The sequence below is a fragment of the Notechis scutatus genome, chromosome 3 (genome assembly GCF_049901735.1).
Source record: "Notechis scutatus isolate UNSWTSFEM ecotype Mainland chromosome 3, rNotScu1.2, whole genome shotgun sequence".
NCBI lineage: Eukaryota > Metazoa > Chordata > Lepidosauria > Squamata > Elapidae > Notechis > Notechis scutatus.
The window spans coordinates 52145432-52202916 of NC_142011.1; the positions used below are offsets into that span (position 1 = coordinate 52145432).

At 39.8% G+C, this 57485-nt stretch overlaps 2 protein-coding genes across 5 annotated transcripts; both read left to right on the top strand.

Annotated features, from left to right (window-relative positions):
* Positions 1–8759: 8759 nt before the first annotated feature.
* On the top strand, positions 8760–20601 carry CDKN1A (cyclin dependent kinase inhibitor 1A). Of its 4 annotated transcripts, none has more exons than XM_087959887.1 (3): positions 8760–8849; positions 17298–17705; positions 18708–20601. In XM_087959887.1, exons 2-3 carry the CDS (start codon positions 17306–17308, stop codon positions 18755–18757), a joined length of 450 nt encoding a protein of 149 aa, XP_087816013.1. In that variant the 5' UTR covers positions 8760–8849; positions 17298–17305; the 3' UTR covers positions 18758–20601. The 4 variants fall into 4 exon arrangements, with proteins under 4 accessions (XP_087816013.1, XP_026533947.1, XP_026533951.1 ...); XM_026678162.2 differs by having other exon boundaries at positions 8763–8849; positions 17301–17705; XM_026678166.2 differs by lacking the exon at positions 8760–8849 and adding an exon at positions 11053–11373 and having other exon boundaries at positions 17301–17705.
* A 2216-nt stretch (positions 20602–22817) lies between these two features.
* Positions 22818–48709, top strand: RAB44 (RAB44, member RAS oncogene family). The gene is made up of 14 exons (XM_087959891.1): positions 22818–22916; positions 25269–25427; positions 26348–26494; positions 27600–27690; positions 30637–30732; positions 33011–33195; positions 36260–36308; positions 37606–37700; positions 42064–43199; positions 44614–44695; positions 46158–46272; positions 47193–47294; positions 47908–47984; positions 48500–48709. Exons 2-14 carry the CDS (start codon positions 25324–25326, stop codon positions 48585–48587), a joined length of 2367 nt encoding a protein of 788 aa, XP_087816017.1. The 5' UTR covers positions 22818–22916; positions 25269–25323; the 3' UTR covers positions 48588–48709.
* The last annotated feature ends 8776 nt before the right edge of the window (positions 48710–57485 follow it).

Sequence of the window (57485 nt, forward strand, 5' to 3'; positions counted from 1 at the left end):
AATGAAGGCAACACTCAGTATTAACATTAGGAACTAGTGCTGTGGGCAGCATGGATGAAATCCCAGCTCTCACTTTCTCTCTTTCCCTCACACCCTTTCCTTTATTGTATGGATACTGCCCTGGTGAAGATAGCCCAGCAATTAGATGCAGAGTAGCTTTCTTCTCAGCGTATTATATTTTCATCTGTTTCTAACAGATTTTGCACAACATTTTCCCTTTTATTATTGCCATCTTTATAGTAGATATTTCTTCAACAAAGTAAGTGTAAATTACCACAGAGTTACCATTATCCACAGATGGGGGAAAAATCTTAATGCAATAAATCAAGCTCTAAGAGTGCAAAAATCATGAGCAGATATGAATAATCAGCATGAGGAGAGAATCCTTTTGTTCGCAGTTTGAGGACTGTCTGGTATAGGAAATGGAGAAAGCAAGATAGGAGCTGGAATTTACCGAAGCAATCTCCACAACCACATCCCACTGAAGACATTATTCACCTGGAGATGTATGATCTGGTAGTCTATGATCTGCTTTACATATCCTGACATTCCATGGTTTATTGAATAAATTATAGTTACTTGGATTCACACAGAATGCTGTGTCACAAGCAAGGTTGTGTGATTCAAGGGAAACTCAGATTAGCACTTTTCATGGGGAACTACACAATTTAAGGCAAACCATCTGCTGTAACCCTGGCAATATAATATGATAATTCTCTATCCCAACATATGTTCAATATCACACAACTCTGGATATTTAAACTCTTACCGTCTTCTAGTGGACATAAATCAATCATTCTAATCTGGTATCCTTAAGGTGCATTGAAATATATTTCCAAATGGAAGCACAAAACAATTTGCAAACCAACCAGCACACTGTATGTACATATATGGAAGATGGCCTGATGTTTTTATGTTTTGTTTGTTTATGTTTGTTTTAAAAACCAATAAAAATTTTTAAAAAGAAAGAAATATATTTCCAGAATTTGGCATGAATTTGACTTCTGTGAATTGTAATCCCAATATAGATTAACTCTGATTTAACTGAAAGACAAGATTGCATTGTCAGTGGAAGATTGAAATTACTAAACAATTTACGAGCTAAATCTTGTAAGGGCAGAGATCTTGAGCTTCAGATATTTTTTGATGGATTGATCATAGGGCAATTGTGTAATTTCACTTTCTAATAGTCATAAAAGATCTGTCATGGAGTACGGCAGATTACAATGAATCTACAAAGACTTTTTAAAAAGAAAAATTCATAATGTAGTGCGCGTCTCTTATCTATTTTGGAATTGGGTTATCAGAATTTCCCTTTACTTTTCCTAATTCATTTTTGCTAGTCAAAATGACATGATTACTGATGGTGAAATCAGTTCTACTTTTCGGGAAGGCTGTCTTTTAAATCTTGATATAATATCGTTCTGTTTTTTTTCTGAAAAAGAATGCTTGTTTAACTTCCTGCAAAGTTTCATATTTAATTAAAGATTCAGTATAAGACAGTATAAATAGGACAGTTAAACCTTTTAACTGTATAAAATATAAAAGAATAATTATTATTCATGTAGCACTACTTGTGTATAGTGTTTTACAAAATACAGGTTTGACAGGCTCCACCCCCAGGGATCTTTCAGTTAAAAAAAGACTGTAGGGAAACTATAGAAAGGCAGAGAACTAGAACTAAAAGTAAACAAGAGAATATACTGTCATTCCAGCTACACTTATCTCGGCTAGATTATATGAGAAGCATGTGAAACCCATAACAATTATTATTGACTGGGTTGTCCTCTGAGTTGTCATCTGCACTTGTAGAAAGAGAGACTTTATGTGAGAAACTGCAGCTTGGGGTTAGATGCTAAAGAAGACAAGAGTTTTTAATTGGAACTCAGTTGATTTTGTGGAAGCTACTTGGATTGCTTTTTGAGGATTGTTTGCTTCCAATATATAGGCATGTAATAAAAATCCTAACAAAAACATTAAACCTCTCACATTCAAAGACAATCAATTCTGTCACATTTCCTGAAAAATTATCATAATACCCAACAACTTTCTTGAGGATTAAACAGATTAAGGAAGAGCTCCCAGATCTGACTGCAAATATCTGAATGACCATTAGACTACATACAGCAAAGAGAGCTTTCTATACCACTACTATACCAAGCTGCAGCCATCCAGATTACTGCAGCCTGGATTCCATCGGCCTACATTGGAGGCTAGACATATGGAATTTCAGCTGACCAAAGGTAATGCTATACCTAAGCTATATTGCTCTCATTCAGTTGACATGAATAAAAAGGGATTTGGTACTGCCTGAAATAAGCAAAGCCTTTTATGATTGGGCAATGACCTCTCAACACATGGCAACACTAAGAGTGTGACAATATGCTCTAACTTCTTTGTTCTAGGTCACAAGAACAAAACCCCAAATCTGGCTGGCTGCTTGCTGTCTTATGGATAACAACAGTTCTTTTATATTCAGATTGAGTTCCCAGTAGGGAGGAAAAAGTGGAGGGAATACACAGATATTCTTCCCTTATGAACTCTTTTTTAACCCAGTCAGTAACTGGATAAACACCAGAGCCTGATGAATAATAATAAAAAAGAGCAATTGCTGTTTTCACCTATAAACTGAATAGGGTGGGTATGTGAATGACATTTACAGCTTTAATTATGGTTAAAGAAGTCTTTGCTTTATAATCAGTGCTGGAGCCAATCCAATATAATCAAATGAAAATGAAAGGTCTATGGTGGAGAAACTCAAAGTTTGCAGAAGAACGAATACCCACAATAAGGGAGGGGAGGATTCAAAGTAACTCAATGAGACTAAACCTGCTTGGTGATCCTGACATGTGTCTTTTTGCCTTTTGGGAGTGGGGAATGAAAACCAAAATGAAAGAGAAATTGATAGGAAGTGGTTGGGAACCTGAATGGTAACACTTTGTGGACAGTTTCCCCCCCCCCCCCCCCCCCCCCCCCCCCCCCCCCCCCCCCCCCCCCCCCACCCCCCCCCCCCCCCCCCCCCCCCCCCCCCCCCCCCCCCCCCCCCCCCCCCCCCCCCCCCCCCCCCCCCCCCCAACCCCCACCCCCCCCCAACCCCCCCCCCCCCCCCCCCCCCCCCCCCCCCCCCCCCCCCCCCCCCCAAACCCCCCCCCCAAAAAAAACCCCCACCACCCCCCCCCCCCCCCCCCCCCCCCCCCCCCCCCCCCCCCCCCCCCCCCCCCCCCCCCCCCCCCCACCCCCCCGCCCCCAACAGGGTCCTTCTGTGCTCTCTCTCTGCTCTTCCAATAACTATTTCACTCACCTTTAATCTGGAGCAGAGTTTCTCTGACCATTTATTTTTATTTTACATCTATGACCACCAGACAATGATTTCTTTGGCTGGCAGTCTCAGAGCATATTCAGAAACAGATGCTTGCCTAACTTGCTATAATTCACACATTTACAAACTGGAAGACTAATCCAATATTAGCATAACAGAACCCCCTTCGGACATTTCTGAGAAACTCCCTAAAGCTAACCTGCCCTTAAAAGAAGAAAGCATGTCGAAGGAAGTTCTGGGTTCAAATTTGTCACTCACCCTGTCCTCTTGGACCAGTCCCTGGCTACATTCACATAATTCACTGAATCACCCAATTGCAAACCAGCCTGCCTGGTTAGTTTATATTTTATGTGCTAAGCAAAACTAATAACTTTCCAGCAGTTAGACTGAAGCTGTGGTAGATGCCTTCACACATAATGGCTGCCACATGTGCATGGTCAGACTCAGTCCCAAAATAGTTAAGCGCTAGAAAGCAAACTTATCTACTCTGAACGTTTTTTTTTACCTTACCAGAGAGACCTTTACGAAATTGAAAGGCAGTTTTGCAAATAAGCATAGTGCTATATGGTTGGTATTTTGATCCAATCTAGTTATAAGGAGAAATTTCTTGACAGTGACAATCAATTAATCAATGGAATGGCTTGCCTCCAGAAGTTGTGGGTGTTATAATCACTGGAGATTATAAAGAAAATATTAGTCATTTGTCTGCAATTGTATAGGATCTCCTGCTTGAGCAAGTGGTTGGACTAGTCACTAGAAGACTTCCAAGGTCCCTTCCAACTCTGTTATTCTGTATTTCTGCTTTGGGGCATATTTAGCTCTGTAGATTTAAATTTAATAAATTTTTAACAAGCCAAGTGGATCAGGAAGCAAGAGGTGTCTGGGACATACTTCACCTTTTTAATATCTCTCTTTCCATCCCAGGGAGCTGATTAAGGCAAATACAGCCATATTTCTCAAGTAAAGTTGACATGAGAGTAAACCAAAGTTGGTGGAATGATTTACAGAATAAGCACTATTTTGGGTTCTTCAGAGAAGTATGAGAGTGCCTGCTAATTCCATGCCTATCATAGTGACAGGGTCCTGTAAGATCCTCTCTCCTCTTACATTTATGCCTTCTTCCTTTTTGCCTTGTGCAATTCAAAGAGAGGATAGTGGTGGGAAGAAAAAGTGGCTCAGTTTAGGAATCATTGCTGTAAGTGATAAAAGAGAAAATGTGGGATATGTAGAAAAATATGAGCAACATTGATCTGGTTCTTATCATATGGCCTAGTTTTCAGTGTAGCATAAATTCCACATTTTGGAACATTCTGTTGTTAGCTCACGGCTATCAATGGAACAAGGCATGTGATCCTATTTCAAAAAGAAAACAGCTTCTGCTATTGTTCCACTTATAGGAGTTTCCCACTGTTTTGGCAGCATTTGAAAACATATGGAGAAGAGGTGCTGGTTGTGTTTTTTTTTTTTTTTTAAATTCACAGTGAGCTGCTAACTCTCAGCCACAAGCCACAACTGCTTCTGGCACGAAATTAATGCCTTCCCAGGCCCTCTACTCTATTTTTTTGTAAACATAATTTATCTGCTCTGTTTAGCTGAGTGAGAGAGACTGGGTACAACAAGGGAATCTTTCACATGCTGTCTTTTGCCAGGGGGAGGTCTTACACCAGCCGAACTGGAGAAGTTGGTCACCAAATTGGGTCTGAGCTATAGAAAAAAAACAAAAACAGTGGCACGAAGAAGAATGACTTGTCACAAATATGACATACTTAAGGAACTTTGCTAGTTCTGTTTTCCCGACAAAGCTCAAAATATCTCAAAAAACATAATGGGAAAGAATGGGTATAGTGAAATAAAAAGGAAATGATGGGAGGAAGCTGCTGCATCAGTTGAACAGCTGATAAATATGTTGGTAAATATGCAGCTGGTAAATAAACAGCTGGTAAATTCCAGGAATAAAGGTAGCAATCAGATTTGAATCAAATCTAGTTCTTTTTCAGTTGTGAAGGGTGAATAAAAGCACAACACAATAAATACAGTTTGTGTACCATAATTGTGACCGCAATATAGTCCTGTGCTATATAGTATTCCTCTTCTTTTCAAAATTATAGATGACAGGCTAACAATTTGCTAGTAGATTTAGTATTTTAACAGTTTGAAATTTTCTTAGTCTGTTTCAATAGGAGTGGCAAACTAATATTGTTTTATACTAGGGAGGTGTACACAGTATATGTTAGTTTTAGTTATTTTTTTAAGACACTTTTTTGTTAATGTCTTTTTTGTTGTATCTTTTCTTTTCTTTTTAAAAATATTATGGTGTTTTATATTTTAATCTTTTTGAATAAATTAAAAACTTTGAAAAAGTGCTTTTCTTCTGAATAAATATTTATTAGTTCAGAAATAATAAACATAGTCAGGATGCAGCCACTTCAGTCTTTCACGCCCAAACATGTTCTTTGCTAAAATACAGCAATTTGAAATCATCTTATTCAGTGAATGCTGGAAGAGGACATTTTACTGTTTGTATGTACAAGTGAATTTTCAAAACGACTGGCTGTTTACTTCACTTTTGTATTGTATTGAAATACTACGAGTTCATGAAAGTATCTTTTAAACATGCACTGATTTTCCATGAGTGGTATATTCTGCTGCTACTCTCTCTTCCAATGCAGATTTTTCCCCCCAAGAGATTTTATGCTGTCCCAACTGTAATTAGTTTTTGGAGATCATAATACAGTAGACATTTATTATTATATTCAAGTGGGAGAAGAATCACTCTCTAAAACAGGGGTGTCCAACCTTGGCAACTTTAAGACTTGTGGACTTCAACTCCCAGAATTCCTCAGCCAGCAAAGCTGGCTGAGGAATTCTGGGAGTTGAAGTCCACAAGTCTTAAAGTTGCCAAGGTTGGACACCCCTGCTCTAAAAGTTGCTGAGTGACAACTCCCAGCAACCTGAACCATCATGGCCACAGGTAAGCCATCCTGGCAGCCGGCACTCAGCAATACCCAGAGGCCAGCAACTTCCCTATATTTGTAGGAGAAACAACACATATATTTATTTTTATTCACGTATTCAATTTTTATAGCCGGTGAACTCAACCAAGTAACCCTGCTATTTATAGACTCTGGATTTTCCACATGAGGAGAATATTCCAGAGTTATATTTTTTTCTCCTATATAGTTGCAATAAGGACATCTTGTCTTTTCTGAATTCTTTTGGCAAGAGACAAGGTATTTAAAATACTGTCATATAACAGATATATAATATTGATCCAGATTATTGGATTTTAATTCTGTTAACTTTCATAGCCAGCCTTTGTTTATGTTTATTTATTTAATTTATATGCCACCTATCTCACTATCAAGTGACTCTGGGTGGCATTTAGCTTAATTTAATTAAATTGATGTTGGTTTAATGGCTATGGGAACTGAAATACAATACATTTGGAGACCACCAGAGAATGTGAAAGGCTTACTTTAGTCCTTCATTTAGACCCATGATGGTGCAGTGGTGGCGCATTCTTAGCATGCAGTATTGGCGGCTGGCGGCTCACTGCTAGGAGTTTAATCCTAACAAGAGTCAAGGTTGACTCAGCCTTCCATCCTTCTGACATTGGTAAAATGAGGAGCCAGATTGTTGGGGGCAATACATGGACTCTGTAAACTGCTTAGAGAGGGCTATAAAACACTATGAAGCAATATACAAGTCTAAGTGCTATTGCTATTCATTTCATTTATTTATTTGGAACATTTATATTGCTATATAAATTTGAATCACAGATGACTCAAGGTGACTTACAGGAAATAAAAACACAATATAAAAGAAATAAAAATAATAAAAAATAAAAATAATAAAATGACCTGTCATCCCCCTATCCCGGTGACAACACACACTCATACCAGCCATTTAATAGGCTCTCTCCCACTAGGTTCCCCAGGCCCACTGGCAGAACCACATTTTCAAGGCCTTCTGAAAGTGTGTCAGGATAGGGGCCAGTCTAATTTCTGGAGGGATGATGTTCCAGAGGGAGGGAGCACCATGGAGAAGGCCCTTCTTCTGGGTCCTGCCATATGTATCTCCGTAGGGGATGGGACCCACAACATTCATTGCATCCTCACTCTAGTGGGTCAGGTGGATGTGACTGGCAAGAGACGGTCCATCAGATAACCTGGTCCCAAACCATTAAGAGCTTTAAAGGTGACAACCAGCATCTTGAATTGTACCTGGAAGCAAATTGGCAATCAATGCAGCTTCCGCAGGAGGTGCCACATGTGCACACCAAGGTCTGCATTTACAGGTACAATGAAGGACCTGAAGTTAACCCTCAGGCAAATAAAACATGAGAATAAGGATAATAATTTTGTGATTATTTTATCAAAATAGTATTTTAATTTAAAGCATGAATTTTTCAGTGCACAGTCTCTTAATGATCAGTTCAGATGGATATATTGGAAACCATAATAGTTTGTTAAATCCTTGCAGAAACTGAGTACACTATAAAAAGACACCAGGCTGCTGACTTCAGATGACTGGAAAAGGACCACAAATTGTTAATAATTTCCATATTACAGGGGAGGGAGAGATACTAGTGCTTAAATATATACATACAATTTAGTACTTAAATATTAAATATATTTTAAACAATTTTGATACATTGATATACATACAAAATGCTGACAATTAGCATCACCTTTATTAATATAAGCAATAATAAATGTTTGCAAAATCAATAAACTGATATTCTGAAATTTTGTGAGGCGCTGTGTATTGTGAAAGTTTATTCCTAAATCCAGCACTGCCTTCAGGACTAAGCTATCCTCACTGTCTGTTGTGTCCTGCATTTTGAGGAGTGGTAGGTGTCTGAATGAGGATTTCTTTTCTAAATGTGGTATTTTATCAAGCAGAAATTTGCCAGGCACGACTCTTCCCTGCAGGGAGTATCGGTATGCTCCATCTGTTGTATTTCTATCGGTTAAACAGTTCTTACAGAAGATTGTCCGAATCAAACCGCACTTGTGGGTAATGCTCACTGGGAATTGTACCATAGTCCAATAGAAGAGGAAGGCACTGGACTGTGAAAGGCTGTTTTACTTATTCATCCTTGAAATAATTTTGGTCATAATTTCGTCTCTCAGGCAGCTTGAATCAGCTGTGAATATCGTTAACACGGAACAGAAAACCTGAAAGGGCCCATCGAATCACGGCTGGTTGAATTTAAAATTAGTCGACGCGGCTGGACTTCTTTTTGAGACTTAAATTAACCCCGGGCGAGTTAATTAAGCTACCTCTCACGTCCCGTGTGGACGAGTCCGATTCCTTCCCAGGGTCAGTGCGCGAGAGCGCGAACGATCCGAAGCAAGCTACCTCACCACGACCAAGGCGGATCTTCGGAAATTCCTACGAGGGAGAAAAGCAGCATAACCCCGCCTCTTTACGAGGCGGGCTTCGGCAGGCTTTATGTAGTCTTGCAGGAGCGCCAGAGCTCAGAATTGCGGACCAGAGGGCGCTTTTCCTTGAGCGGCGAAGGGAGGTGAGCATTGCGTCTAACCCACATCCCCCCCCCCCGTCCTGTTTGCAGGGAAGGTGCTGGGCTATGGCATCAGTGCTGTATGGGCGTGTGGTTCGGATGCGTTTATGAATATATGGTCCCGTTTTATAGGAATATCAGAGTTCTATTTATCTCCCTACCTGGACTGGGGGGGGGGGCTGTTTAGACAATTCCAGACGCGCGCAGGTACTGTCAGGTTGGTTTTTTTTGGAGGGGGGTGTTTCGGGCTGGGATTATGTTCGTATCTTTTGATATTTGCTATCCCCCCCCTTTTTTTTGGGGGGGGGATTAAGAGACTCTCGATGGAGCATCACGGCCTCTTACGATGGGCTAGTTATCCAATCCACCGTATGTAGTCTGTGGGTATGAAATGGAAGGTTGTCTGGCGAGGGAAGGAATCTTCCGATGGACCTGAACCGAGTAGCCGTAGTGATTCTCTGCCTTCCCCGCCCTTTTGATCCCGATTATAGCAGATTCTGCATTCCCTTAGAGACGACCTCGTCCTTCCCCCCCGTTCTTTCCACCTCCTCTCGCTGCTCATTAGGTGGATGGTGGGGTTGTTTTTCGCGCTTTTCCTCCTAGCTCCCAGGATGGCCAAATGAGATTAGACTCGTTTTTGGAAGGGAGAGCGTCGGCCGAGCCGCTTCTTACCCAAGCTCTTCAGTCTCTTCAATGAGTGAACTTTGAATTGTGGTCGATTTGCCCTCCTAATTCCCGAAAGGCGGAGGACAGAAACGGGCTGCGATGTTCTTGTCTTTGAGTACAATTTGCTCGCTCGCTCCTTTTTTTTTTTTTTTACACCAAAATTAAACGTCGCAGCAAAAGGAGAAGTAGCAGGTTTGGGCTGATAATCGGAGAGACGTTCTTCGGGGGAAAAAAGAAAAAGAAAAAAGGGCAGGAATACTTCTGTCAGCAAGAGTTTTGTTTCCCGGAGGCGAAACTGATTTGTGCGCTCTTCCTAGAACCGGGTGCGTGCGTGTCTAATAGGGTAGTGGTGATGCCCACGGCCATAGCCGAGTCCTGTATAAGAGGAACTAAAGGAACCTTCTCCCGCCTCACCAAAAGGGGTGCTCTTGGGTCAGCAGCTGCGCTTCAGTTTTGCCTAGGAAAGGCGTCTGTCAGGGCATGCCCTGGCGTGGAGGAGGAGGCGGCGGCGAGTGCCGCTTGCGAGAGGGTGGGGAAGTCAGGCGGCGGCCGGGAGTGATTCAGTGACAGTCACTCTCTGGGGCTGATGTAAGAGAATAGGCCCGGCCCTGCCAGTTTGGGGACGTTTAGAAACGCCTTCGTTTTGATTAGGGAGACAGGCCACCTTCCTGGCGAAAGCGACGTCTTTCGGGCGTCCTTCCCTAAGGTCTCCTCTGCTCCTGTGAGCAGAAATAGCCCGTGTCACTGGGAGGGGTGGGCCGTTTAGACGCACGAGTTCTTCCGACTCTCCGCCCAGCCCCGCCGATGTTCTTGTCTCAGTTGGGAACTCCTTGTTCCCAAACGGAGTTTTATTTTTGTTCTTGCTCTGTTTAGAGAATCGGGCCGGCTTTTTTTTTGTTTTGTTTTTTTGTTTTAAGAGTCGCGCGCAAACTCGGGCACGCGCTGGAGGCGGCGGCAGGAAAGCGGCTAGACGGAGGCTGGTTTTGTTTACTGGGTCCGAGTTACGAATTCGTGCCTTCCAGCAGCTGTGATATTCTCGTCTTTCCCCCTCCCTCCTCCCCACTACTAAGGTTGAGGGGGAGAGATAGGGAGTCAGGTAGAGACCATAAAGCTGCTTTAGGAAGAAACGCCTAGACCAGCTATCTTTCTTTCTTTTATGGAGACTGAGCCTAAAATCCCCCAAAATGCCACTTCGCGTTGCGTGGGTTGCGCCTGGCGTTTTCTCATCCCTTTGCTCCTGTTAACCAAGGCGGTTGGGTAGGGTGAACGCACCTCAAAAGAACTTCCAACCGTAAGCCCCAAAGCGAGGGGGGGGCGATATGTGTGGGAAGGAAGGAAAAGAGAGGCGGAGCCGTAGTAAATTCGGTGCACGTTTCCCATTTCCTGGCAGCAAATCCTGTCGGTGTGTGTGGCAAGTGCGATTTCGCAACTTCCAAACCGGCACGTGACGCGGCTGCTGTGGTACCAGATGACGTAATTCCCCCCCCCCCCCCTACACACCCACACACCCACGGGACGAGCTTCGGGAGCGTCTCGCACATCTCCTCGGCTCCTCCCGTGGTTGATAAGGAAGTCCCCCCTGTTTGCTTTCCTCCGGGGTCGAGTGGAAGGGTCTGCTTTTAAGAGAGGGAGAAAGAAAAACGTCCGACAAGACGGGAGGTTTCCAGCGTTGAAATAAAGCGGGCAATCGCGCGGCCAAAACTTTTTGTGTTTTTTGCAGCCGCGAGACGGGTTGCTGAACTGCTGGAAGGGCGGCGGCGAGGGGGAGGGCGGGCGGGCGGGCGAGAGAAGGGGGATAGCTACTGTTTCAACAATGGTGACCTAAATTTTGATTGGCTGCCTCTGGCAGAGAACAACCACGGTAAATTCAAGTTCGCAGGGTGACGGGAGGCTAAATGTGTGCTGCGATTGAGAGGGCTACGTCTTCTGTTATTTCCTTCCACCAGTAGGCGTTATTATCTACAAAGATCCGTCTCCCCTGATACAGAAGTGGCAAATGGATAGCTTACAACAGCCAAAATTAAGGAGTTGTAGTCCGACATTTCTGGAAAGCCTTGGTGACGAGTCCAGAGCAATCAGTTTCCATAGGTATGGAGCGAAGTTGGACTACTAGCCAAGTGAAACATTAGTTTTGGCAGCTGTGTGACAGGCAGCAAGACTGGATCCACGCTGTAAGTTGTAATGCGGTTTCCTGCTTTGTGGTTTAGCATGTTATGCGAATTCCACCATTATGGTTTGTAACCAGGGTTAGTGGCTTGAGGTAGGGTGGGAACCAAATCATCGGTAGTGGAACCACTGCTGAAAATCTTTAGTGAATGACAACGTGTGAACAAATCCAAAGAACAATGGCATAATATACTTAGTTATTGCTTCCTGAATCAGTAAATAGATGGGTTCAAGGCACATACTACACCAGTGGTTCCAAAGAGGGCGGAACTGTCCCCTGGGGGGCAGTGGATGACTTAGGAGGGTGCTAAGAGGCAAGGGGGGTGGCAGAGGAGTCCTGGAGGTGGGCCCCTCGCAGGGCGCAATTCAGGGGTGGGATTCTACCAGTTCGCAAGAACCAGTTGTTATCGTTCCGGGTAGTTCGGAGAACCGGTAAAATGGGCCCCTGGCTGGCCCCACCCCTCTCTGCCCGCTCCTCCATTACCTGCCCAGTCAGTCCTTATTGTGCAACAATTAATGATGGCATTCACCCCCGCCCGCCCCACCCTTATATAGCGCATGCCACATTTTCCCGCCCGCCGCCATCACTTCTAGCAGCAGCCAGCCAATCAGCCAGCCATCACTGCATGCCTTCCACCATCGGATCTCCCTAGGTGAGTGAGGCTCTGCAAGCCCCGGTTGCCTACATGCTGCTGCTGCCAGCCCCAGTTGAGTCCCAACTCCCAGGCTGGCCAAGGCCGCCACCGCCATGCCGCTGCCACCCTCAGCGTTCAAGCTTTCCCCCCACTCCACTTTCCTAGCTTGCTTAGCTGCCAGCACCAAGGCTCCATGCAGCACTCATGTACTAGCAAGTTTCCCCCCACCCCACTTGCCTGGCTTGCTGGTGGCTGAGAGGAAGGGCTGACCCGTTGCCGCTTGAGTCCCACCTGGATTCTCCGCAGCTGCTGGGCCTTGCCTGCTAGGGGCAGTGGAGGCGACCAGGAAGCATGATGCTATGCCTCCCGCATCGACCCTTGCCTACTGCCCCTTCCCTCTGCCCCCCGCCAGCCTGCGCGCTTTGGCTGAATGCTGGCCGGCGTTGTGAGAATGATGCGAGTCAAGCCTCACGAGAGCAGATATTCCACCCATGGAGCTTGCATAGTGGCAGTCTGCACTTGACTAAAATGCTTGGGGGGCAGCTGGCAGAGGGTTGATGCAGGTGGCGTAAGCCTTGTGCTTCCTGGTTGCCTCCCGCATTCCCCCTCAGCAGCTGCGACCCGCAAGCCCCAGCAGCTGATGAGATGCAGGCTGGCGGGGAACCAAATAGCGATGGGTCTGCCCTGACTGGCACACTTTTTCCTCTGCCACCAGCCACTGAAGTTTGGGCTACCTACAAACTTATCTTCCTCCCACGGCTGATGGCAGAGGGAAAGGTGAGCCAGTCAGGGTGGGTTGGCTCACCTTTCCTGCAACTCACTTCTCCTACAGCTCCTGCTTGCAGTTTCCAGCCCTTTCCCCAAAAGAGGGAGGGGTGGAAGTCCTGCCCGTGGTCTCTTTGTTGGACCTAGAAGCCTTGCCTGCCGGCTTTTCCGGCTTTTCCGGGCAACGCGGGGGACCGGGCGTGAACGGACAATTGTTCCTGGTCCCTGGGACTCACAAGCAATGCTGCCAGGTGACTACCTTGTTGGAAGCGTGTGTGTGTGTGTTTCAGATGGGTCTCCTAGCTAAGGAGGAGAGCAAAGGAGGAAGGGAAGGGATAGAGGGAAAGAGAAAGAAAGAGAGAGAAAAAGAGGGAGGGGAGGAGGAAAAAGTGAATGGGATATATGGAGGGAGGGGGAGAGAGAGAAAGAAAGAGGGAAAGAGAGAGAGAGAGAGGAAGAGACAAGAAAGAAAAAGAGAAAAGGGAAAGAAAGAAAAAGAGAGAAAGGAAGAAAAGGGATAAAGAGGGGATGGAAGGAAGGGACAGAAAAAGAAAGAGAAAAAGAAAAGAAAGAAAGAAAGCAAGGAAGGAAAGAAAGAAAAAGAAAGAAAGAAAAAAGAAAGAAAGAAAGGGAGGGAGGAGAAAGTGAATGAGATATCTTGTCCAACCACCTGCTCCAGCAGGGTTAGAAGGGAGTGTGTGTGTGTGTGTATGGCTGTCAAAACTCCAAAAACAAGTCAAGTAGCTCTGGAGAGGCCAATCATAAATTAAAACACTTGCTAAGCAACTGGCCATTAAGCGAGGACCACTTGCATTTGGTTTGCCAGTCACCTGGCCATGCCCACCCAATAACATGACTAGCAAACCACGCCCAGCCGGCCACGTCACCACCAAGCCACGCCCAGCCAGTCATGTGACCAGCAAGCCACACCCACAAATTAGGCCACGCCCACAGAACCAGTTAAGAAATTTCAATCCCACCCCTGGATGGGAGGCACTAAGGATGAGTTTGTAGCACCAAGGGGGTGGTGGACTGAAAAAGTTTGGGAACCACTGCACTACATTATAACTAACCCATTGTGGCTTGGGGTATGAAGCCACAAACAAGTCTCTCTTCTCCAGTCAGATGCAGTAATGAGGAACCAGCTTACTGAGCACATATTAGTATACAAGTGTCCACAATGGAACTCAGTTACTTAGAATGAACCAATACTACTTTTTAAATTAATTTTACAATTTGGGGGACGTGGATGACATAAGAAAATACTTAAAAACCTATTGGTTAAATTCATTGATAACTGAACCAGTATATGTGTGTATTCAACGGCTTTATTAAATTTATTTTGTCATATTCTGTCAAGCTGTAGTCAACAAGAAAGATAAGGAAAAAGTTCTGAATAACACTTAAAACAATGATACATTCTGATAAATGAATACTTAAAGTATATTTCACTAAAGTTGGTTTGGAAGCCAGAAACGTGTAGTTTTGAAAATGCCTTTGCTGGTAGGGCATCAAAAATGGTCTCTTTTTGGCTGAGAGTTCCAGTGATCAGGGGTTTGGGCAGGGCAGGAGAAGCTATCCAAAAACTTGCCTAGAGTTGTTTTGGTCATATATTGAAAGCACACAGTATGGTATATTCTATATATTCTAATGATTACCACCCCACCTCCACCAAACATTGATCTACAAGTATTTGTGACCTGAGATTCATATATGTGCTGTGTGGATTGGCCTTAACCCAGTTGAGATGCAAGCACTTTTGTCAGACATATGTTGTTACAATTGTTTGTGCCTTCACTCCTTTTGAAGCATGTCAATAGCCTGCAAGCTTGTTGTCTGTCTGCCTGCAAGGCCAATGTTTCTCAATTCGACAATTTTAAAATATGTGGATTTCAACTTTCAGCATTCCACAGCCATACATGCCTGCTCTTTCATTGGAAACTGCTTTCCAATGAAAGAATAAGAATAAAGAAACACAATCCAGAGTTAATATTTGTGGGGTAAATAGCTGAGAACTGCAAATATCTGGTAAGCATCCTGTTTTAGTGACTTGGAATGGTAAGTTAAAAACTCTCATCAAGCTGTGGCCTGTCCTTAGCAGTTACGAACCTGCCTGGACTTGTTCTGATGTGATGTCATCTGGCATAGCTGTGTGTAATGGGTATGCGAAGGCTGCTACTATTTTTAATCTCTTTGCCTCTTCTTTAGCAGCATCAGTATGCTGGGCAAATGCAGATGTGAAAACTGGGGAAGCACTGACCAAATAAAACAGTGACATGGAATTCAATTGTGTTTTTTGATCTGGAGCTTCTGCATGGAAAGATACATATATATTCAAATACAGGTGGATTGCCAAAGAGTGAAATGGGTCTTCAGTTTATACACTAGTCAGAAATCATGTTTGGAGGCTCTCTAGTAGCATGTTCTTCATTAATGGGATTCATAACTGAAAAATGGCATTAATGCAAGATAACATTATTGGATGGATACAGAATAAAAGCCTTAGCTACTTGTCTTGTGATGACACCAAACTGTAGTTCTTTATTGGTTAAAGATATCAAATACATTGAAGTAGTTAATGCAAACTCCTTTTGAGCCCTGGTGGTGCAGTGGTAAGAATGCAGTACTGCAGGCTACTTCTGCTGACTGCCAGCTGCACAGCAGTTCAATCCTGGCTCAAGGTTGACTTGGCCTTTCATTCTTCTGAGGTCATTAAAATGAGGACCCATATTATTGGGGGCAATATGCTAATATTTATAAAGGGCTATAAAACAGTGTGAAGCGTTATATAAGTCTAAGTGCTATTGCTATTATGGTTGGAAGAATTATAACATACAGAAATTGGATGATTGGTGCTACGTAACCACATATCTGGACTTTGGCACTGTTAATGTTAAAAGATATAGATACTATTCTGCTAATAATGTTATAGTCTATTTTTGATTCAGGGTTTTCCTTTACAATTACCTGGTTCTTAAAACAGGAACTTTATTGGGGGTGTATTGAGTTTTATGGTATGATGATGCTATCACAAATATAGAATGGATATGTAAAATTATATCTTTCATGCATCTTTTCTATTTTTTAAATCTGGGGAGTCAGAGTTTATTATTCTAGGCTAATTTAATCCAGTTCAAAGACTAAGGTAAAAAAAAAAAGAGGCAAGATGGCAGACATAGGATTACAATGCAGTCTTTTGTATGCCTGTATTATGACCCTGTTTCTGTTGTCTCACCCTATTTGATTATGCGCGCGCACACATGGTTTGCTGCTGTTCTAATCTCTATTTTAACAGTACTTCAGAATATAAGTGGGTGAAATATTTGAGTCCTGTATGAAGTACCTTTCAGAGTGAATAAATACAGAAAATCAGAAGAAATTCTGAAACAAAACATTAGGCCTATCTGAATGGTGAGGATGTATAAACAGTAGATATCTGACAATAGAAATTTCCACTTTCATAGGCCATCTTAACATATACAATTTCTGCACAGTGCAATATGCTGTATCTTAAAAGTAGGCTTTCTTTTGCATTGTACCTGCCTTTGTTGGTGCCCAGTAAGAAAAAGATTATGTGAGACAACAAAGTTAACATTTGGGTTGTGCAATTCGTTTAGTTCTCCATGGACTAGAAGCATTTAATTACTTATAACTATTGGGCAACCCTTTTCTGTGTTCAAAACGGTTTAAACATTAGGAAGAATAGTTCTGACATGTATAGGGCAAAGAGAAGCTACTTGGAAGCTGGTAAAAGGTATTCCAAAGAAACTTTAATTATTTAAATATTCCCTCACATGCTTCTTTCTCAGGGTGAACTCTTGGTAAAATATGTCCTGAGGATCTCATTAATACAATTCCATGTGGTTCAGGGTGTTGTTGTTTTAAAAAGAGATATGGCTTGTATACAGAATATGAAAGGGTCCCACTCATCCAAACTTGCTTTCCAACTAAGGTTTCTAATAACATTTTTATTTGAGCTCTGTCACACTTAGCTTGTATCCTTAGGTATAATGATGCCTAGATATATATTCTCTCTCTTTTGAGACATATTACAGTTTTTTAACTGCTATTTTTGACAAATTCCAGTAATTTGACTTAGAACCATTAATGTTATCCTGATAGGCTTTTCAAAGAGATTTAGTTACTCTATTTTTTTAATTGTTACTTGGAGACAAAAAGTAACCTCTCCTTTTTAAAATGTTCCTTATCTTTCTCCCAGTAGGAAACATGCCTCTTTCTGAGAGTAAAATCCTTAAACCTTTCTGCAGCAGGAAACTATGCAGAAATCTTTTTGGACCAGTTGATCATGAACAGCTCCAGAAGGACTTTCAGTCCTTGATGAAGGTCCAGCTGGAAGAAGCCCAGCAAAAGTGGAACTTTGACTTTGAAACAGAAACCCCACTGGAAGGGAATTACAAATGGGAAAAGGTCTCTCATTTAAATATGCTGCCATCTCCTGATCTCTTGGGTCACACAAAGGAGAACAGCTGTACAGGGGAAAAGAGCCTAAGTTCTCCAGCACTCTTCAAGAGGCACACAAAGACAGAGAGACCAGCGCAGGTGGGCCTTGACGCTTGTAAGGCTGATTCCCCCAGATGTTTGAAAATAAAGCAGACAAGTATCAAAGGTAAGAATGGAGCAACTCTAATGGTTCTTTGTGTTAACTTAAACAGGAGTTGTTAATATCCAGAACAGGAACTGAAATGAAGTTTTATAAAACCCAAATCCCATTTTTTTTTTAAAAAAATTCACAGTTTGAACTTAATAATGTATTTAAAATTGGGCATTTGTGTCTTGACTTAACTTTTAGAAGATACTTAATTGCCACATATGATGTTAAGAACAGTGTGATATGTCAGCTTGTGTTGTTTAATCTTGAACAAACTTAGTGTTCATTCATCATTAGGAACAGTGCAAGTACATTCATTTTAATTTATAGACATAGCAAATATGTGTATAAAGACACCTTGTTGAAACATTTTATGTATTTGGTTTAAAAATATGTAAGATTATAAATGGAGTATTCATTTTACCTAATCACATTTATCAGACTGCATGTCTTCTGTGACAATAGAAAAGGAAACAAAATCTGGCATTTGGTGATAAAATTATTATTTCAAATGCATTTCCTGATTGTATGCCCTAATACACAAGCAAACACTGCAATATTAAGGTTTGCCAAATCTATTCATTTATTTATTTATTTTATTTGTCAAGCAATTATAAGATAACAGATATAAGTATAAACATAGTTATGAATACATGAAATGGATACATATAAGAAAAATAAAAAGAAACAATAGAAATATTATATATATATTGCAGTTCTTTAACTAGATTAAATCATGCTACTTTTGACAAATTCCAGTAATTTGACTCAAAACCACTAATGTTATCCTGATAGGCTTTTCAAGGAGATTTAGTTACTCTATTTTTTTAATTGTTACTTGGAGACAAAGTAATATATATATATAAAATTAATATGACAGTTCTGGAGATGCAAGGCCTTGTTGGCTGGTGTTTGTACTCAAATCTGTGAGCAGATGTATGGACATGTTTGAATCCCATTGGGCACTTGGTCTGATCCTTTTTGGTAAAATTGTTAATGTGTTTTTCTGCTCTTTTCTAGACTTTTATGGTTCAAAGCGAAGAACTGTCCCATATAAGCCAAAGCCATAATAACAACACTGCAAGCATCCGTGTCTGTTGTCTGAAGATCTTGACCTGCCTTTATTATTAGCTGGAATGACCTACTTGGGTCCCACACCCAGTGAACTCATGCAGGATGGCTATTTTGAAGGACCAGTTATTCAGCATTACAGTTCCTTCTCTGAAGAGCCAGAGATCTCTTATTTTATGTATTTTATGTTATGTTTTAGTGGACTAGTGCAGTACTTCAGAAAGATATAATTTTTTTTTATCATTGATAGCACTGGAGCCTTATGTGCAATGAAAGATTGTAAAATCTTACCTTAAATATGCTTGTTGCAGCAGGAGAAATCATATCTGAAGGGCCAAGTCTGTAGGGGGCCAGTGTTGATGGATACAAGAAAGGGCCAACCTAAGTTCTGCTAGCTGCAGCAGTCTGTTTTATGTGTCATTTACTTGTCACCGTTTATGGGCCTCAGGAAAAGCTTGATATGATGACTCACTATATGCGGGTGCGGGTCTAGGAATCAATAGAATTATAGGATAATATCTTAAACATTGATCTTCCTGCAACTTTTTACTTTATTATGTTTAAACATATTGTGAGGGGGAAAAGAATGGATTGGGTTGTTTTTTTCAGGCTGGTCAGAGATTTTCTTAAAGATGAAGAATCTATGGTTATGGTGTGTACAAGTGTGCATTAAACCGTAGCACTTACTGCTGTGAAGAGGGTAGGGTCATAAATATTGTAAATATTGTAGCCTTTTATCAGTTATTTTTCTGGGTAATTTATATGTTCTTTTGTTATATTGTACAGGAATACATGATACAATTGTTTCCCAAAAATACAAAAGACAGAAGATGCAATACATAATATTTGTGGGAGGGACAAGTATAATCATAAAATCTAGCATGTTTCACTACTGTCTTACTAGCTTCTTCTATACAGTATGTTCTTTGCCACCTTAATTAGTATTGAATCTTCTTAAATACAGATCATCCGTTTGCAATTATGTAGCATTATAGTGATTAGTGAGGGAAAATAGTGTGTGCCAGCAAGGGTTGATGTAGTATAATCTTTGACTTTCTGTTGCCTTACTTCACTTGCACAGCAACTTAGTGATAGAAGCTGATATATGGACTTGGCCCAGACTTGCTTTCTCTAATTCCTATAGCTCCCTTTGTTCTCCAAGTGACTTTAAATAAGAAGCATTGCCAAACTGGCAACTGTATCTTAATATGAGATAATCTAATTTACAGATTACTTTTGCTTGGAATTTGGGGCTATTATAAATACTTGCTGTTGCACTTTCCTATCAAATATCCAAACCTTAATCCTGAATACAGTGTACTATTATAATCAAAAGTTCAGGCCTTATTATATTATAATCAAAACTTTAGAACCCATTTTAATGGCAAATTTCCTTGCATTGATGCAATGGCTTTATTGCCATCTTGCTGTAATACGTTAGGGACATGGGTCTCTTGTCAGAATTTTGTTACAATAGTGCAACATGTGTTGTTTTTAGGAAATTCTTTTATCAGATCACCTGCAGCCTGCAAACATTCAGTTCTAACCATGAAAGAGAAGCTTGCTTGCTTGCTTGAGTTTGGAGGTTCATGTTGGTTCATGCCATCTGCACAAAGGCCAACCTATCAGAAAAACAGCTTCAGGCACTTTTTATATAATAAATTTCCTTAGGGTCTTCTGAAGATTTTGGTTAGAATTTCTATAGTCACATCTGGCCACTTTGACAGTTGCACTTTTACATTCAGGATAATGCTGGGATTCTTGAGCATTAATCCAGTTGTGAATATAATGCTGCTGAACTGACTTAAGTCTGGGAGTAAAATAAAGCCACTTCATAATGGAACAGCACTTTGTCTGGTGTGAATTTCTTGCATGCTTCATTTAGAATTGAGCATACTAATGCTCTGTCCAGTGATGACATATGATGGGCCCTTAAAAATAAAAGTTTTAGAGGATAAAGGACTTTACAAAAGATTTTATCATGGTAAAAAAACTCAGTAGAATGATCCACTGAATTACAGACTAGCCAATCTCCATTAAAACTGACATTTCAGTGAGTAAATCTTGATTCAGTTAACCATGGATAAGTGCAGTATGGAAACAGCCTTTCTATCAAGCTTAATTAGTTTGCTTAGTTGTGGTTTATTGAATAAGTCACCATTATCTGGGCTTACATAAAGACACTGAACTATTAATTACAGTAGCTGAGATCCACACATTAAGCCAAAACAATCTGTTATAATTAGCACATTGTGTAAACCTAGGAAAAAGTGATATTGGGGAAAGTATAAGAAATTTGAATACAATCAATTGATTTCTATAAACAGTCTTGAAGAGAGAGCTTTGTATGAAATTTCTGTATCTTTCATGGCATAATCTAGAAACACTCAATAAATCCTGCTTGGAAAAAAAGTTAATACACAATGTGTTTTTGATAAGACAGTCTAGACTCTAGGGATTACAGAATAAAGTAAAAAAGTCCATAGTTACTACTGTGCTCTGCAATGTTTAAAGCGCTTTTCTCACATAAACTATGAATTAGGTTAAAAAACGAGCCTGCATCTGTAATTATATTCATCCTTTAGAATGATCAACTCATAATACTTCTGAATTTTGTAGGATGTTATTAGGGTGCAATTCCATTTTATGACTTCTATCTAACTTTTTGATTGCAACATCTTGTGCCTAAGTCTTAACTTAGCATGAGATAAGCAATGCACACATTGGTACAAAGGCACCATTGCTTGTTAAAATTTCCCTTTTAATAACAGCTAATCAATGTGCATTTAAAATAAACAATATGGCAGAATGGGAAGCAGGTTACTACACAGGTATTGTTAGGAAAAACAGCAATTAACCTGAACGAAGAAAAATATTCGTGGGTGCCATCTCAGCCCAGCTTAGATTCAGACAAACTCTTCTAGCATAGAAATTCATGACTGCACCTTTCCATAATTATGTTGCATAAAGTATATTTTTCTATATTATACAATATTGAAATATTAATATATTTCTACCTCAGTCACAGTTGCATCAACCGTGATTGACATGAATTTGTGATAAGTTGTTGCCATCCTTTACTTCAGGAGTGTCAAACTCGATCTCATTGAGGGCCACGTCAGGGTTGTGTTTGACCTCGGGGCCGGGGTGCCTGGCCAGAGTGGGTGTGGCCAGCTCGACATCATTCATTTGAGGCTCTGTTTTTGGCCTCGACAGCCTCCTGCAGCCCTCTGCCAGCAAAAATGGAGCTTGGGAGGCGACTCGTGGCCTCCTGGTCAGGTTTTTCTGGCAGAGGGCTACAAGAGGCTATTGCAGCCAAAAATGGAGCCCAGGCTCCGTTTTTGCTGGGAGAGGCACAGCGGGCCAGTCCTTCACTGTTCTAGGGTGGCCTCGCCAGCCTTGAGTTTGACACTTATTTACTTGGAAATATTGTCCTGTGTAGAGTTGATTTGAAAAAGAATTTCATTTTGAGCTTCTGATTTAACATTTAGCACAACAAACAGTGTAACTGTGTAACCAATTTCTAATTTTGCATTAAATGTGGAAAAAAGCCAAATTCTCCAACAGGTATCTTGAGAAATACCATATATGTCAGTAGTATGAATGGTCCCTCAGAATCTTAGGAACATCCTCAGGAAATGCTAAAAGTTATCCAATGCCATATTTAATGTAATTTAAGATTCCAAACATACCTAAAATAATGGGAAATAATCCCAATGTTATTTAATCTGAATTAAATGCAAAAGAAACAAAATCAGTTTTAGGTGTTTTCCTGGGTTCATGCTCACTGCTTTGTGAAATGTAGCTTCCAGCATGCCCTTAAAGCAGTGTTTTTCAACATTAACAACTTTAAGACATGTGGACTTCAACTCCCAGAATTCCCCAGCATGAGAAATGCTGCCTAGAGGCCAAATGGAGCCTAAATCCTTTTTTTTAAAAAATGGTCAGTCCTTTTTTAACTAAACCAGAGGTGGGTTGAGCAAGAATGAAACTGACAAACTGATGGTTCAGAGCAGCTGGTGAAATAAACCAGTAGATGAAACCTCCCCCTGCTTTGCAATTGCACTAACTTCCTCTTGAAAAAAATAAGGGAACCATCTCAAAGTGGATGAATCCTGCACTGAGAACACCCTAAATGCTCTGTCTTTTTATTGACAGGTAAGTTTTATTAAGAGTTCAACCAGGGTTAAATTTCAAGTTAGGCTTCATTTCTGACTTGGCTGAGAAAGCTTTTTTTTTTTTTTTTGAAGTTAAATTTTATTTTAATGGTGGAAATTGGGCCTGAGTTCATACATAACTTTAAGCCATAATGTGTTTTGTCTGGTTTTGGTTTAGCATGTGACATAAAGTAAATTACAGTAGATTGGAATTCTTGGTTTATGATTGAGTGAATCCAGCTAAATTCTTGACTTATTTTAGAACCTGTAGTTAAACAAACTATGGTTTAACATCTGTGAATTCAGTCTCTGAAACGGAGTTGCTTCTAAAAACAAGCCAAGTGCAGCATATCAAAAATGTGTTGGCTTTTCCTTATTGTGCCTCTTTTCACAATCTGAAATCTCACCAGGCAGTTGTTAAAAAGCACACAATGCCTATAAGAGACAACATATGTAGCTCTTAAGATTTTCCCAAAAAGGCATCAGGGCATGATTTTGGAATACAATTAGCCCCAAACCCCCAGCATCTAATGTAGGAAAAAAGTGCATACGTTGTTTGATTTTTGCATGTAATAAAGTAATGTAGAATATATTTGTCAATGTGGACACTATATGGGGCAGACAATTGCTCACTAGGAAGCAATTGATAGCAGCACTTTTGAGAGAGAGAGAGAGAGAGAGAGAGGAAGGTGGGCTCCAGAAACTGAATGAGCTTGGCAGTATGTTACATGGACTGAGACTGAAACATGTATTCTTGAGAATTGTTCTGTTTTCAAAAGCTAAGTTAATCATTTTTATAGCTTACTTTACAATGTTTATGATTCTCCCCTAAAAATGGTAGGAGAGTATATTTTTCCTCTTGCAGTTTTCCTTGATCCATCAGCTAGAAAAGCTAGGTACTGAGCACAGAACTTTTTCTGTAAACTATACACATGCTACAGCCTCCCCACTCCCCACACATTTTAAATATATTTTATCATAAGCCACAAAAATCTTTGTGGGTTGGAAATAAAAATGTCTACAGGCTATAAATATTGTTGATCTATTGTCTGAGCTTGGTAACAGCCAAATTAGCTTGTAACAGCCAAATTAGAATCAGGAAGTTAGAAATTAGAGATCAGATATTATCAAAGTAGTTCCTTAAAAAAATAGATCACTCATATGAAAGATGTTTTCTACTTTCCAGGTGCCAGAAATAGACTGGCAGCCTTAGGTAGCCAATCACTTAAGAACCCAGGAAAGTTTACTAAATCAGGAAATTTCTGTAACTGTCCACACTGAACAGCACACTGGATGCTGAAGTATGTAAATCTATGGTCCTGGTCCTAATTCCTATAACGTTTGAGTGAGTTTAATTTAAAAATGTCTCAACAAGCAAATGCACTGATACTCTTCACCTGGAACAACCTACTTTAACTGGTTATCCATGCTTGGATTTATACCATACCCTACAGACCAGTGTTTCTATGACTCAGCAACTTCAAGTTATGTGGATTTCAACTCCCAGAATTCCGTAGCCAGTGTGCTAGCTGATACATTTTCGAATTTGAAGCCCCCTCCTTTCTTGAAATTGCTGGGGTTGAGAAATACTGCCCTAAATTGCCCTGGGATTCTTCATATTGAAGTTCTGAATTATCTGAATTCAGTCAGCTGAAAAAATTAATTCGTTGTTCAGTGTGTTATATAAACTATGATTCAATTAACTAAGGCTTAGTTTGTTGTGCAAAATTTGTGAGTGAAATGTTAATGCAGTAAATATTAATACTTACCATGTGTGTCTCTTATGTCAAAATAATAAGGCTGCTGAGGATGTAAACATTAAGGATAAATCCTCTCCCCACCCAATCAAGCTGTCAACCATGTACAAGTAGAGAATGTTGGCTAATGGCAGAACACTTTAGACTTAGCAAGAAGAAGCCCCTGTTAAAGCAAGAAGAAGCCCCTGTTAAAACTACAAAGATATTCTATGTCAGAAGAAAGGTTATTTAATTCTGAAGCCATGGAAAAGAACTGGAACTGATGAAAGCAAAGAAGTTTTATACTCCACAATCTGATATGCAGGTAAAGTGAAGCTTTTAGTTACTCTTTCAGTGTGACTAAGGAGTTCAATAGTGAATGAGCGAACTTTGATAAAAATTCAAATGTCAGTTTTGGGTCACCTGCCCACTTTTCTTTCATTTTATCTTATTATAGGTGGCCTTAGAGGGGATGGAGATCAAGGAGTTGAAGTCCACATATCTTCAGCCTTGCTAAGGTTGAGAAACCCTGCACTAAGGAGTTTCCATATAGTAGCTCCATGATTCTGTACTCAGCCATATGAGTATGTGGCATAATTTTATTTGTTTATTTTCAGGGCATTTTTGGGGGATCACAGATCTTGATAATAAAGGAAGAGGAAGACAGCTTTGATGAAGGCAACTTCAAACTTGTCCCTGGAGGAAATTAATAGTGAGGAGAAAAAACATTTTGAGTCTTTCATTAACCAACTGGGAGCTGATAATGTCTTTGAAGAGTAAGAACAATATGATAGCTTTACCTCTGTTTCATACTGATAAATGGAAGCTGAATGGGTGAAAGATAAATGGATTTGATACAAATCAACAAGTTAAATAAATGTAAGGGCCTTAAAGGCAGAAGGTGATGTAGGTGATCTCATAAGCTTTAAAGGAAAATTGGCCAATGAAGATATTACCTCCATCCATTTTGCAAGATGTTTATAAATTATTTGATTGTGCCCTTGAAATCTAATAGGAAAGCCTTGGGTTTTGGCAATGCAATTTTAGCTAAAGAAGATGCAAAATTGAATTTCCTTAAGCACCTGAAAAATAAAGCACCATCACAGGGGACAAAGACCTACCACAGAAAGGATAGACAAAAATAAGACTGGTGGCACTTTATTTTTTATTTATTTGTTTGTTTACTAGAACTCCAAGTTCCATCAATCAGGTGCAAAATCTGTTTCTGATTTTCCAGCAAAATTAGTTTTAGCTGCTTAAGTAGTTTAGCATAAGTAAAAATATTTTCCTTCTTTATGTAATTCCGCCTGTCCTCTATCCTTAGATATCCCACTCATTTTCATAGGTATCCCTTTACATCATATTTTGCAGCTGTTATCTACAGCCGTGTGGAACACCAAGTACCAGCAGCAAGGATTACGCTTGTCAATTGATGTGATTGAAACCAAGTTAGCATATATATTATTACATCTCATTTACCCAAAATCTTTTGTGATTTACTTGTAAATGAATCACTTCCAAGACAATTTATATGGAAATATGGATATTTCAATGCTGGCAATAGAAACGTTTCAGCCTTAACACACATTTCCATGCTGATTTATTCATGTTCAGCTAGAACTGGGATAAGCTAAAATAATAAAAGTAATTGAACCAGATTATTGACCAGGAAGCAATACATTCTCCTCTTGTACAGCAAGTCAGAAATCTGGAAGATCTGGGTGAAGCTCTGGGAGGCAGAACCAAATCTACTGGGAAATCTGAAGGAATTCTTGGCTAAAATGACACATTTGATCAAGGAAGCTAAGCATGAAAAAGAGAAGATACAGTTACTCCTGAAAATGTAGGTCACTGTATAGACATGGAAATATGGGATGTGTTTTTATTAACGGATTTTTAAAATGGGGAAAGCAACACAATTCCAGGAAAAGTAACTATGGAGCTGTAAAGGGTGGGGTGTGTGGAACCTCTCAGTACCTGAATTACATAACATACTAAGATGGGGTAGTTCGTTTGTTGATGACTAGTGTGATATGCAAAATATACTCATGAGATCTATAAATCATACAGCACAGCATGTTACAGCTACCGTTGCTTTTAAAATAAACCATTTTTAAAAAATAATGCAGGAACCATGCCTACATCAGAAGAGGGCAAAGAAGGCAGATTTTTTAGCTTCAAAAATCTTTATCAAAAGACAAAGCCTGAGTTCACAGATCCTGCATATTTTGTTGAACTATGGTTTGTCAGATAGGCCACAGTTAGCAGAGTTAATACATAATTGGTTTAAGCCTTGGCATTGTTTGTTTGGATTTGGCTCAGTATGTTGTATGAGGTCAGCACATACACCTGGGAATAAAGAACTTTTGAGTTCAGGGATTAGTGTTTTGTAGCCAATGTAGTGCGCCAAGTTTTCCTCATGTAAACTATAATTGGGTGAAGTGGAGAGAAGAAGTTAATAATTGGGAATTAGAAGTCATTATTGATAGCTGCAAATGCTTGAGGTCAGATTTTTCATGAGGTCTATTGTTTTCCCACATTGGCACTATATATGACCCACTAGTTTTAACAAAGTAAACATAATTAAATAGGGACTCCATGGACAGTTTTGTTTCTTTAAGATATCTTTCTCTAAAATGGGGCTCTGCAGAACTGTTGCAACATGTGTGAGTGATAATCTCCACATAGCTGAGAATCACTATGGTGGGAAAGGCTGCTTTGGAAAAATATAAGGAATAGCAGTGGAAGAAATAGTGGGCATGCCAATGGCCTCTGGTCTGTCTACCTTAAGGGAACTGGTGAGGTTGTACTAGTGTATTTGTTACAGAACAGTCCTCCTGTAAAATAAGTTACTGAGCAGACTGAACATAAACTAGTGTAGTAACAGTTGAAGAGCCCCTTTGTGTGCATAAACATCCCTTAACATCTTTTTATTGGCACTCTTCTAGACAAATACCTGATCACAATAAGAAGGTGCAGAAGCTATATGAGGAAATGGAGCAGCAAATTGAGAGAGAGAAACAAAAACTGCAGCATGAGGTAGGTGCCCAGTTGGATTATGCCAGTTCTCAGGATTTATCCGTTGCTGAAAAAAAACTTGCCCTTTCTCAGTAACTTGAGGCAAATTTACCTGCATCATCGTAATGTGGGATACTTTTCTGTATAATAATTGGAGGGAAAGGTGTGTTTTATCTTCCTGTTCTACAAAAGCAGAATTGAATCTGGCCATCCAGTGAGGACATGGATGAGATACCATTTCCATGGCAGTAATCTCCCCCTCCCCCATTTTGGAATTTCCAAACTCCAGAGGTGTTTATAAAGTTCCTTCCTCAAATAGATTCCTTCCTCAAATAGATCCTTCCTCCTGAAAATAGGTTGAAGATAGTTCTATTCTTCCAAGTCTTCAGCTTTAATTCATTGTTAACAGTGTCTAACTTGGAGCTGGTGGGTTGGTTTACATCTGCATACAATTTTATATTTTTATTATATTGTATTTTGCTTGGGGCAAGCTGTAAAAATTAAAACATATAATTGGAGAGGTCCAGAAAAATCAGAGCACCAAATATTCAAAAAAAGAGGAAGATAAATAAAGTGTCTTTCTCCAGAAGGGCATTCAGAACCGAGTTGCCTCTACTTCAGAAGCACTGGTTGTATGTTAGAGAATTTATATATTGTGTTATAAATGTTTAATAACGTCACATTCAGCAGAAAAGAATGCAGGGGTGTCCAACCTTGGCAACTTTAAGACTTGTGGACTTCAACTCCCAGAATTCCTCAGCCAGCAAAGCTTAAAGTTGCCAAGGTTGGACACCCCTGGAATAGAGAGTAGCAATTCTGAACATATAAGGGAATTGCAATTTGCAATGTCTCAATACTACGGATTCCCTCTCTTGTACTGTAGGAAGATACAGTACAAAAATACACATCTTTTCCCTTACCCTGAAATAGTCATTCTGCATTTCCCCTGACTTAGCCTGAACTAGTGAAAATATAAGGATTCTGTAAAGCCATATCCGGCTTCTTCTAGCTAAAGCAGACATGTTCCTAGGGAGGAGCGCAAATTTTCTCTTTAGGTACTTGTATTATGTCGCTCATAGCATCCCTCCCTTTTCCTCTTTTTATATATGTTCTTTTAAATGTGTATTTGTGTATTAGTTACCTTCATTTTTTTCTTCCAGATTTTATATGACTATAAAACAGGTAGTCCTTGACTTAAAACTGTTAGTTTAGTGACTGTTCAAAGTTACAATGGCCCTGAAAAAAGTGACGTATGAAATTTTTTCAGTTACAACTGTTGCAACATCCTCATGGTCATGTGATTAAAAATTTAGACCCTTGGTAACTGATTCATATTTATGATACTTGCGGTGTTCCGGGGTTATGTGATCGCCTTCACAAGCAAAGTCAATGGGGAAGCCACATTTACTCAACAACCATATTACTAACTCAACAACTGCAGTGACTCAATAACTATAACAAGAAGAGTTGTAAAGTGGGCAAAATTCACTTAACAACTGTCTCACTTAATATAAATTTTGGGATCAGTTGTGGTCATAAGTTGAGGACTACCTGTACTCTATCTGAAATTAGCAGACGAAGGCAGAAGCTGCAAATTTTTCCTCACCCTTTTGTTTAATTTCTAGAATATATCCTGATTCTGCCATTGGTACCTTCTAGTATTTTAGACTTCATTATTTAAACGAAGCCTCAGTCAGTGCAGAGACTGACAATTATAATGTAGAAATCTGGTTGAAAAATATGGTTGACATATACCTCTTGCTATTCTGGACTTCCACCTCCCTTACTTTTCAATGTTGGTTCTAGAGTAAATACAAGATGAATTTACCTGATCATTTTACATTAAAAAATAAAAATGTGGAATTCTATGTGCATTGATGTTGAAATTAAACATTACATTTCAACAGATACATTAAATATTAAAGGTAAAGGTTTCCCATGTCCAATTCTAGAGGGTAGTGCTCATCTCCATTTCTTAGCTGAGGGAGCTAGTGTTGTCTGAACACACTTCCATGATCATGTGGCCAGCGTGATTATACGCTGAGGTGCACGGAAGTGGTACCTATTTATCTACCTCCATTTGCTTGCTTTCAAACTGCTAAGTGAACAGGAGCTGGGGCAAATAATGGAAGCTCACCCTGTTGCCGGTCCCGGGCAGCCAGTTGACAAGCTCAGCATCTTTTAACCTCTGAGCCATTGTGCATTACATATTACATATACATTTTAGCCACATTAGGGTTTATTTATATTGTGCTTACTGATTAATGAATAGGTAGCCTTTCAGTTTTGTTATATTGTCACAATGGCGCCATCCATGCATAATAAGGAAGTATCAGTGGGAAACTCCAAATATTGTAAACATATTTTGGGATGGGCAACCTAACAGTGAAATCCACAGAGAGGGTTATGAGCATTGGGTACAAGAACACACAAGAGCAAATGGATATAGAATAAATTATCATGGAAGACTTATGGTTGCCAGTCTGTCTAGAAACCTGATTTTCTGACAAATTCTCCAAAGGTATAGGGCCATGATGGTGAACAAATGGCATGCATGCCAGAGGTGGCACACAGAGCCCTCTTTATGGGCACATGAGCCGTTGCCCCAGCTCAGTTTTGCCGCGCATGCATGTGTGTGCTTCCCACCAGCCAGCTGGTCTTCGGGTGTCTGATGTGCATGCATGGGGGGTGGGGTGCACCTGCTGGGGTCGCACGGGGGACATAGGGGAGGTCATATGTGCATATGTGGGGGTGTGGGCACATGCGCGGGGTGCATGTGTTTTGCATTTTTGGGATGCATGCACGTGCTTTGGACACTTGGTGCCAAAAAGGTTAGCCATCACTGGTATAGGGCAACCTGACTTATAGAAGAAAAGCTTCATGTATAGAAATGCATTAGGGTTGTGGGTTGTTGGGTTGGCTTTTTTTTCTGCAACCTTATAGTTTCATTACAATTTATTGTTGCAGAATAAAGCCAGAAGCCAACTGCATTACATGGAGATGCAGCAAGAATTGGATGGTAGAGAACAGGACATTCAGCATTCCCTTATTGTTCAAAAAGAGGTAAAATATCAGTGGGACATGAAGTAAGCAAGAGCATATGATTGCAGCCACTTCTTCAATCTTGCACAGCACTGTGGCATTTTTCCACTTTTGAGGTGAATGAAATATACTTTATGTTGGTATCCCGATTGATAGTTTATTTCTTGCAACAGAAGCAGCGCCACCTGCTGGAAGCTTGTCCTTTGTTTCAAACCATCATTTCGAAGCTGCTGTTTTCAATACTTTCAATTTTATGAAAAAACACTGACTGCTGTTTACCGCAAGCAGAAAGTGAGACCACTTTGGAAGTTGCTATGAAATATTTATTTACTTAGGTTTCTTACCTGCTTTAACTATTAATGACTCCAAGCGAGCAGATTGCATTCCTACTTTCCGGTTACAAGATTAAAACAATGCTCTTCCTTTGAACCACCAGGAACAACAAACACACCCAAGTACATAACATACACTACTGTAGGAGAGGCCTAATCCCATGCCTTCTGGAACACTCAGGACTTAATAACTTTAATGAAGCAACAGGGCTGGTGACAGCCTGAGCTTGGGAGAGATGTTGTTCCAACGGAGGCAGCAACTGAGGCAATTCTCCCTGGTGGCCCTTGATGATGACACTCCATTGGAGTGAGAATCCAGAGGGAGACCACCCTTCTAGATCTTCTTGGACAGGTTGAAACACCATAGGGAGGCATCTCTTGAAACTATTCTGGTATTTTGGGGCTTTTGTTTCCAGCTTCCAATTTTCTGCCTGCAATTACTGATGGAGTGCAACCCTGATAATTCTGTATTTGCACCCTCAGAATTCCCATTGGGTGGAAATTATGCAAATTGCAGTCCTTTGGGAGGTCACAAGACTGAAGAGATCTGTTTATCTATGGAACAGAGTTGTGCTAGGTGGAAACATAAAAGAAAAATAAACTTATGTATAGCCTAGTTTGAGAATATTCATTCTCAGATATTAGTAACATTACCACTTCCTCTGCTTAACCCCAGCCATTGCTCCCTAGTGGTCCCCGGAGGAGTTTTAGACATGTCAAAGGTGGTTTCCAATGGAAGCTTACTTCCAGGCCCAGTCTTTGAATAGACTGAACAAACCGTTTCCAGACACAACAAATATTTTTCACATTAGGTTGCTATATCCTTTTTCTTGTCTTTAACTGCGTCACAGCCAGCAACATCCAACAGTTGCCTCCCCACCTCCCGATTTATTTGTTTGTGAGAAAGATTAAATGTGCTCAGTTTTTGCCATTTCCCAGTTTTTAATTGCACAGGACATTTTACTTTAAAAAGGTGTGTATGAGTGTTGAGGGGTCAATGTTATTTCAAATGGGTGGAGGGGCCCTTGTCTTTTTCCAACCCAGGGTCTGATCCGGGAGAGTTAAAACATTCTGTTGCGGAAGAGCCTACCTGACACATTTGTGGTTATTAAAGGTGGTTATTAAAGGTGGATGGACAGGAGAAAGGCCAGTGGGGGATAACAAACTGCTCCACAACCACTGAAGAGGCTCAGAAGGTGAAGAAGAGAAGCCACAGAAGTTGCAAGTGGACACCCCTCCTTCCACCTCTCATTGCTCTGCCCTTCGCTTGCCATCTGTTCCCAGTTCGGGCTGGCGCACACAATTGTCAGTTGGGCAGGGCAAAGCGGCATCGCAATAGCTCATGGTGAACACAAAGCTCCTCGAGGGAGAGCAGAAAGGTTCCATCTGTTTTGTTAACTTTGCCATCCCCGCCTCAAGCCTTCAGCCGTAAGCAAGCTAGGTTCCCCCCTGTGGGTGCATAGCTGAAGTCTATCAGATTTTTCTCTCGTAAGAAGAGCCCAAGATGGCAGCGTCCTCGGCAGAGGTGGTATTCAGCTGGTTCTGGCCAGTTCTGGAGAACCGGTAGCAGAAATTTTGAGTAGTTCAGAGAACCGGCAAATGCCATCTCTGACTGGAGATTTTACAGTATCCTTCCACTGACACGCCCACCAAGCCAAGCCCACAGAACTAGTCGTAAAAAAAAATTGAATCCCACTGCTGGTCCTCGGCCTTCCTTTACCATGTCCTGCTTTTATTATGGTGTTTTTTTTTCAATAATTCAAGGTATTATACGTCTTCCTTTTATTTGCTCCACAAAAATAACCCTGTGAAGTAGTCGGGCTGAGAGAGGATGACTGGCCCAAGTCACCCAGCCGGCTTCCATGGCTAAGGTGGGGTTGGCTTGAGTTTTCTGGTCTCTGCCCTGGTGCCTTAATCACCGGGCTAAAACTGTTCTACTGCTCTACTGCATTTTTCTTATTTCTCAGCTTGAAACTCAGTTGCTCAGGCTCAAGGAGAAACAATTGGTGACCAGCACCCAAAGCCAGCAGCTGCAACAAATCAAGAGCAGCCTTGAAAATGAGCTCCAGCAAACCCACCATCAGCTTCAAAAGACTGAAAGGTGCCTGGATGTCATGAAGGATAGAATATCCCAACTGTACAGTGAAGGCGGGTGAGTCCATGGTTGCTTTGGAAAAAGGCCTGCACATTTCAGTTGGTCCCAAATGCTTTCAAAAAGAGACTGGACAAGGACAACCATGAGTGTGAAATGGAATAGGGTCTCCTGCTCTAGCAGGGGTTGGACTAGAAGACCTCCAAGGTCCCTTCCAACTCTATTACTCTATGTTCCATGCATAGTGCACTGGCCACTCATGCTATATGATGCTTATCCCTTCTCTCTCTGTTGAGGAACATCATCAGTTTTGAGGGCCATGGTCTTCCAGCATCTCCCACCCTTGTTTTTTTTATTTGATTGCTGTTAAATGTTTTTCCCCTCTTCGCATTTCACTTGGCTAGGAAAACTGGATTCAGAGCCCTAGTCCTTGTTGTCTAGGCCCAGCAGCACACCTGACACTTCTTTTGTTCAAAAGCTCCACGTTAAATAACAAACTGCTTCTTTTAATACTGATCCCTGCATACTTTGTGGCTAAATGATTTCTGCTCTCATCTTTAGAGTAGCTTTTGTCACTGGGATTCCATGAGAGATTGTGATTTTTTAAAAAAAATTATTTTGAACTTTGCCACATAATGCTAATGTTTGCAATGATGGGATTTTTTACTTGACTCAGCTGCCCACCTGCCACTTTGGTTCTGTGTTGCATGGATTGTATAGGTTAGAAGTGAATTGTGTTGGAACTTTTTGTCTGTTTGCAATGTTTATGCAGAGCTTCTTTGAGACTTGAAAGGTCTCAGATTTGATTTGAGGGTTCCTACAGGATGAAAAGACTGTGATAGGCTGGACTAGACCAGTTTCTAAACCTCAACAACAACAAGATGGGTGGACTCCATGCAGGAGATTTCTAGGAGTATCAGTTTACCCATCTTAAAGTTGCTGAGGGTTAGAGGGCTCTCCAATTTTGGCAACTTTAAGTTTGGTGGATTTCAACTCCCCGAATTCCCCAGCCAGCTTAAAGTTGCCAAGGTTGGAGACCCCTGGTCTATACCATAAATTGATAATCCAATTTCTTTTTAAGATCTAGTCTCTTAGACAAAACACAGTACTACAAGTCAGTTTATTACCTGTGTAATACCCTTGCAAGGGAAGATCTTCCAAACTCTTTTGAGCATTTTGGTATCACACAATGTTTTATTCACTATTAATTTTCCCTTTATGCTTGTTTTAAGACACTTCCACATGAAGTTTGCGAGGTTGGGTTTCTTGGTGTTTTTTTTTTTTTTTTTGCTGCTGCTGCTGCTCTTGGATTGGCTCTGTACCCGATCATGCTACACCACTTGGCAGGAGATCAACTGTGTGCAAAAGTTTGGAAGATTTGAGATGGCTTTTTCCCCTTGCTGTTGCTGCAGCAGGATTTTTAACATTTCAGGACAGTACAATGATTTTTGCTTTTCTGTTCTCAGGATTTTTTTAGTGGGGAGAAGGGAACACAATGAAAGGTCGTTTTCAAATTTCTTGGAGGAAATGAACTGAAGCAATAGTGAAGTGGAAGCAGGGGTGGGATTCTACCAGTTCGCACCTTTTCGCTAGAACCTGTTGTTAACATTCTCAGCAGTTTGGAGAACTGGTTGTTAGAAGAAATTACTGGCCTAATCCTGTAAGGAAGGCAGGAAGGAAACATTCTGGTGTTGCTTACAGAAACTGCCTCTCCGTTAACCCTTATTACATTCTTGGCAGGACTAGACTTCCTGTCTCTGGAACTTCTCTGGAGTTTTTTCCCCTCCCTTGCTGGTACTTTGCTTGTGTGGAGTGACCATTCAAAGTTACAATGGCACTGAAAAAAGTGACTTATGACCATTTTTCACACTTACGACTGTTGCAGCATCCCCACAGTCATGAGAGGCCAGGCGAGGAGATGCGTGCCTCGATGTGAGTGATGTTGAGTTGGCCACGCCCAGCCAATAACATGACCACCAAGCCACATCCACCCAGTCACATGACCGCAAGCCATGCCCACCACGTAAGCCATGCCCACAGAACCGGTTGTTAAAAATTTTGAATCCCACCCCTGAGTGGAAGCATCTCTATTCTCACTCTTTTGCCCATAAAATGTGCATGGATGCATATTCTGTGCAAGTGACAAACAAATGCACATCTCTTTGAGTTCCATCATGGAAGAAAGGCTAAGGTGCACAGAAAACAGACTGATTAGTTGCAGGACTGAATGAAGCACTTCTTACCTGATGGAAATGCTTGTCTTTGCCCCCCTCCCAAAATCTGGACAAGTGCTTGCATCATTAAAACACCTTCTCCTATCAATATCTATTAATTTCCTCCACAAGCACCATGGTAACTTGGTAAGCATAAGGTAAAGGTAAAGGTTCCCCTCCCATTAATGTGCTAGTCATTTCCGGCTCTAGGGGGCAGTACTCATCTCCGTTACAAAGCCAAAGAGCCAGCGCTGTCTGAAGACGTCTCTGTGGTCATGTGGCTGGCATGACTAAATGCCAAAGGCACACGGAACGCTGTTACCTTCCCACCAAAGTGGTCCCTATTTTTCTACTTGCATTTTTACATGCTTTCGAACTGCTAGGGTGTCAGAAGCTGGGACAAGTAACAGGAGCTCACTCCTTTACGCAGCGCTAGAGATTTGAACCATCAAACTGCCGACCTTTCTTATTGACAAGCTCAGTGTCTTAACCACTGAGCCACTGTGTCCCCATAATTACCAATTAATTAATTAATTACCCATTGGTAAGCATAGAACAGCTTAATTGCATTCCCCAATATTTTGCACAAAAAGATGGGATAAACATGTGGAGTTACGGCAGGAGAAAGAGAATTTTAATTGTACCTGTACTCTTAACATGTCTTGAAACAAATATTCAAAAGTTCATTCTGTTTTTGAAAAACCTTTATTAGGGATGCAGTGTGATTATTTTGCTTGAGAGAACACCCATTTCTCTTTGCACCATCATTTGTATTTCCATCCTCTGTACACATTATTTTATTAGTTTTGACTGTATTCCTGCTATCAGGTGTGTATCTCTACTGAAGCAATTCACAAAGGTGCATGGAAGAAATGGAAAATTCTGTGCTATGTTCCTTCTTCTCTTTGCAGAAACAGACAAATGGAGGGAGACACCAACAAGGTTCCTCACTCTGCACAGGTACTATTTGCTCATTGCTGACACCAACATTTTCTTCTGAATTAATACTGGAGATAGGTTTCTGATAATATCTAAGATTTATTTGGTCATTGAATTTAATAGGACAACCTCTGTTTCACAAAGCCTTATTTTCTGTGTTTTAATATGAGTCACTGTTTGCTTTGTGTTCTTTGATTAGAAGCAGAATAGATTCACTTGTAAGTTAATTATTCTGTATAAGCTGTATAAGATTTGTTTAGTGATCCAGGTAGATGGATGGAAAACAGCTTTTCTCATCTTTCATCTTTGTAGCTTTGATAGAAAAAAAACAGCAAGTACATTTTATTAATTTAACCTATATTGCTGACTTCTGAAGTCTTTTAATAGCTAACAATTTTTTTAAAAAAAATCATGTAATACAACTCCAATCTTAGTGGAGCATCCATGGCAATATCTCTTTAAGAGGTCTTAAAAGTTTAAAGATTAACACATTTATTTCTGCATAAGCTTTCATGGATTACAATTAAGTCATCGGGTGTACAGAGTGTTATTTAGCTATTTTGCTTGTTTAAAAAAAAAAACTAGTTAAAAATTTATCTGAAGTATATATCTAACCTTATGCCTACCTTTGGTAGCTGTAATCAATAAAGTTTAAAGATAAAAGTTACAGTAAAATTCAGAAAGTACTTGTTTTACTTGGTTTCCCCTACTGCTGTGCTACTTTCTAGAAATTCTGCACATGGATATTTCATGGCTTTAGTTATTATTTCCAAAATGATTTTCAATCCTATACATAGTTATCAGAAAGTAAATTTAATCTGATAGTATGATATTTATTTCTAATTTCATGGGTGATTCTTAAGCTTTAATAAAAAATCTTCAACAAATCAAAGTATGTTGCAGAGAAATGAAATGTCTCACGGAAGATGTTGAGTATTTCCTTAGAGGAATTGCTTCTGATAGAAGAGATTGGAGAATAAATAATTTTCTTTTATGCTATTTTCTTATGAATGATAAAATAAAGTTTAAAAATTTGATTCACTTGCTGGAGAAAGAAATGTTTGCGAAACACTTTGATTCAGTGGAAGATTATATTGCTGCTGAGTTCTTTAAAAAAGTCCTTGAGCTGTGCTTTTTTGCCTTTGTTCCCCATTGGTTCCTGTCGCATCAAACATAAAAAAGCTGCAGAATTGTCTTTTTAGAAATTGGGAAAGTCACAGTAGTAGATCATGCTGACTGGTATTTAGCATTTCCCCACAAAACTAAATACAGAATTAATCTTAAATATTTTTCTTCCTTCTTTTGTTCCTTTTATAAGGACCCTGTGAATTTAGATAAGATGATCTGCTCTCAACAGGAGGTGAACATGGAATATATTCTGAATGAGGATAAAATGGAAAGTTCTATACAACAGTAAGGGTCAAAACGCATCTATAACAGGTTTTATATGAAGATTGGCTGCATAGGTGGGGTCAGGAGCTTCTAAAGCACAGGTCTCCAAACTTGACAGCTTTAAGACTTGTGGAGTTCAACTCCCAGAATTCCTCCTCCAGTCATGTTAGCTCAGGAATTCTGGGAGTTGAAATACACAAGTCTTAAACTTGCCAAATTTGAAGGTCCTTGTTCTAAAGCAAGAGTAAAGTGACAGTAAAACCCAATTTGAATTCTGAGCCTCCATTATCCATTAACTCATGTGCTAGAGCAGAGGTCTCCAGACTTGGCAACTTTAAGACTTGTGGACTTCAACTCCCAGAATTCTGGGAGTTGAAGTCCACAAGTCTTAAAGTTGCCAAGTTTGGAGACCCCTGTGCTAGACCAGGGGTCGCCAACCTTTTGGACCTCAGGGACCACCAAACTCATAATTTTAAACCCTGCGGACCAGAGACCCTGGGAAAGTCCCCCAAAAAGTCTGCAGGAAAATCCCCCACCCGTTTTTCTACCGATCTACCATTCTTTATTTGGGATTGCAGGATACCGTCACCAGCTCCGTTCTCAGGGAGAGAGAGAGAGGGAGGGGGAGAGAGAGAGACTGAGACTGAGACTTTTGGCTTCATGCAAGGAAAGCAGCAGAAGCAGCAGAAGTCTTTCTTTCTCTCCTCCAAACTCCGCCAGAAAGGAGCCTTTGCTGGCGTAACCTCTTGGAGCAGGAGGCCTTGCAGGGTTCCAAAGGCTCGTTTCTGGTGGAGTTTGAGGAGAGAAAGAAAGACTTTTGCTGCTTTCCTTACGTGCAGCCAAAAGCAGAAGGAGAAAGAAGCAGAAAGAAGTAGCCCGGTGGCCAGGCGAGGCGTGTGGGGCAAGTTCCCCCCTCCGGTCTTTCCTGCCTCCCCTCACTACCTTGTATTGTTCGCAATGCGATGCAAGCCTTGTGTTCCCACAGGCCATGTGGGAGGCGCAGCCTTATTTTCCTGCACAGCCTGGATTAATTGCTTGGTGGGGGGGCATTTCTCTGTGGACCACCCAAATTTTCTCACGGACCACCAGTGGTCCCTGGCCCACTGGTTGGCGACCAATGTGCTAGAGAACAAAGGAAAAAGTGATTCAGACTGCTCTTTATAACAAACCAAAAAACCCTTAAAGGATACTTCTTTTAATCAAATGAATCTTCTGCAAAGTGGATATCTACCATCAGTACAGAAAATTATTATTGATGAACTGGGCTCCAAACTTCTTACTACTACTGTTGCTGGTAAAAAGTCGAAGCCATCCCCCCATACTAATAAGGGTAAATGTAAATATTCTTTGGTTTAGAGATTATACTACCTGAGACTTCTCAGAAAACAACAACTGAATGAAAAACTGCTGGTGACCTTCTACCACTGCACCATAGAGAGCATTTTAACATACTGCACCTCTGTATGGTTTGCCAGTTGCACAGTGGCAGATAGGAAAGCACTCCAGAGGGTTAACGTCATTGCCCGGAAGATCATTGGTTGCCCTCTCCCCTCTTTGGAAGAGCTGTATAGCTCCCGCTGCCTTAAGAAAGTTCAAAACATTCTCAAAGATCCAGCTCATCCTGGGAACCCTTTTTTTGAACTATTACCATCTGGCAGACGGTAGAGGATAATAAAAACAAGGACAAATAGGCTGAAAAACAGCTTCTATCCCAGGGCAGTAGCTCTTCTGAATTCTGCTGTATAGTGCAGTGTTGGTGTGGTGTCGGGGGTTTTCAATTCAATGTATAGAATGTGAAGGATGTGTGTTTGTGTTTATTTTCAGTCACAATGTACACTGAAGATGGTATTTAAATTCTGTTATACGAGGTGCAGTGACAAACTAAACTAAACTAAACTAAACTAACAACCACATGTTCAACAATCATTTGAAGTTATGACAGCGCTGAACAAGTGGTGGTTATGGCTGATTCTTAAAGTCATGCGATTGCCATTTGTGACCTTCCCTACTGTTTCCCCACAAACAAAGTCAATGGAGAAGCTGGAAGGGATGGTTGCAAGTTGCTCTCCTACATACCTTCTCCCAGCCTTTCTGCTCTTGAGCCTTGCAAGCCACCCACATATCCTCCCACATTGTCCTAGAGCCTCATGTTCACATTGTGCATTGTGCTGTCCCAGCCAGTCTATGGGAATTGGTTAGTTACTTAGGAATTATGAGCTGTCCCCTTAAGGGAATGCATCATGGTAAATGCAGTTAAAAGTATCCTGGGAAATGTAGTTCATGTCACAGGGCTACATCTGCAATCCTGCTTGGTCACTAAATTGACCCTCGAGGGGTTGAGGGAGGTTTTCCTCCATTCTTGCCTGCACTCATAGACTGATAACAGCTTTCTTTCTATCGCTACGTGATGGGTTAGGAAAATAACCATTTTTTACCTGCAATGCTGATATACAAAGGATTGGTCATTATAGAAGAGCTTCGTCACAAATGTGAGTTATGAAGATACCTGATGTACCAATAAATGTACTCTGTTATGGATGTTTTGTGGAATTATCTACCTGCATCTGCATAGGCACAAATCCACCTCTGAGCATGAGACAGGACAGAAAAGTAAAAAAATGTATCCTAACCCATCAGAAAAGTAAAAAATTGTTATTTTTCTAACCTATCACGTAGCGATAGAAAGAAAGCTGTTATCAGTCCATGAGTGCAGGCAAGAATGGAGGAAAACCTCCCTCAACCCCTCAAGGGTCAATTTAGTGACCAATCAGGATTACAGATGTAGCCACGTGACATGAACTACATTTCCCAGGATACCTTTAACTACATTTACCATGATGCATTCCCTTAAGGGGACAGCTCATAATTCCTAAGTAACTAACCAATTCCCATAGACTGGCTGGGACAGCACATGCCTCCCCAGCCACTTATGCACCCTCACTCATCTTCCCTGTGCCTTGTGCTTGCCTCATGCCTCCCCTGCCACTTGTGGCACTTGTACACTCTTGTGTACCCTCTCCCACCTATCAGCAGCCACCCCAAACACTCTACCACTTGTGCCATGCCTACTCTGCTACTCATACACCAGTGATGGGATTCAAATTTTGTAGGCATGGCAGGGGAAGGGTACTGTAAAATCTCCAGTCAGAGGTGGTATTTGCTGTTTCTCCGATCTACTCAAAATTTCCGCTACCGGTTCTCCAGAACTGGTCAGAACCTGCTGAATGCCACCTCTGTCATACACCCCCTTGCTCCTTCTCCCACCTCACAGCAGCCACTTACCTGCCTGCTGGCCTGCTTTTGAGCTGCCAGGGACTTGTAACTTCCTACAGGCTTCCCCGCTGATTTAGGCTGTTTAAAACAGGCAGAAAGTTGTAAGCTGGTGCTTATTTAATGACCCAAGAACTTCTCTTAATGATTAAGTGTTTTTTTTCTGGTAAAACCAGTTTATCAGGGGAATCTAGTCTACCCAATTATGGGATGGAGCATACTGCTTCCACTTAATGATATGTCAGGGATTGCCATCGTTAAGTGATGAGGCCATCTGTCATTGTGCTTTACAACTGAACAGAACAGCTGCATCATTTAGTGCAGGGGTGTCCAACCTTGGCAACTTTAAGACTTGTGGACTTCAACTCCCAGAATTCCTCAGCCAGCTTTGCTGGCTGAGGAATTCTGGGAGTTGAAGTCCACAAGTCTTAAAGTTGCCAAGGTTGGACACCCCTGATTTATTGATTGAAGTTCTGCTCCCAACTGCCATTGTGACTCAAGGACTACCTGTACCATTATGGTAAGGTGGAGTTGAACCTGGAGATCAACTCATAAAATATTTCTATGGTCGTTTTAGAGTTGCCAACAGAAAGGGAGGGGGGAAAAGGGGTTTGAAGAAGCAGTACGGCAGCTTGGAAATCTAAAGTGCATTCCACACATTGTTTTTCAGAGATAGTAACTAGGTGACTGAAGTTTCTGCCACGCAAAAATCTAACTGGGGAACATGATTAATGACTCTTGGCTATGGATGTGTCTCATTGGAGAATATGAACTATGATACACCCAGGGGGTGAGGGAAAACCAGGGTCAAGGGTGACAATGAATTATGTGTCTCAGAGTCAGCTACACCCAGGCAGTGCCGGACATGTTAACTCCCAATAAATCCTTTGAAGATTTGGAAGTTTGGCTCAAGACTCATGATTTAATTGGGGTGACTGCCGGAATCCTGCCAGCAGACTCATTTAATAATGGACAAGCTAAAGGATATTTAATGTATGTAGGAACCCCATATTCCTGGTAGGTAGTTTTGTGTCACTAGAATTCAGTGAGCTCTAGGATCTGTGTCCTTATGAGCACTCATTTCTTTTTCTTTGTATTGTTAATGATGTGACAGGGCATCTGATGATGTGACATCAGTGACTGAAGCTGATGTAAAATCCAGTAGAAGAATGATTTCCACTGAAGAGGACCCTTTGATAGAGCCATTTGTAGATGAAGAGGATTACTTTCCACAGGAGTCTTTAGATACAATTTCTTTGTTTAAAGAGTTGAATGAGGCTATTGCAGCACAGAACAAAACGTCTGAACCCCATTATCAAGAAATAGATGGTTTTGGTTTTCAACAAGAGTCCTTGGATCATACTAAATATCGTGAAAATTCTCAACAAAATATAATGCCTCCGTCTCCAATAAAAGGATGCTCAACAAACTATACTGTACAAAATAGAATGTCTGAAGTGGCTATATCAGAAGCAGGAGATCGTTTTAGAGAAGGATCAGTTCCTGTACAAGATCTGGAGATGAAGAAAGCTAATTTTTCTAAAACCAGAAAGGAAGTCAAAACTACAGAGCCTACACTGAGAGAAACGTTTGCTTCCATGATTCAACCTTTTGTTTATTCAGACTTGGCAATACAGGCCAGTGCCTACAAGAAATGCCCAATAGAAAGTGAGATTGTAGTTTTAGAAGGGGTAACACAACCTGAACAGAAGAAGAAAACTTTAAAATACAATGATACCATTCAGGTTCCACAATTATCCACTGAAGCTGTGGCAAACCAGTCTGCAAAAATGAAAATTCAAGACAGAAAGGTATCTCAAACTCAACAACCTCTACTGAAAAATGTGCCATCGGAGTATTTTCTGCCCAAGGTGGCTCTACCCAAATTACATGCAGGGCATAATCCAAGCAGTCATGTACAAAATATGTTTGGAACAGGAATGGACACAGAACTTGCTGAAAGACTAGAGATGTACTCATCAGAAGGCAGAAGAGAAGGATGGATTGGTCCATCTGAGTGTAAGAAGAATCAAGAGGTCAGTGCAGCATTTAATGAAGAAACCAGTGTTAGAACAGAAGTTTGTGATTGCCAAATGAATAAAGAAACTTCTAAAGACACGGCCATTCTCTATTCTCATCCAGATCACTTTTATAATGTGCTATTTGTAGGAGACTCTAATGTGGGCAAAACTTCCTTTTTAAACAAGTTGCAAAACGATTCTTTTGAAGCAAAAGTGACTGCAACTATAGGTATGAATTGTGCTTGAAATTCATGTTAAAATATATAGTTTTTTTTCCTTTTGAAAAGTCTGGTTTTGGTTTATTTTTTCCTTGATTTTGCTTTGACAGGCCTCTTTTAATAGGACTATCAGATTTAGGTTACAGAAATCCAGATGACTAATAAATGACAGCAAGTGTCATTTTAATGTAATATTTCATTAATAATAGCAATAATAATAGTTATTTTTATTCTTATTCAAATGTAACCCTAAGAGGATGCAAATAACTTTTAGCTGGAACTATTCTATAACAAAGTAAGATTTTTAAAAAAGAAAAGACAAACATTTTAGTTATATGGAGTTAAACAACTCCTTAAATATCTTGACAGAAAACAGATTTCTTGGGATTTTTTTTTAAAAAAATGGGCTTATGTTATGTGTACAAAGAGGTAACTGTTTCTGAATTGTAAGCCCTTGGTATGTACTGAATATCACCTACTATTAATGCTGGTTCTACTTCCAACTCACCATGACCAATTTGCCATGGCCAACTTGTTTCAAGCAATTTGCCATGGCCAACTTGCTGCAGGACAACTTGCCATAGCCAACTTGCTACGCAACAAGAGTTTCACTAACATTGAAGAAACAATGGAATAGAATCATTAAAGAAATGATGCCAAAGTAAGGACAAAATGAAATGTGAATGATAAAAATTAAAATATTTTTTAAAAAATATTTTAAATAATTAAATTGAATTGTTGAATTGTCTTGCAGCAAGTTGTCCTGTGGTAGGTTGGCTGCAATGAATTGGCCATGGTGAGTTGACTCTGGTGAGTTGTCCCATTCTGTTTCCTACTGCATCCATTGGGGTCTCTTTTGAAGACAATTACCTTTCTGTATACCAGAGGCATCTTCCAACCAGTGTGGCCCTTTTAAGTGCCAAGATGTGCTGTATAAATAACGCAGCAATAGAGTGGATTCCTTTTGTCCTGGCACTTTTGTTATTTAAGTAGGACTTCTGATAAATAATGGAAAACATTACTTTTTTTGCTGTATATTTAATGTTCCTTCCTTGTATTATAATGTGACTGCACAACCAGACTTTAAGCTGAACTATACACAATTTTAAAGGAAAACATGGGCAGGATGTGTACCTTCTTTACCTTACCTCATTTCTCCTAGCAGGATTTTGCATAAGCTTCCATTGCTTTTCTTTTCAATGGTATAGTTAATATGGAAGACAATCCAGTCATTCTTTGCCTGCAAGTAGCAATGCTAGGTAAAACCTTGATTTTATTAACCCCTGCAAAATGATTGATCTTCAATATTCTACCCTTAGCTGTAAAATTCTGCTTGCATTCCTCAGGGTTTTTGTTTTGTTTTGTTTGAGATGGCTTGATGCTTGACCTGAATTTTATTGTAAATAATTGCGTTGTATTCTGTAGGAATTGACTATCGGATCAAAAACCTGATTTTGGATAGCAAATGCTTTGCTTTACGTCTGTGGGACACAGCTGGGCAAGAAAGGTAGTATAAAGGCTGCAAAAATAAGGACAAATTGATTAATGTTTATTTTATTTATTTATTTGTCAATAACTTACAAGATAATAAACATAAGTATAATATACGGAATGGTCCTTCCCCCCCCCCCCCCCCCCCCCCCGTTTTCTCCTCCCCCCCCGCGCTGGTTGCCCTTATGCCGCCTTTATCCTTCTTAGAAGGGGTGAGGTCGTGTGGTGGGGGGGGGTTGGGGATGACAACGGCAGGTGAGTTCTAGTACCTGTTGCTGAAGTCGTACTTTCTGCAATCAAGTTTGGAGTGGTGTACATTAAGTTTATATCTGTTGTGTGCTCTTGTATTGTTGCAGTTGAAGGTGAAAAAGTCATTGATTGGTAGTACATTAATGCAGATTATTTTATAAACTATGCTTAAGTCAAACTGTAGGCGGAGTAGTTCTAGGTTGTTCAAATTCAAAATCTCAAGCCTGGTGGTGTAGGGTATTCTGTTGCGAATAGAGGAGTGTAGTATGTTGATAGATCATGTTTGTTCCTAGAACTGTTGCATGGCTTTGTAACTGCAAATTCTGTTAGTGAAAGGAAATTCCCATCAGCAGATCATTCATGCAACTGTCCATGTCATTTCAGCCATTTGGTGCAATTGCTTAATCAATGCAAGAAGCATCTCTGACAAAAAGCTGTCTAACCTTTATATGAACATAATATAAAAATGTATTTGTCTCCCTAGGTAATTACCGACAGTTCCAAAGTTGAATTGTTGTTACCTTTTGAAGATTTTTCTAACATTGTATCCCACCAATCTTTCTGTGATTTGTCATTATTCTATGTCTTTCATTGTGGGATAGAGGCACTTTCTCAAGTGGTTGAAAAGTGCAATCTCAATCCCTTTTTACAGGTAGTCCTCGGTTTAAAGACTGCTTGTTTAACAATGGTGCCCATGGCCTTGGATAAAGTGATTAACAGCACATCCTCAAAGTTACAACAATTGCACCACCCTTGTGGACCACACGATCTCAATTCAGGTGCCTGGCAACTGACAGACATTTACAACATTTGTCTTGTGGTCCCACAATTGTGATTTGTGAATGTCTCAGCTGGTTTCTGATAGCAAAATCAGTTCACTTAACAACTGGATGAGAAATATCTGCCTCTACCTAGGATTGAACCCTCAACCTTCCAAATGGGAGGCAAGCATCTTGACCACTAGGCCATCACATTGCTCTATTCCTAACAGCAACAACATATTAAATATATTAAACAACATATAAACTCTAAAGACCTTTTCCCTTCTATTTAAAATACATTTCAATTGTTAAAGTAAATTAGGTTTCAAGAAATTGAAAAGAAAATGTATGATAAATTTTAAGTTTTTTTTATCATACACAATCATGCACATGAATCAATATTTACAGTATGAACACACACACAATGAACACTCATATTTATGAAAAGTGACGTATGTTTCCTGACAGATATCACAGTGTCACCAAGCAGTTTTTCCGAAAGGCTGATGGAGTTGTTTTGATGTATGACATTACCTCAGAATATAGTTTTACAGATGTGCGGTACTGGCTGAACTGTGTCCAGGTAAACAATAAACAGCTGTGTTCCACTGTTGTTTAATCTTAGTTTTTTAAATTTTGATCTTGATGATTCTTAGAAATTTGAAAAACTTTAGCTAGAAAAATACTGGTCGGTGCTGTGTGTGGTTACTTAGTCTGCTTCCGATAGTGTTTTATTACTTTAATAAAACCTTACATTAAGGATTGCAGCTCAATCTCTGCGATGTTACTCTAATACAGTTTAGAGATTTAGCTAAAAATATATGGCACTGAGCAGCTGCTGCATAGATACAACATCAAAATCTTTTAAAAGCATACAGTATATATTGGAAATTGTGTTATTAAAATAGTCATGGAGCAGAACTTTGAAATTTGTGTATCTCAAATGTGCTTTTTCAAATGGCAACTGGACTTTGTTATTTTCCTTCGGGAAAATGTTTCGCTTCTCATTCAAGAAGCTTCTTCAGCTCTGACTATTTGAATGATGAATTTGAACGATTCAGTCAGAACTGAAGAATTTTCTTGGATGAGAAGCAAAACATCTTCCTCAAGAAAAAAACAAATCCAGCTGCCTTTTCAAAAAGCACCTTTGAGACATGACCTGTATGACTGAGAATCTCCATAGAAATGGTTTATATGGCATGGTCTATGGCATGTGGTTGTGAAACAAATCATTGATCACCTTCCCAATCATTGTGGAAAGGAAAGTATGCAATCAACCATTGTCAAAATAGCTATTTGTAAACTAGCCATTGTTTTAAATGTTGTAAAAAATTAGGCAATTAAATCTTGCATATTTTATATCTCCAAGTAAATGAGCATACTGGTTTTTTTTTACTGGTTAAGAAACTTAACCCCAATAGATTTTATTTTATTATTGTTGAAAGGTTTAACAAAGCATTTTGATTTCACTTAATATTTGAAGAATTCTGTGCTTCCTCATAGGAAGGAGCTGGGGCTGGAGTCGTTGTCCTTCTGCTTGGTAACAAAACAGACTGTAGTGTGGAAAGGAAAGTATCTGTAGAGAATGGAGCATACTTGGGCAAGGTACACTCCTCTTATCATTTGAATTATTTTTCCACTGACGGTAAAAAAGAATCTGATGCTATCTGGAAATATTTGCCATTAATTTAATTAATTTAAATATAAATACAGTAGTAATTTAATAGCATATTAATGTTTAATAAATTATTTGATGAAATGTTAAATTAATTATAACAAACATGTTCATATGCTGGGCATGGCCCTAACCTTTTTATATTCATTTGTCCAAGACTTACTCTTTGCAGGGAGAAATAGAAAATAAATAATATAAGCCTATGTTGATGGTACACTAAAACAGGCTACAAAAGCTGAAAAGGAGGCTAGGGGATTTTATTGGCATTTGTACCTGTATTTCATTGACATTGGCAGGTGGGTTCATTTCAATCAAATTACTTGCCAATGACAAAACCTTTTTTTTTTTTACCCAGCTTCTCTACTTCAATCCATCCAAAACAAGAATAGAAACATTTGACAATATCCACTGTGATATATTGCATCTTCCATATAAAATAGCAAGGCTGAAAGTTGAATTCAGTTTTGGGGTTTAAGTATAAAATCTGTCAGTTCAAAAAACAACAACATGTGTTCCTTGTCATCATTGTCTCTTTTGGGCTAGGTGTATGGACTTCCATTTTATGAATGCAGTGCTGCTTCAGGTTACAATGTCACAGAATCCATAGTACAGTTAATCAGGTGAGTAATTAGTGCCAGCTCTTACTTAGAAAATTCATACATTTCTTATTCAAAAACCTACAGCCACAGAGATCTTCCTAAACAGTGAATGAATTAGTGAAATTGTCAAGGGCAAAAAATCAGGAAGCCACAAATGAATAGTTTATTGCGTGTTAATATTCTCTACACGAATCTGAACTACTAAGGCTCAAGGCAAAGTGGTGGTAGGTAAGAATCAATGGAATTCAAGGTGGAATGGATTTAGATCTCGTGTAGGCGTGAAAGGACTCAAGACTGATGATGTGCTTGACCCCTCCCTTGGGATCAATCTCCTATCAAAACTTTGTTGAACATTCATTGTGGAATACAATGATGTCAGTTATACCTGTAGTGTCATGATTGACTAAGTATACATTTTGTTTAAGGTGAGTCTGTGTGAAAGAGACCTGTTACTTCAAATACTCTCAGAAATATTGGAAAATCTTTAGAAGTATGCAAAACAGTATACCGACTAATTTTTTCTGTATTTATAATAGGTTGATGAAAACTCAGGAAGACCAATTAAAAAAGAAGGCTCTAGATTTGCCACTGCAACTTAAAAATAAGAGAAGTTGTTGTTTGTAAAGTGGAAAAGACTAATGACTATTGATCCTTGTGTCCACTGCATGATTGTGTATATTGTTTGCCCTCTTGAATATGGACTGGATCCAATTTGTATAGTTTAAGAAGTTTTGCCACTCGGATGAAAAGTGAGGATGGTCATCATTTTACAGATTTCAGACTTTGAGTTTCTCTGGATCACTGACCTGTTCTTTCTACCAGAGATTCTTAAACTGTTGTCCATTGGAAATTTGCCAAACAGTTATGAAATCAACTCTATTTGCCCTGCATTTAGCTATCTAATTCAATAGATCTGGCTTAGGGTCTGTGATTTCTATAATAATGCTGCAGGTCACTTACATTGCTCATTAAAATGTATCTGTTAAAGAGTGCTCTGCTTTAAGGGCTGACATGTTAATTAAAGAGACTGACTCGAAAACAGCTGGGGGGAAATGTTTATTTGATATGAGCTATGCACATGTTTTAGATTGCAGGACAAGAACAACAACAAATACTGGTTTTTGAAAAAATAATGGAAGAAGTATTGTATTTTGAGATTGGATGAGGGAACCACCTATAATTCTTCACATAGCCATAATATTTCACATTTTTTGCACCTCGTCCCCATTTAAATCTGTGTGTTCACATAGAGAAAATCCCAAAGTGTCTCCTGAAATTACTGTATGTTATCTAATAGAAAAGCTGGCCTCATATGCATTTTCCAGAACTAGTAGTCACAAGTAGTTCTGGAAATGTTGATTTCCTGAATCTCATGCAGCAGTTAGATTGTGGCAAGATGTTCCAGATCACTTTCTCCCTACCAGCTCCAGCACTCCAGGCTTCTAGAGCAAGGGTCTTCAAACTTGGCAAGTTTAAGACTTGTGGACTTTCAACTCCCAGAATTCATGAGCTAACATGACTGGAGGAGGAATTGTGGGAATTGAAGTCCATAAGTCTTAAAGCTATCAAGTTTGAAGATCCCTGTTCTAGAGCAATATTCATCCCTTGCTCAATTCAGCACATGGCAGTGTTTTTTTTCAAACTTTGGCAGCTTTAAGATGAGTGGACTTCAACTCCCAGAATTTTCAGCTAGCGTGCTGGGAATTGAAGTTGACCCATCTTAAAGTTGCCAAGTTTGAGAAACACCAGCATGTGTTATCTTTAATTAAGCTCCCCCCTCTCTTTCTCTCTCTAATACAGAGTTTCCTCTGCTTATTAATACAATTTGTTGGGTCTTTTGTGATTTCAAACTGATGGTAAAGAAGATTTTAGTATGTGAAAAGTTATCTCTGTTGCTTATTATTCAGTTCTGCATATCATATCATAGTGTGCATTTTTCTGTTTATGACATCCTTGTGTTGATAAATATTGGCATAAGAAAGATAAAGCCTGTGAAATATTTCTTTTACACTCATTTTTAAGTATATAATATTCATGTACAGTTGTAGTTCATAGATGTTTAAATAAAGTACTCTGTTCCTAATATACAGTTCCGTTTTAATGAGATGCAAAGGGAGAGAAGAGGGAGGGGAAGAACATGCAGATTTATTCTACTCTTGCCATTGTGTTTTAATTTGGTTTAATTTGTTCCCTGCCATGGGTATCCTCAAGGATGTGGCCAGAACAGTTAACATCATGGCCATGAATGGTGGATTCAAAGCTCTAAGGTGAAGTTTTGCACTTATTTCCTAGGAACTACTATTTATATAGTAGTTTTCTTGCAATTGTATGGAAACAGATTGCTTTGCTTTCTGATATGATTTTTAACATTTGCTTTCCAGCCTGGCTTACAGCCTTGGGACTTCCTAGGGAATGATACTAACTGAATCTGATCCTTTTTTTTAACCTATTTTGAGAGTAGCAAATTTGGTCAATGTGGCCACCAGTTATTGGCAAAAAGCAAAGCAGAATGAAACCTGTGATCCACTATCAGAAATGAGCTCGTGGCCATTAGTAATAATCCCAGATAAATTCATCAATATTGAACCTAATTATTCATCTTCTATTTTGATTGATTTGAAACATCTGCAAAATCATTTACCTAAAACAATTTCAAATCATTTATATTCTTAAAAGATTTTTCATTAAAAAAATCATACCAATTGAAAAATTATTTAGTAAATTAAAACATTTTGGTGAAATTAGGAGAGTTTTGACTGGGATTAAAAACAACTGCATTGGTGTGAACATTGGCCAATCTTGAGGAGATGACTATTAAAACATATATTTTCTAAATAACTTTGGGGGCAGAAGAGATGTCAGAAGTACAGGTAGTCCTTGACTTAAGACCACAATTGAGCCCAACATTTGTGTTGCTACGTGAAAGAGTTGTTAAGTGAACCCCCCCTCCCCATTTTATGACCTTTCTTGCCATATTTGTTAAGTTAATCTTTGCAGTTGTTAAGGTTGGAAGAATTATCTTTCTGGGTTCAGTTCCAAGTGGGGAAAAAGACACTGGAAACATGGAGGCTGTTTGGAAAGATGGTTTAATGGTAGACAGGACCACATGGCTTGGAGCTCTAAAGTGAAAAGGATGATCACATGCTTCAAGGTGAAGGAAAAGAGAAAGAAGGGCCGGCCAAGATGCTGAGAGACCCTTATATACCCTCTGTTGGCCCCTACCTTAGTGTTTCCTGTTCCTGTGTAAGAAATGTATCCATTGGCTGTCAGACTCCCAGGGGCGGGGGTCTTAGCTAACTTTGTAGGCTTTCCTGAGTTCCAGGCTTGGTTGAGCCTTGCTGGATAACGATGCACTGAAAGGGCTTTTGAGCAATTGCTATAGCTTTACCTGGAGATCTTTGTTATGTAAAGTATTCTGGCCCAGGCCTTAATCGCTCACCCATTAACAAAGGTGGGGGTGAGCTTTTGCTTCTGAGGTGTTTCTGCTCTTGAGTTTCTACTCTTTTTAGGGGAAATATTCTGCCCTTTTAATATTTCCTAGGATATTTCAATTTTCTAGGAGAGGGGTGGGTGCTAACTTCCTACAGTAACATGGTTGTTAAGTGAATCTGGCTTCCCCATTGATTTTGCTTGTCAGAAGGTCACAAAAGGTGATTCTGGGACATCACATCATAAATGTGAACCAGTTGTCAAGTGTCCATCTTTTTGAATGTCCCTTAGAGTCCAGATTTATTTAATTGCAACATTCTGCTTTGTTTGTTACTAACCTTTTTTAAATTCAAGGATAGTTTTAAGCCATTCTGAGGCCTGTGGGATTGGACTGGCATACAAACCCAAGTAAATAAGGGAACAAATAAATAAATGAATGGTTCCCCACCCAAAAAGTTCCTTGCCCTCATTATAACCCACTTATTTTGGACAAGACTTGCTCTGTTGACCTCTAGATGGCTACACGTTTGTGCAAGGCCTTGTTAAAAGGCAGTTTGAGAGCTGTTGGCCAAAACATCGCATGGGTAGCTATGGGGAAGCCTGAAGGCACAGACAGGATGATGTGATAGATATTGCCAAGTCTCCAATTTCCAGAGAAAAGGGGATTTTAAATTAAATTGTTTAGATAACAGTGAATAGACATAATTGAATAGAATTATGTTTACTGAAACACAAGCAGAACATTAAACTGTTGTTTTTAGTGAGTCATACATTTGCTTATTTCTTTGTGTGTTTTCCCCCTCATCTGTTATTAGTCTGAAATGCATAGGAGGAGGATTTCAAGAAAACGGCCAGTTGTGTACAAAAATACCTTTCTTACTTCAGATATCAAATTGCTACAACAGAAACAAACTTTTATGATCAACCTTGTTTGAAATGTCTCCACTAGATGGCAGCAACACAATTTAAAATGCATCACTTGTGTTAAGCTTGGGCCAATTTGAATTTCTTCCAGAATTTAAATCTTTACAGTAATTTGAAAATCAACAGTAAAATGAGATCCTAATCAAAACAACTCTTTTAAAAGCAAGTTGGACTAAAAACAAGAAAAATGTATACTGAACATTTGAATGTTTACAAGGAAAATCATCCTACAAATGAACGAAATGACAGTGACAAAACTCAGATAATTATAATTGGAACAATAAATTATATCTCATATGTTGCATTTTGAGTTTCATTTCAAGGGAATCTACGGCCAAGAGTTAAAGTTTCACGCAACCCAGCAAAAAATCACTTAAGAAAAAATACCGAGTACCAACTCTCTAAAGTACTGTATTGCTGATTTATATACATGTTATATATTACAAGTTTTAATATCTATGTTGTAAATTTTCTTCAGGAGATCAAGGCAGCATACATAACATTCCCTCATTTTTTTCTATAGCTAGGATAGTGGCTGACTCAAAGTGACCTAGCAAGTTTCTGTAGCTAAAGATAAACTTAGGCCTAATTCTGTTGAACATTCAAGTGTTATCCAACCAATCACTTTAATCCATGGGCCATCCTGACTTGCTATTCTAAAGCCCTTTAGGCTTTCAATGGAAGGTTTCCAATGAAGAATTCAAGACCCCCAAACTGTAAAGAAAACAAATGAAAGTTCAAGGCTTTAAAGGAGGCGACTAAATGGAAATCTATTATCCATGAAGCAGTGTACAGAATTAGAATTTAGGATAAAGCAGCTGGTGGCATTGTCATACTGTCTTTAGTATATTTGAATTCAATTTTTTTTTTAAAAATGTGCTGGGGAGCGTTAAAATTATCTGTAGAGGGTTCCAAAGAATGGGAAGAAAAATGGTACACTTTTATATATCATTTAATCCTATATGGTACTACAAGAGGGAAGGATTTGGGTTTTATTGATTCTAAAGCTTTTCATCCCTAAAAGCAGCTAGAGGCTATCTCTGACTCATTATTTTGGTTGCTTTGAACATACTGAAAGTGCAAAACCCCTTTATTCAGCCTTTTGCTGGCACTTGATGAACAAAGATCTTGGGGCTACATTTTATAAAGTCAGGAGATGTGGGAACTATTGTAGATACTCCCAAGACCTCAACTCCATGTCTGTTGTAATGACAAGGCAGTCGAGTTGTTTGATCATGAACAACTGAATCATGATGAACTTTATTGGAGTCTAGTCTTGCATTTATACACATTTTTAGTTATCCTCCATCATTGGTTAACTTTGGTTACTGCTTAACTTTTGTTACTGTTTAGCACAGTAATTAATACAATTAATTATCTCTAGTTAAAGTCTAACATATGTTTACTTCCTCTCTCTAATCCTCCTTTAGATTAGTGACTTTGTTTGCCTGAGTTGTATTTGCTTGGAAACATTCTTTATCTGAGGTTTGCCATCTGAGATTGGAACATTCCTGCAATTACAACTCTACATATCATTTTTTATTTTAAATGGAGGATTCAAAGATTTATGAATGTATCGCAATTGTAGAGGATTAAGACAGGGGGAAGTGAGGACGAAACAATGCAAATAAATTTAAATAAAACAACAGGTTGCAATTAGTACAATAATTAATTATAGCATAAAACTGTCTGAAGAACAACTGTCTGAGCCAAGACCAATCAGGGAGCCAATTGGTTAGCCACTCAAAAGGTGAGTAATGAGCATGGATATTATTTTGAATGTATGATTGTAAATTGGCAAGCTCATCCTCAATAGTTTTATTCAAAGAATGAAAAATTCTGAGGATGAACATTAGTAGCATATTTATCAAAAAAGAACCACATATTAGGATCCTTAATCTGCCAACCAGCACATATTAATGCTGTATTAGATTGATCAGAGGCATTAAAAATAGGAAAATTGTCAGGATACATATCAGGAGCTATATTAATTCCATGCAAAGAAGAATTAAAGGTACCTAACAACCAATAGTAATCAGAACAATAACTATAATTCCCTAGCCTTTTTAATATGTGCTGAGCAGCATCATAATCAGAACAATTATGAAGCCAAGTGTGTTTAGGGTGACAACAGAAACACAGACCCCTTGTAAATTGACTAACTTTCAAGTAAGCCAACGGACAGAATTCAATTGCATAGGGGGTGTAGAAAATAGCCAGGAGTGTGAAATAGATTGTAGTTGTGAGACAATAAATGTAGAAGACATGATCAAGTTAGGGGTAAAAGAAATTTGACCAAATGCCATTGGGGGCTCATAGTATAAAGTAATATTTGTGCCATGGGTCATAAACATGTATTGGGCATGACAAACCCACAAATTAGGGTTAAGACGAACCACAGAAGTGTCATTTTGAGCAGAAACACCATTAACCATAAACAAGAAAATACAAAGTAAAATGGTAACAGAGTTAGCAGTAATAATAGCAAAAACAGCAGCAACAAGATTTTCAGGAGTCTGAGGTAATGAGGCCTGTTGCAGTTGTTGTTGAGCTTGATATGTAGTAGCCTGGCCCCAAGTGATGGGTTGTGGGCGCTTTGACCTTGGAAGACGGACTTCCGTGTTCAGATTAAGATTGAAATCCGGAATCGGGTTGTGAAGGCCCTGATGCCATGCCATGATACAGACGAACACAGCGCGCTGGAACCCACACTGCTTGTCCAGTAGAAGGATCTTCCACGGCAGCGTAACCGCGACCCCAGGTGATCAGCGGTGTAGGGCCTTTCCAGGTTGGATCTGGAGCTTGGCGATACTTTACCAAAGGCTTTGCTAAAGATTCAGTAGTTCGAAAATGCAAATTAACAGGTGAGTCTGCAAGAGAATCTAAAAAGGTTAAATAATTCCAAGTATATAATGCTACAGCAATGAGATTTTGAATCTTTCGCAGATGGTAAAGGCCAGACTCAGTCTGTAATTGTTTCTGAAGCAATGCCTTAAAAGTACGATGAGCTCGCTCAACTATAGCTTGACCCTGAGAGTTGTAAGGAATTCCGTGCACTAAAGTAATATTCCATTTCTGACAAAAGGTTTGAAATTCCTTACTAATATAAGCGGGGCCATTGTCAGTTTTAAACTGAGAAGCCCGACCCATTACAGCAAAAGAGGACAGGCAATGAGAAATAACATCTGAAGTACGTTCATGTTTTGAAGCAGTAACCCAAAGGAAGTGTGAATGAGTGACAATAGACGTATGAAGATAACAGTATGGCTTAAAGGTTGAAAATTGAGTTACATCCATTTGCCAAATTTGATTAGCTTGGGTTCCTCGTGGGTCGACACCTACTGGAAAGGGAACTGCCAGTTGCTGACAAGCTGGACAAGCACGGACAATATCCTGGGTTTGAGATAATGAAATTTTAAATTGCTTTGCAAGCGATTTGGCATTTTGATGAAAATAAGAATGACTGGCAACAGGATCAGCAAACAAAGACGCAACATCCTTTAAGGATTCATCTGCCTTCCGATTTCCTTCAGTCAAGGCATTAGTAAAGGGAGTATGACTTCGAATGTGTTCTATATACAAAGAATACAAGCGAGTTTCCAAACTATTCTTTAAAGATAAAAACCAGGATAACAAATTCTTATCCAAAGAGAGAGCACAATAAGAAAAGGGAAGAGATTGCATAGCTAAATACACATATTGAGTATCAACGATCAAGTTAATAGGTTGGTCATTGAACAATCGTAAAGCCAAAATCACAGCAGCCAGCTCAGCATGTTGAGCTGAAGTCTGCGTGGCAGTAAATTTAGAATACCATTGTTGTTGAATCTGCCAGACAACCACACCCCTTGTAGGTGATCCATCAGTAAAGACTGTAAGAGCTTTAGAAATAGGATTTCGCACAAAAATGGAAGAAGAGGTCGGATTTAAAGTAGTAGTAACCACTATTCTAGGATCCTTGGGTAAACATATTGAGAAAAGTCTATCTGATATGATTCTGAAATCATACAACAAAAACAGGAGTATTCCAAGGACTAGTAGAAGGTTCTATATGACTAGCAGCCAATTGTTCTTGAACCAATTGTTGTAAAGCAGCGAGTTTTTTCCTTGATAATGGCCATTGTTCCACCCAAACAGGCGTAGAACAGAGCCATTTAAGAGGAAGAGCCATCATCAAGAATCAAATGGGCATTAAGAAGAGAAAGGATATCACGGCCCCAAATATTAGTATGAATATCTAGAATGTATGGTTGTAGGAAAAAGGACTTACCAGCAGATGTTGTAACATTAATTTCTTGAACACTCTGCCAAGCAGCTGTAGAACCTCCTATTCCCCACAATGAAGAAACTGTTGTTTTTGGCTACTGTACTGGCCACTGTAAAGAGGAGATGACAGTAACATCGGCTCCAGTATCCAATAACCTTTGAAATGGTTGTTTATTAAGGAAGAGCGTTAACAAAGGACGAGAGGAGTTCAGCTTATGAAGTAAGCCTACAAATAAAGAAGTTGATCCAAATCCTGCATCCCCATGATTACCTATACCAGGAGATGGATTTTCATATGAAAGAAGAAGCAATTGAGCAACAGAAGAATTACAAGGAAGAACTTGAGGAAGATTCACCCAAATCTGAATCATGAGGATACCAGTGTAATCTGAATCTATTACCCCAGGCACAACAAAACAGCCCTTTTTGTGTGCAGAAGAACGAGGCAAAATTAAGCCAACTAATCCCGAAGGAAGAGGACCTTTAAATTGAGATGGAACTATTTTAACTTCCATGGGAAATTTAAATTCAATTTCCTCTTGAGTGATTAAATCGATCCCAGCGCTACCGGCTGTGGCTGGGGAGGAGTGAGAGAGACTGCTGGAGGAGTCAAGTAATATTTGCTTCCTATCTTCAGGGATCATTGTATAACCATTTTTTATTCCTTCTACAAGTCCTCTTGTAAAATTACCACTAATCCCATAGTCTGTAACTGCCTTTTTAAACTCTCTTAAAATCTGATAAGGCAGACCCTCCCATTCTGCTACTTGCAGTCCAAGTTGTGGCCCCTGACCAGGATGATATTGTACTGGACAAACAGACAGTAATTCTGCAAGTTCTGTTCCTGAGACAGAGGCACCCCTTTTACAAGTCTCAACCATTTTCTGAAAAGAAGACTGAACA

Coding starts and splice junctions, on each gene's coding strand:
- CDKN1A (XM_087959887.1), top strand. CDS start 17,306: ATGCCTCTTTCTGAGAGTAAAATCCTTAAACCTTTCTGCAGCAGGAAA. Junction 17,706..18,707: donor AAAGCAGACAAGTATCAAAG/GTAAGAATGGAG, acceptor GCTCTTTTCTAG/ACTTTTATGGTTCAAAGCGA.
- RAB44 (XM_087959891.1), top strand. CDS start 25,324: ATGAAGGCAACTTCAAACTTGTCCCTGGAGGAAATTAATAGTGAGGAG. Junction 43,200..44,613: donor AAAAGTGACTGCAACTATAG/GTATGAATTGTG, acceptor TGTATTCTGTAG/GAATTGACTATCGGATCAAA. Junction 47,985..48,499: donor TCCATAGTACAGTTAATCAG/GTGAGTAATTAG, acceptor TATTTATAATAG/GTTGATGAAAACTCAGGAAG.